General features: G+C 31.7%; 2 protein-coding genes across 2 annotated transcripts; one reads left to right on the top strand and one right to left on the bottom strand.

Annotated features, from left to right (window-relative positions):
- Nucleotides 19,438–49,472, top strand: LOC18598879 (ABC transporter A family member 1). Its single transcript, XM_018121682.1, has 40 exons — nucleotides 19,438–19,981; nucleotides 20,085–20,164; nucleotides 20,284–20,452; nucleotides 21,607–21,686; nucleotides 22,339–22,555; nucleotides 23,009–23,238; nucleotides 23,363–23,423; nucleotides 23,581–23,667; nucleotides 25,554–25,786; nucleotides 25,873–25,987; nucleotides 26,093–26,182; nucleotides 27,716–27,936; nucleotides 28,021–28,133; nucleotides 29,219–29,325; nucleotides 30,197–30,259; nucleotides 31,182–31,268; nucleotides 33,413–33,511; nucleotides 33,601–33,785; nucleotides 34,244–34,298; nucleotides 34,407–34,478; nucleotides 35,145–35,837; nucleotides 36,011–36,189; nucleotides 37,783–37,993; nucleotides 39,276–39,359; nucleotides 40,859–40,900; nucleotides 40,989–41,085; nucleotides 41,490–41,614; nucleotides 41,705–41,809; nucleotides 43,271–43,417; nucleotides 44,331–44,582; nucleotides 44,676–44,811; nucleotides 45,116–45,195; nucleotides 45,316–45,423; nucleotides 45,882–46,032; nucleotides 46,565–46,701; nucleotides 46,777–46,851; nucleotides 46,991–47,294; nucleotides 47,575–47,708; nucleotides 48,739–48,797; nucleotides 48,889–49,472. Exons 1-40 carry the CDS (start codon nucleotides 19,895–19,897, stop codon nucleotides 48,968–48,970), a joined length of 5,652 nt encoding a protein of 1,883 aa, XP_017977171.1. The 5' UTR covers nucleotides 19,438–19,894; the 3' UTR covers nucleotides 48,971–49,472.
- Nucleotides 57,962–60,033, bottom strand: LOC18598881 (heat stress transcription factor B-3). The gene is made up of 2 exons (XM_007028600.2): nucleotides 59,541–60,033; nucleotides 57,962–58,700 (listed from the first exon to the last, which is right to left on the bottom strand). The coding sequence occupies exons 1-2, from the start codon at nucleotides 59,784–59,786 to the stop codon at nucleotides 58,245–58,247; spliced, it is 702 nt and encodes a 233-aa protein (XP_007028662.2). The 5' UTR covers nucleotides 59,787–60,033; the 3' UTR covers nucleotides 57,962–58,244.

Below are 71,742 nucleotides of genomic sequence, written 5' to 3'. Positions count from 1 at the left end.
GTTCATTTGAAGTGAAAATTTGACCATTTGAATATAATAAAAATATTCAATAAAATAAACTATTTTCTTGTAAAATAATTTTCATAAAACTATCGGTACATAATTCTTATAGCGTAAAAGTTAATTATATTCATATATACTATAAAGCAAATAACCAAAGCATAAAATTTCTTTTACAGTGACACGTAGGCCCACATCTATCCAAAATACATCGGAAGTTGGAAACTTACGGCTTTTACCGATTCGAGTCCAAATGAAGGTCCTTGTCAAAGTCAGCTAACTATGGAATTCCCCGAGCCTGAAATGTGAGGAAATGAGGGTCGTGAGATTATAAAATCCCAATGAGTAAACAAATACCATATAAACTATCTAAAGTCAAGTAAATAGAGACAATTAAAATAAGTCATCATACTGTAATTTCATTACCTTTCAACTCATTTCAACCAAATAAAATCAATCCATATAAATCGAGAAATCAACTTGGCTTATGAATTTCTTAAAACTTTGGCTCGTGCCAAAACTCATACTCGGTGATACCTTGCGCAGGGCATCCAACCGAGTCCGCCAAAGTTGTTAAAATTTCGTATACACTTAAAATATATTTTTAGTTTGAGAAAATACAGCCGTTCCTTGGCGTTGGTTGAGTTCCCCTTCACGTGGTGGTTTGGTGTGCAGTGAACCCTAAGCTTTACCCTAGGAGATACCATACGCGCCTTTCCGTTCGAGGTAATAATATAATAGAGTTTACCGTGCCCCTCTAATAGGCTGGTCCACGGAACCCCCTCTGCAGTAAATAATTAATATATAATCCACCAATCAATAAAATTCATTCTAGCATGACATGGCAATTTACCGCAACCTAACCTCTCAAGGCTGAGTACACAGTATAAATAATTCTAACACCAAAATCAGTTTAGTCATTCATGCTCATTTATTATCATAAGTCATTCAATTCAAAACCATAAATTTGCAACACAAACTAGCAGTCTCCAATTACTCTATTTTCAAAACCAATATTCAATTTTTTAAAAATTTATAAAATTATTTTATAAAATTACAATTTCTCTTAAAACATAGTAATTTACCATTTAAACCCATTTTTCATAAAATCACACAATTGTATAAAACTACTCTAGATAATTAAGACGATAATAAGTTTACTCACTGTTATAGGAGTCGATGTACTCCTAATCCCAGTCTCCAAGCATAATCTCTGTACTTTTATCAGTGTACTTTGCTCACCACCTATCCACAATGTACAATACATAATTCACCACATCAATACTTGACCATTATAAAATCAATTCAGGCTCGGTATATATGCATGATATGATATACAACTTATCCGACTACCGCTTAAATGCGGTGTTGACCTAATTCGGCCTATTATCTTCAATTTAACTCCAAATCAATTCTTCTCACTTTCTACACTCCAATTATAACTAAATTACCTCTATGACTATGAATGAGATTCAATTTATCAGTCTCGGTAGCAAATTACGAAAATACCCCTAGTGGGTAAAAATCGTATTTTTGCTTCGAAAATTTCCATTATTTTTCTAGGCTCATAATTCATCATTTCTTAACCAATTCTCCTAAAATTAAAATCAAATTTATCCTCACTCAACACATGATAAATTCGGTCATTAATGATTGTGGGAGAAAATAAGTTCTTTTCTTGTTATTTTGTTTCTAAATATGCTAAACTAACTTAAAACACTAACATAACTTAAAATCAAATTAATCTAACAACTTTCTCTCTCCTAACCCATTTGATCAGCCATCAATTCATCATGAAAACATGTAATTTAATCATGAAAAATAAAAAGAAATGCTTGGGAATAAGAAAACTCAAGCTTAATAGAAAAAATCTCACCTTTTTCACTTAATTTTCTTGAAAATTCACACTTTTTCTTTGATTTTCTCTCTCTAGGGTTTTGTTTTTGTTTTCTCTCTCTTCTTGCTGGTTTGGCCAGCCATGGGGTGGAAGATGGGCTGATTTTTGTGCCTTTTAAAAAGAAAAATAATAAATTAATAAAGGCATGACACGTGGCATCATGTCATTGGCCCGTTTTTAAAACTTTAAAAATTTTAATCCTTTTTATCTCCACCACACAATTAGTCAATGGTCAAAATGAGAACAAAGGAAGACCATGTGCTGGAAAAATGTCCTGGTGGTGGAAAATTACAATTTTACCCCTAGAATGGCAAAATTACCATTTTACCCTTTTACTCCAAATTATACCGAAATTAAAATTTTTCACTTCTAAACCTCAAATCTTACTCAAATAAGTCAAATTATACTCCAATAAGTCAAATGGGGCCAAAAAAATCTTTTTTAAAATTTTCATTTTATCCCCAAGTGGCAAATGACCATTTTACCCCTGGATAGAAAAAATTCCGGTTTGACTCCAAATTGATCCTCGAACTCCAAATCACCATATTAAACCATTCTGGGACTTTATAATTCTTAATTTCATCGTAAAGTTTCTATTTAATCTAGTTTGAGGCTTAAATCAACTTTATTGTACCTCTAGGTACAATACCGACTTTTGTAAATTTTTCGGGACTCTCCCAGAATGCAAACATGCTATCCATCACATGTATGTCATGATAAATATTTTTATAGAGTCGGGCTTGTCATCTTCTCCCCCACTTGGATCAACCATATGATCTTTCTTCTGATTGACTTCGACATCAGGCTAAATATTAATATTTTAATATTATTTTATTAATAAACTATTATTTTATTCTAAAAATTTTATCTTGTCGCCTTGGTACCCAAAATACCTTATTATGTCTCACTTGACTTCCAAATCGCCTTTTATCTCACAAATTCTCCTCCGATAAAATTATTATTATTTTATTATTATTTTCTCACTTACGAAATATTTTATCCTAAACTACTCCTTTCGTCTTTTATCACTTCTAAACATTTTAATTAACCTCAATTTGCATTCGATCAATTTTATTTTTCACCATATCAAAGTATGGGGTATTTCAGTTTTGTTCCAAACTTTAACTACCTTTAGTCATAAAAAATGGTTTTGTGGGGCAATTTTGCTAAAATTCAAAACGCTTTGAAAGTAATAGAGAATTTTTCATTTTTGTAAAGTAACTTCTGTTATCATAATATGAATATCAAGTGTTTTAAATAATGAGACAAGCATTTTTATGGATAATTTCTCAAGGATTAGGAAGTATGGAACAAATGAAATCAAATTTGAATTGATACACGATTCCTTGGTGATATGATCTTCGAGAAATGACTTCAAGAATTGGAAATGATATGATAAGACTAGCAAGAAAGTCCTTTCATGATAAAGTGGTTGGCAACTGCACAAAAATCATAGAAGAGTGTGCAAAGATAGGAAGAATGGCTTTCGATAAAGGAATACTCTAAAATGAAATGATGAGACGACAGTAATTTTCCTCTTGTCATGCAATCAGGCATACATGTTCATGACCATGCAACACTGAGGTTGAAATTTTCATGCAATAGTCAACATTCACACAAATTTTCTATGTATTTGGAAAGGTAAAAGCCCATCCAACACAAGAATCATGCAAAGACATCAAGCTTTGATTAATTTGAGAACCACTCTAAAATATTTCAGATAATTAGTTTCAATATTTCTTTAAAGTTACGTAGCCTCATTTTGAGATAGGGAGCAACCTTTTATTTTAAAACCTCTGGGTATATCTCCAAAACCTCCGAATATATTTTTTAAAACCTCCTGGTACATTTTTAAAACCTCTAGGTACATTCTTATAAAATCTCTGAGTAATTAACATTATTATGTCTTTAAAGTTACGTGGCCCCATTTTGAGATAGGGAGCAATCTTTTCTTTTAAAACCTTCAGGTACATCTCCAAAACCTCCGGATACATTTTTGAAAATCTACGGGTACATTTTCAAAACCTCTAGGTACATTTTTAAGAAACCTCCAGGTGACTAACGTTAATATTTCTTTAAAGTTACATAGCCTCATTTAGAGATGGTAGTAACATTTTCTTTTAAAATCCTTCGAGTACATTCTCAAAATCTCCAAGTACATCCTTATGACACCTCCGGGTAACTAACATTAATATTTCTTTAAAGTTACGTAGCCTCATTTAGAGATGAAAAGCAACCTTTTCTTATGGAAACCTCTGGGTACATCTTCAAAACCTTTGAGTATATTCTTCAAAACCTCCAGGTAATTAGTTTCAAGATTTTTTTAAAGTTGCGTAGCCTCGTTTAGAGATAAAGAGCAACCTTCTTATAAAACCTCTGAGTATATTCTCCAAAACCTTCGAGTAATTAGTTTCAATATTTTTTTAAAGTTATGTAGCCTCACTTTGAGATGAAGAGCAACCTTTTCTTATGAAAACCTCCGAGTGCATTTTGAAAGAAAGACCTTTGAGTACATTCTCCAAAACCTTCGACTAATCATTTATTTTCTTTAAAGTTGTGGAGCTTTCATAAAAGGAGTTATTAAATTTCTTTAAAGTTGAAGATCCTTTAAATGAGGAGCATTTTCTATCTGGTTAAAACAAGGTGTCCACATCTTTGCACTATTCTTGATTTCAAAAATATGTAAAGAAGGGCAATTGTAGACACCAATTTTAAAAAATAATAATAATAAAAGATTTGAAAATCAAAAATAAGAAAAAAAAAGAGAGAAAAGAAAAGAAAAAAAAAAGAAGAAGAGGATGAGTTAGGCATGGCGATTAAAAGACATTCCCAACAAACAAACAAGGTACAGATGCATCATACCAGGTGCGAGAATTGCACTTGGCAGGCCACGTCCACCTACCCAACTATATCCCTAGCACCTAAGGGCAGCTATAAAGCTGCTTTCTTCCTAAACCAAAAATAGGGTAAAATTTCACAATAAAAAAACTTAGAGAGAGACTAATTTTCACAAAAAACCCAAAAAGCTAGATTTCAAAACCCTAGAAATTCCTACAGAGTAAAAACCTAAAATCAACCATAAATCGTAACTTTCCAACCCTACCAACCATAAACTACGATGAAAGTAAAAAAAATGTCGTAGAATAGAAATAAAAAATATGCAAAGAATAAGTAAAGTAGGAAGCAGTGAGGGTGAAGGAGAAAAGTGATGTTTTGTGTTGAGTGTTGGGCTTTGAAGTGAAGGTGAAAATCAAGAGAAAAAGGAGGTGATAGTCGAAGGGTGGCAACAGTACAAACGGTGGCACGGTGGTGAGGGTTGGTGGCTAGATTTTTAAGTTTGGAAGAGGAAGAGAGAGGGCAGCCACTAGAGAGAAAGTGGAGGAAGAAAAAGGATGAGAGAAAGTGAAAAAGGGTTTTTATAGGTAAGGTTTTGGAAGATTATTGTGCCAAAACGACACAGTTTTGTTAAAGGCTTCTTTGCATCAGGAATACCACCAAAACAGTATTGTTTTAGTGGGAACAAGTCTTCTTCCCTATGCACCAAACGGTGCGTTGCAACTAAAGAAGGGAATGGGCTTTTGGAGCAGTTGCGGGCATCCCCAAGGTCCAACCTTTATTGGCTAATCTTAGCCTAAGCTTTGGTATGTTATGGTCTCTTAAGTCATTGGGCTTGAACTTTTGACATTGGTTTTGAATTATTTTATTTTTAGAAAATAAAAATACTGTTTTATGAAAAATGATATGAAAAAATCTTTTTTTTTTTTTTTGCAGTATAAGTTTTAGAAGTATTGGGAAAGAAAATTACTAAACTAGGGAAATATAAATATAAATAAGAATAAAAATAAAATATTTAGTAATATAAAATAGATTTGAGTAGATAGAAAAATAAAAAATATATATTCAATTACATAGAAAAAAGATAAAATTAGGTAGAAAAAATTATTTAGTTACAAAAACAAATTTAGGTTAATAAAAAAATAGAGAAATAAATAAACATTTAATTACAAAAAAATGGATTTAGGTAGATATTAAATATAGGAAAAGTAAATATTTAGTGGTAGAAATAGATTTATTTAGATTGAAAACATATATATATATATATGTAGAAAAGGAATGTATATTTATATATAAAATATGTCTAGGAAGAAATATAAAACATAGGAAAAGGTGAAATGTTAGACATAATCATAAAATACTTAGTTATGTAAGTTTATATAGATATAAAATGGGAATGAAAATGAAATAAGAAAAATTAAAATTAAAATGTAATGAAACAAAATATGAAAATATCAAATTGGCTAAAGTAGATAGCTTTATGTAAAATAGGGATGGGTACAAATAGGGAGAAAGGATGAAAATAGGATAAGGTAAAAAATTACTCATATAAATAGGATGATTATTTGACTTAATATCGATGATGGAATACTTATTCGGAATTGGAGGAGTCACAATCCCAAATGAATTGTTCTAGGTTAGAGATTTCAATTAAGACCCCACTAGTACAATGGATGGGTATTAATTTTGAGTCTCGATGTTGCTAATCCTAAATAAATGGAAAATATATTAACCTTGTTATTAATCAAACAAAAATATAGAAAAGAAAAGAAACAATGAAGTAATAATAATAATAAATACAAAAGGGAATATATAAAATATATGTAGTTTTAAAAATATAGGATTATATGAAATAATGATTTTCATGATGATAAACAAATAGTAAAAAATAAAATTTTCAAAGATGGCAAACTCACAATAATAATAATGAATATAGAGAGTAATTAATGGACATCGAAATTTATAGTGCGTCTCGTACCATTATTGCATCATTTAAATGTCATGACATGTGAACATATTGTGTATATGAGTCAAAACCCCAATGATGGGACTTTTCGAAGGAGCTTGTAAAGGCGAGTTCCTTCGAAAAAAAAATTCCTAGGTGAAAGGATACCTCCGAGTCCCACCAGTACAATGGGAGCTCGGAGAATATCCTTAATAAGAGGCTTTCGCTCATACTAAGATTTGCATTTACAAAAAATATTTATAAATACGAATGATTACCCCTATGATGGGATTTACTCGTTAAACTTACAAATGCAAGTTTTTCTGGTAATTCCTTAGATGAGAGAATATCCTCATACCCCACCAATATGATAGGCGGATTCGAAAAATATCCTTAATAAAAGGTTTTTGTTTGACATTATTCGATTTTTCTTTGCTATGCATTTCATGATTACATCATGTGTACATCACACCCATAAAACCAAATAAAATATTTTGGTTTGTTAATAATATAAAAGATAAAATAAATAACAATTAGGGAAACATAAGAATAAAATCAATGGTTTAGGATAACATATAATTAAGTGGTACCGTTCGTGGAACGAGCGTCACGGGGATGCTAATCCTTCCTCGTGCGTAACCGTACTTTTAAACCCAACTCTGAAAATTCGCAAACCAGTTTATCGTTATTTGGATGGACGTAAAATCAATTTAAGACTCCATTGAATAGAACAAATTTAATATGTGACCAATCGCACCTAAATAAAAAAGATTGATGATGACTCTTTAATTTTCCGCATCTAACGATCGGGTTTCCAATCTCGCATGTTACGACAAGTTGGCTTTTAGTCTTGATGAATTTCTTCTAAATCTACTTGGTATGGCTATTTAGTTCATTAATTTTTATTCCATATATTTTTTGTCATTATTTCTAAGGGCTTTTCAACCTTCAATCTGTTTTGTTAGGAACCTTTTCATCCTTCAATTTACACCTTGGGTATTTTATTTCATATAATCTAAATCTATTTATTTTAAATATTACTTGTTATTTTATAACTCAAAATGTTTGAATTAAAAGCCTTTCCCTTCCAACCTTTTTTCTTTCCTCTTAGCAAATGTGCCCTTAATAAAAAATTTCCTTGTATTTCTTATTCGTTTATAAAGTAAGCTCAAGCAATTTATAACTATATTTATAGAAATCTCCAAAGGGCTTCCCTACTTGACACTTAATAATGTAAAGTGCTTGACACTTGGCAATGTGAAGAAAGCCCCTGCTTGACACTTGGCCAATGAGAGGGAAGTGTGCATTGCTTTCAATGTGTCCCTACCATGCATGTATAATTTGAAAAACTCAACTCCAAATGTCTTACTTTGAAAAGTAGTGTTTTTCATTTGGAAAGCAATGTTTCTCATGAGAAATATTTATAACTAGATTTAAAGGAAGTCCCAAAGATATTACACGAAGGAGGAAATCAATTATAAAACCCAAATTCAATAGCCAATTATTTTATAAAAGGTTCAACTAGTTAATTATTTAACAAGGCCAATTACTCTGTCAATCTTATTTCATAAATTTATTAATAATATAAAATAAAAATTCTCGATAACCAAATAAATGAAAATCAACTAAATCCAAAACATGAGCTTACTTACTTACATGTACACGAATCTCATAAAATTTCCAAAATGAGTGTTTTTAAAGTTTTTTACATCATTTAATAGCTAAAAAATATTTTTTCTCTCAAACACACATAAAACTTAACATTACTGGAATACCTCATTTCAAGTTTACCTTATCATATAAGATTGGCATAATGCTCTAATAAGCCCCTAAACTATTCAAGAAAATTCAAATAAACCATTATTCTTTTATTTGATTCAATCAAGCCCTTATACTTTTATTTTGGGTTAAATAAAACCTTATGACATTGTTCTTGAAAAGCAGTAAAACCTTATAACTAATAATTGATTAATTATCATTAGTTAAAATGTCATTTATCATTTTATATCTATGTGATATTGACATGACATTGATGTGTAAGATGAAAAATGTCATAGAATTATGTTATCATGCCAAATTAACATGTCACATCATCATTAGTTATGATATATTAGTATGTTATGTCATCATTAATTATAATATTTTAACAAACCACGTTAGCGTCACGCGTTATAAAATGAAAAATAACATTTTGACTAAATCAATCATTAGTTATAAGAGTTTATTTGATTTAAAATAAAAGTATAAGGGCTAATTTAGTTGGAAAATAAAAAAAATAATGGCTTATTTGACTCAAAAAAAAAATATAAGAGCTTGATTGAATGCAATAAAAGTATAAAGGCTTATTTAAATTTTCTTAAATAGTTTAAGGACTTTTTTAGATTTTATGCCTATAAAATTTATGAGCATAAATAAGAGAAAAAAGTTAAAAGAAAATGAGTAATAAAAAGAAGTACTATAATTTGTACAGTTATACTATTTTGCTTCATCATCAGCAAACAAGCGCATAACTAATTATACTACTTCTGATCATTAAATCAACTTGACTATGAAAAAAAAAAAACTTACATACATTTTATATCACTAAATCAACTTGACTATGAAAAAAATAAAGAAAACACTTACATGCATGTGAACGCCCTATTTAAGCTAATAAATAATTTCATGTAAACTTTTTACAACAGATTAAATATTAAAAATTACGAATAACCAAAAAAGGTTTATTATATTTAAAAGAAGTTCCAAAGGGTTTTTGGTTTGACACTTGACAAGTTCTTGGTTTGATACGTGATTGTTGGGGCGTTGGCTTGAGGTCTAATGGGTTAGGTTGTGATTGGGTTTTTAGGCGTGAGCTCTAAGGCATTAGATTTTTTTTCTCACATTGCTGTTCTAGATTTTCTTATGCGAGTGTTTACAAAAAATAATTTTTCTTTATTCCATTATTTATTACTCCCATATGAGTATTTATAAAAAATAATTTTTTTATTCCATTATTTATTACTCTCATGTCATTTTTCAGTGTTAAATGTAACTAAGAGTGCATATCAGCTAGCTAAAAATAGGGTTTTTAGAGAGGTTGAATTACTACATATTCTATTTTTTAAGTATTAAATGTAATTAATGTAAAGTGGTGCATATCACCTAACTAAATATAGGATTTTGAGAGAGATTGAGTTATTATATATGCTATTTTTCAATGTTAAATGTAACTAATGAAAAGTGGTGCAAATCAACCAGCTAAAGATAGAATTTTGAGAGATTAAGTTACTACATATTCTACCGTAAATTTAGAAATTTTATTTAAAGTTTTGTTTTATAGTGAGGCTGTTTATAAATGTGTTTTTGTATTGAAAGCACCACCACAAATAACATAATAATAGCTACAATAACAATAGTTATATATTTTGTAAAATAATATTTTGTACATGTCAATGTACATCAATAATTAGACATAACAATATGATTCCTATTGCATATATATTTTATAAAGTATTCTCAATTCAATTGAAAAAAAAAATTTACTATCCCAAGCGCATCGCGTGGGCAACAGGCTAGTGATGAATTAAACAGAGCCTTGTTGAAAGTTTTATTAATAAAAAAAGCCTTGTTGAAAGTTTTATTAATAAAGTAATAAAAATATTATATAAAAATCATTGCCTAAATAACATCATGACTAATGGGCCTTAAGTGAGAATGCAAAGCCTACCAGGCATGATGGTTAGAAGTCCCATTTCCCCTTTCTATGGTGGATATGGAATACAACGGGCCTACGTTTATAACTCAAAGAAAATATTTATTAATAAAAAAATTATTTATAAATTTAAAATTCAAATTATTTTTTATTGATATAATATCTATGTCAAAATAAATTATAAAAGCAGACATTACAACAATAAGGTATGGAGTTGGCTTGGCTCCTCAAGTCCCTATCTCTCTATTGAACTAATTTATTTATTTGAAGTTATACATACAATAAATACAAGAAAAAGATTTTGTTATTCTTGGTTTATTTATTCAAATTGCTATAAAAGGGTACTCACTATATCATTTTTGTGCCTAAGAACAAAGTGTTAATTAATTTTTTATATTAGAATATAGGTTGGAATACAACTCTGTAAAAAGAGAAAGCACACACCAACAATTGTGTCAAACAAATTTATCAATAAATAACCAAAAAGTTAGGAAGTCCATGCTAATCACTAAGCTTGCCAAATCCGTTGGACAATAGAATGCAAATAATCAAAACAACGCTAAATTTTATCACAAATTTATATTAAGATAAATACACTAACAATTTTGTTACCAAATGTCTTTACAACACTTTTTAAAATTATTTTAATATATTGAAATTCATCACATTAACTGTGAAATATTATGTTCATAATACAATTATGTTACTATAAATAATAATTTAGTTAATCTTAAAGATAATCATTACAAAAATCATAATTCAAGCAGTTTGCAAAAGGGGAAGGAAATAAATATTGGCAGCTTGCAAGTTGCTATTATTTGTTTCTTCCTGGAGGAATATCCTTCTCAGGGAGTCCCAAGTCCAAGCATCTGAAGGGATAATTCTGGTATCATTCTCTCCAACAACAAATTAGAAACCCGCAAAAAAGAACTTGACCAATCACAACCTTTCAATATTGGAGAGGATAGCCCAAAAAGAAAATAAAAAATGAAGGATAAAAATCATTGGGATCTTGAAATTTTGTGGGTCCTGTAAAAGGTTTAATGCCCTTGGGCATTGTCTTTTGGACCCACCATGAAAGTTCCTGGGCTAAGCTTTAAGCTATTTTCGTTGATGGAAAAGTTTTCAATGGAGTGAGGGCCGGGGTTTAGCTTTTAATACTAAGCTCTCTCTCGATCCGAAGTAAGGAGACATTCTTATTCAATAGTATCGTAAAGGTTGAGATCTTTAACACGTTGTATGGTCCACAATTGCACGTCAATTTTGTTCCAAATTGTTGTCTGTTAGCCTATCAGCTGAGCTTATCACATAAGTTTCTTTTGCTGTTTTAGCATTGATCCTTCTGTCCATGGAAAACATGTGCTTCCCTCTTCACCTCCTATTAACACCAGCTCAATAAAGCACTAGTACACTCTTCGTCGCCCTGTTTTGGGTTTTCCCCTTTGTTTCGTTTTCATAAATAGGTTCTAGAAGAAGGGTAAATCATGTGTTTCATGTGGCAACTTTTATCTTATTCTCATGGTGATGATATTAACTGTTTTCAAACAAGAACAAGGTTAATGAATTTTACTCATGGAGAAGCCAAGTGAAAAGAACATGGAATAATTGTACCCTTTAATGCAGTGTTTGAAGGAAGATAGATATAGGAGAAGGATTACGCTCGGGTCGGGTGGAACATATAGATCCCAATATATAAATCAACATATGATTTATAAATACCAAGACAATTGAATATGAAACAACTCCTACAACTATATGAACCCCATCTGTTAGATAATAAGAGCTTATTAATAAATTCTCAAAAATAATGTAACTCAAAAAAGGATCTAATTAAATAGACCTTGTAAAAATCAAAGGAATTGAATGGCATATTATTAATGGAAGGTGCTTTTTTTTTTCTTTTGCTTAGGTTAAAGTTCCTACTTTCAAATCACTCAAGGATTGCAATTTCTTGACTATTTACTGCTTAAACTTTTTAAAATAATATCACAAAACCTAATTGGTTTACTATGTGTTCAAAAATCAAAAGGGTTGTAATTTTCAAAATAATCATATAAGACGTCTTTAATTATCAATGATACATCATTAATGAAATCAAGTCAAATAATCACAATGTATTTTGTATTGTAAATCATATTTTTTGAATAATTTTTTCAAGAAAAATAATAAATTCTTAATGAAATCAAGTTAAAAAATATTACACTATTTTATGTTGTAAATTTTTTTCCATAAATAAATTTACCATCAACTAGCAATAAACTTATTTGTTTTATTAGTCTTAATAATTATAACGTTATTTTTTTTTCCTTTCAATATGATTTAATCGAAAACTTTCATATGGCATGTTGTCCAAAAAGCTCCGGTAGCCCCCAACTCACGTTACCCATCTCGTTTGTTCGGCAGTATGCGCTACAGCCACAAGCCATTGGAGTATTGGCCCTGATCTCAAGGTTTTTTTTGTCTTTTCCTTTTATTTTAAATGAAAGGGAATTGGTAGCTGAGCGTTTTTTAGCAAAGGATATGTATGTCTATTATTTGAGCCTTAAAAAATAAAAAATTCAAAGTAGCTTTCGTTTTAGAAGCATCAAAACTAAATATAATAGCTAAAAATATTTTTAAATAAATTATTTTTTATTACACTTAATTAAATTATTATAATTTTATTTTAAATTAAATAAATTTTTATTAATATTAATTAATTAATTATTATTAATTAAAATATCACTTATCATTTTATGATTCGTGATACCGATATAATCTACTTTTATGTTATATTAATAATAATGGAATATTTTACTATGACATGATGACATAGATACATGATATTTTTCACTTATTATGTTAACATCATATGAATATAAAATAAAAAATAATATTTTAATTAATTATAATTATTCAATCATTAATTATAAAGATATATTTAATTTAAAATAAAAATATAAAAAATTTAATTGAACGTAATTTAAAAATAAAAATTTATTTAAATTTTTAAAATAATTAAAAAAATTTAAAAATATTCTACTAATAAAAAACAATACTACGACAAGGGAAAAGGAGTTGTTTAAGCTTAAGGAAATACTTTATAAGTTTAATTAGACATAATAATTGAAAGGACAGTTTTTATAAGCGTGTAAAACCATGGGATAGAGGAGACGGCGGGTGATGCGATGTAATTTAAATAAATAATAATTATAATAATAAAGGTTTAAGGAAATACGAGGAATGCTTCTAATCATTAGCTGTTGCAGTTAGTAAAAAGAAACCCATTCTTATTCCCTGCCTCTCAACCACTTAAATGAAGGTGGATAATCTTTTTCCTTCTTTCCACATAAAATAAAAAAAGATAATGGAACCTTGGTGGCCGTCATTACAAGTTTTGCTCAATTTTATATTAAAGTTTTTAAATTTCATTAACGTTACTTAGTGGATCCCATTGGTTTTGGCTTACTATGCTCCATTTGATGTTTTCTATCCTTAACTTTAAACTAAAGAAAAAGTTAAAAAGATTTGGCATGCTTTATCTCTAAGTCACTTCCAATTGAGCCCATGACAACGGCTTCCCAATATTTTGCATTATCAATGCTGACGATACTCGCGAGGGAAAGGGTCACAACCATTTTGCACCTTTCTAATCCAAAACGCTTCCGTTTTTCCTTTTTTTTATTATGTTGGTTTAAATTTAATATGGATTTCCTTCTTACCATACATTGATACAAGTACTTATGATTATTGCAGTTAATTACTTGTAATTTAGTTATATTAATGTGTTCAATACGATATCTAACAATTTATAAGGACAATTTTATATTATTTTGTCAATGTTTAACTTGATTTATGGAAAAAAAAATTTTATTGTAAAATAAAAGTAACATGTTTGACTCTCGAAATGTTGAAATTTTTAATTTATGTAAGAAACTTATTTCAGCCTTTAGACTAAATTACAAATCAAAAATTTTAAAAACAGTATTACTATGTCATAACATATATTCAATGAGATGTCTCTACATTTTCACATTATCTTTTTTTTTAAAAAAAATTTCACTTTATTTTTAATTATTCATAAAATTTCAGGGAGAATTATATATTTTTTCACATTTATTTTTCTTATTTGATTCTTTTTTTCTCTTAATTGAATTTAATTTATTAATTTTAATTAATACAAAATATATAAATCTATTTATTATTTTATTTAAACAAAATCTATAAACTATAGAAACTCAATTTATACAAATTATTATATAAATATTAAATCTAATTTTTTATAGAGTACAAAAACAAAAAAACATAATTTGACTTTTATATATATTTATTTTTCTTTTTTGAATTTTTGAAAAAAAATTCTTTTGGGAAATTAAAAGTAAAAAAATGTATCACTTTGATTAATGCAAATAATGTATTTTTTTCAGTTTAATTTATAAAAATTTATTTTTATTTAATGTAATGAAAATTAAATATTCGAATTCATTACAAAATGCTTTGGAAAATCCCAAGGTGACGGCGGCGAATCCTATAAACTACTACCAACCAATAGGTTTCACTGAAAGTCCGTGACTCCAACGGTCACAATAATTTTCCTTTCTTAACTGCCGAAACTTAACGCAACCAAGGGGGTCTCATTTTCAAAGTAAAAGTGGGTCCCATCAGAGGCTCAAACCAATAGTCATATCACACGTGTTGAACGATCTCGGACAAGAGGTGTTAGGGCGGCTTTAACAAAACATCTCACGAGAATGTTTGCAACTTGTCGTCGTTTTCTAGCTTTTGTAGTATCAGCTCGGACATACTCCAATTATTTTAATTTTATTGTTCACTTTTAAATAATATTTACTATATTAAAAACTTGGGCAGAATTTTCCTTAATTAATTATATATGTAATATAATTTCTTTATTAGTATTTCAACCCTTCACGAAATATACACATATACGTTTGGAGTCTTTGCTAGTTAGAAAGAGGGGAAAAGAATATGATTTGCAAATGAAGTCATCAAAGTGGACTTTACTAAAAGGTCATTAAATACCAATTATTATATTTACTAGATTAAATACTTGTTATTATTTAACCTGCAAATACAGATTAATAGGTTACCTTTTAAGTAAAATTTATTTTAACTTAAAAAAGGGTAAAGCACAATGCAGAGAGGATTCTCCCTTCTGTTCTTGTTTAGTTTTTTTTAAAATAATTTTAAAAGAATTTGTATTCTTCAAAATAGAAACCAAAGTTTCTTACAAAAAAATATAATTTCATTTAATTAAACAAAATAAATAATTTTTTAAAAAATAATTTTTATCATAAATGTGTGATAATGAAGATAAAAATATGTAACACTTGACATAAAATGTGTAAAAAAATGCCGTAATTACTTAAAATAAGTTATAATGATTTTAAATGCAATACAAGATATACAGTAACATAAATAAATAAGATACACTATAAAGCAAAAATGAGCATCTTAAAATTTTAATGTAAATGTATAAAAAAAGGTAAAAGTCATATTATTTATAGTAAAATAGAAAAATACATTATTTATTTTTTTAGAATAATTTTAAATTAATTTATTATCCCTTAAACTAGCTATTAAAATGTCTTACATTAAAAATATAATAACATGTATTAAATAAAATATTAATTTTAAAATTTTTTTAATTTTAACATAAACCTGTGAGAATAAAGATAAAATATGTAATTTTTTATGTAAAAAGGAAAAAAGTGCCATAATCAATTAAGTTAAAATATATTATAATGATTTTAAATATAATGAAAGATAAAAATAGAGATAACCTATTTACAATTTAACCTAAATAAGTAAGATATATATATATATATATTAAAATTAAAATTAACCTTTATAAAATCTTAATATCTTAACGTAAAAATATAAGAATAAAAACAACGAGTTGTATCCATTGTATAATAGAAAAACTTAATATTTAAGTTTTTGTAACAATTTTTAAATAATTTGTGTCTTTTAAACTAAATTTAAGTGTTTAAGTTATTAGCTTATGATTGAATAGTTTTTTTTTAGAACGATTGAATAATAAATTAACTAGTTAAAAAGTTAGATTTAGTTAGGGTTTGTTATAGCCTAACTTCAAATTTTAGAATTAATAGTTTGTGTGTTTATGATGGTATGATGGTTGTTATATGATGTGTTGAAGCTCCAAGGAAATATTTGGAGTGAAGAGTCATTGTTTCAACCTCTCGTTAGTTGATGAATCAATCGAGGTAGGTAGGCACAACGTTTTAAGTACTTTGACATATATAAAGTTGAGCATGTTTATCAAGTTGTGCCCTACATGATATCTTTGTTGAATCTTATAAATATGTAAAGTTTAAAAATCATGTTAATGTTTTCAAATGAAGTTTCAATCTATTTATACTTTGTAAATATAAATACTATGTAATAGTTTTGAATAAAGGGGGGCAAATCCTTTTCAAAATGAATATAGAATGGTAAGGTTGATGTAGTATTGATGCATGACTATGTCAATGTAAATGTGGAGGAATGAATACCCACACTTATGATAATGACATGAGCATAATGTTAGTATATGAACATTTAAATGATTACTATGTGCTTGAATGAGTATGTAAGAGAATATGTAGATTAGAGGTGGAAGGAGGGAGGGGGGAAGGGATGGCTAGTAGGTGCCCTCACCTACAAAAAGCTTTAAAATTTTATAATTTTTTCTTTTTTTTAAAATTTTATAGTTTTGTTATTATTTTTTAAAAATTTTTATAATTTCATCCTTACAAACATTGAACTTTTTGTTTTTGTCCCTTAAATATAAAATCCTGATTCCACTACTGATGTAGATGATGATAATATGTTGTGGTATGTTATTGATGTGTTAAACACCATACAAATATGTAGGCTTTTGTGGTGGAGCGTGATACTACTTGACCATGTCCAAATAGTAGGGATTGTAGCATTATTTATGTTATGCATGTAGCCTTGTCTAGGGGGTGTTGTACCACTTGACAATATCCAAGATAATAGGAACTGTACCATTATTTGTATTATGTTTTGGGTTTTTATAGTGAAGTATCGATACTTAAAGAACATGTATCAATACTTAGCAAACATAATGTTTTAGGAAGCATTTTGTGTGAAAAGTACTTCCTTAAAAAGTATCGATATCTGTTGCTTAGAGAGCATTTTGGATGAAAAATATTGCTTGTTTTTTTTTTTCTTTTCAAATGGCTTTTCAATGGTTTTGAAGCATTTTTTTTCAATCCAAACTCTTATGTGACTTGGATTTCAACTAAAATTATGTGAATTGATCTTGTAATAACATTATTTCAAGAATTGGAGAAAATGCAATGATTATCTTTAAACTCATGTTTATTTCAAGATTATGGATTATTGCAAAAGCTCTTCCCTTTTAGCTTATTTCTTTTCTGTGCTTGCTCACTCAGTTTATAACTCACACCTGAAGATACTATGTTTTTTTTTTTAAATTAGTAGCTCACTTGGCTTGTTGCCTTGTAAAGGAGTAGCTTAACTTATACTAGGTAAGTGTGATAGTGTTTTTCCTTCAAGCCTTCAGGTGTTGTTACATTTCGTTGTAATGTCAAGTTGAGTTATACTTATTATTTATTTTTTTACATTGAACATGCTATGTAAATAAAAGTTTAGAATACTTATTTTTATTCACTCTTGTTATCGAGAGGGGTGCAGATGATTTGTGATACCTATAATATAAGCAATAAAGTGATTGTACGTATTATGAAAACCGATGTGTGTGTATGATGTTTATACGAAAGAAGAAATGAAATACATGTGATGTGGATTTTGAAAATTGAATGAAATGTTTGACCATCATTCATGTTGATGATTTCCATGATGGTCCATTGTGCACTTGATTAAATGTGCCCTTTTATGTGATGACATGCTTATATGATGAATATAGAAAAATTTGTTTGGGTCTAGTGGTTTATATCATATAGGTCTTTGCACCAGTGATGTCAAATAAAATGTGACATCAACTATTTAACTATTATTGATAAAATATTTATTGTATACATTCACTTCCGTTAATTTTTTATTGTCTAAAATAATTTATGATATAAAGTATAATAATGAATGGAATTCTTAATTATTATGATTCTTGTAATACGATTTGATATGTAAACAAATAAATAATATGTAAATTTATTATAAAAAAAATAATATGTAAATTAACAAAAGATATTTATTATAATAAGTAAGATGTGACTTAATTATGTTAAAATTTTAATTATAATACATTTATTTGTAAAAAATAATAAAAAAGTATATAAATAAGCAAGATGGAGTATTTTCTAAATTAAAACTAAAAAATTTATTTTTTAATTTATTTGTCAACCTATTTAACCATTTTCTTTATTTTTTTAAATTTTATTATTTTGAGATAAATATAATCTTACAATAAGGTTGATCTGTGTAAATAATGACACAAAATGAAACTTTAGGATATGAAAGAAAATATCAAAGACCGAGCTAGCTAAGGGAATTAGAAAGACCATCCCATGCTTATAGCTTTTCAAAATTCTATAAAGTACTACTCTTTCCGTCTCAAAATGATTATCCCCCTTTAGTTATCATACGTATTAAAAAAAAAAACGAAGATTTGGCTTTTGTTTATTTTATATCATGAATCCAATTTTGTTATAATATTGATGTATAATACTTTTGATTGTCAAAAAGTATAACAATTTTGAAAATTCAATTTGAAATGTAGAAAAAAGGAAGAGTATTTTAGGTGTTTAACAAAGGAAAATATAATTTTAAATTTACTTAAACTCCATTTGAGTGATATTTATTATTTGCTTTTTTGGCTCTTTATTCATTTTCTATTTTCTTACCTTTTATTTTCTATTAATTTAAAAAAAAAAACGAAAATATCAACCAAACGGACACTTGCAAATTTGATTTGAATCTTTTTTAAAGTTTTTTCTTTTTTTTTTTCTTGAAGAAAGGAAAATAAGATCTTCATTGAAATTAAAACCAAATTAGAGGTTCCAAAAAAAAAAAAGGAATTTTAAAACCAATTACCGTCTGGCGTTACTCCACATCCACACGTGGAAACGGAGAGGTACTTGCCGTCTAGCGTGCCAAGTTCCCCACCCACCAACGACCCACTCTGCAGTTCCCTCGCTCTTCTACTAGACATTCCAAACCCCGGCGGTTCTTTAAAAGACGCCAACCATGGCTGATGGTCCCCACCGAGAAAACCGAGGCCTAAGATTTTCCATTCGTCTTTTCCTTCCTCGCTGTGCAAATATTTACTACGAAACTGTTTAACTGATTAAAGAGTCTTCCTCTTCACAATTCTCTTTTTGCTGGGTTTGCTTTCCAACTTCCGAATGTCGCCACCATAACGACAACCAAAGCCTTTCAGTTTTGCCACCTCCTCTCTTTCCTTTCCTTTCCTCTTCTATAATTGACTTTGCTTTTGTTCTCTCTAGGGTTTAATCTTGATTTTCATCTTCTTTAATTTAACACAATTGAAAAAAAACCAAAAAAAAAAAAAGAAGCTAGAAAAATGGGGACTTCAAAGAGACAACTGAAAGCCATGCTTCGGAAGAACTGGCTTCTTAAGATTCGTCACCCTTTTATTACTGCTTCTGAGGTTTCAGTTCTTCATTTTTGTTTATATTTTCTGAAGTTTTATTGGAATTCTTCATTTTTTTTATTTTGACTTTTTTTTTTCTCTTTTCTGTTGGTTGTTGCAGATTTTACTTCCTACGATCGTATTGTTATTGTTAATAGGTATAAGAACACGCGTTGATACGCAAATTCATGCTGCTCAACCGTAAGTCTATTTTTCTGTTTTTACATATTTATTTTGTTCCCTGTTTAGTTTTGAAATTTATGAATTTTGACTTTTTTTTGGGTGATGAACTGATTGTTATTGAATTTGAATTGGTTTAGGTATATAAGAAAAGATATGTTAGTGGAGGTAGGCGACGGTATATCCCCTAATTTCCAACAAGTTTTGGAATTATTGTTGGCCAAAGGAGAGTATATAGCTTTTGCACCTGATACTCTACAAACAAGGCAGATGATTAACTTAATTTCCATCAAATTTCCCTTACTACAGGTGCTCTTTAATTATTAATTTTTCACTCTTTATTTTTTTTTTCCAGATTTCTTCTTATATCTGGCACGTAATGATTGTGATTTAACTATGGCTTTGTTTGGTTGATACTTTCACTATTTACTATTTAAAAGTTGCTAAACAGTGATGGTAAATAGTAAATAAAGCAAAATCATAATTGATTAAAAATGAGCAAAACGCATTCAAGCATGTTTGTTTTGTTCTATGTAGAAGTAAGATTAGGGGTGTAAATAAGTCAAGTTACTTGTGAGCTTCTTGGGCTCGATTCGTTCATGTCAAGCCAAGCTCGAGCTCAAGCTACTCGAGTAATGAGTCAAGCTGAGTTTGAGCTTTTTAATACTCAACTCGAGTGGCTCTCTAACCTTATCAAGATTTTAAATTTTTTAATAATATTTAATATTTTATTTATTTATATAAACAAAATGGTACATTAATTTACATATTTTCAAGTTTTAGTTGAATTTTGAATTTGAGCTCCAGCTTGAGTCGAGTTTCAAGCACCTTTTTCAAATTGACGATAATTGAGCCTCAACGAGTTGAGCTCGAGTAGCTTGATTATTTTTCAAGCTGAAGCCGAGTACAAAAAAATAAAGCTCAATCAAGCTTAAGCCTTGAGCTTTTTTATCGAGCCGAGCTCAAGCTTGGCACTGTATTAGCCTGTTTAACCCCCTAAGTAAGATAATGCATTTTTTGTTCACAAAATTAAATTTTTAATATTTTATATTAAAAAATGTTATTTTCGTCTATATTGAGCTGTACTTCTTGCTTTATACTTGTAGAGGTAAGAGCAAGTAGAAAAAGTAACTACTAAACAGAGCATTTTCTAATGTTTATGAGGTCATCGTTGAAATATTTAAATACTTAGGTGGTTTGGTTTCCTCCCATTTCTATTCCTAGCCCAATTCAATGTTTCTTCATATTAAAGTTGTAGATCAAAAACCATAATGTGTTTTGAATGTTTGCTAAATTTATTTTGCATTTAGGTCCTTTGCTTGTAGCGAAGTTATGATTTTGCTGTTGCACGTGAGCCACAATCCCTGTTGTTGAATTTCTCTTTTTACTTTGATTAGGAACTTTTCTGTTATGGCATGCTTTTAACTCACTTACTCTCCTTCAACATGGTTTCATGCTGGCAGCTAGTTTCTAAAATATACGAAGATGAGCTTGAGCTGGATGCATATATACGATCAGATCTGTATGGTACTTGTGATTTTAAGTAAGTTGCCCTCTTTCTATGATGGTACTTATATGAGGTAGTTTGCTGATAGTTATTATGTGCTTCATTAATGACATGAACAAATTTAAGAGAAATAATTGGGGAACATATTATTTCATGACTTCTACTGGGTGCATCAACTTTCCAAGAAGTTTGAAGGACTTTCAAATTAGTAACTAACAATTCTATGATGGCAGTTGACAGTAACTTGAATTGTAGGTAAAAATTAGAACTTAAATGGTTTTACACATTTTTTCATGATACCCTGCGCATTACTGAAATCCTTACATAAATGTTGGCCCTTTGTTTTTTATTTTTAAAATATTTTATTTACATTCATGTGGTTAAACTCATTTTTAATTACATTGCAAAAAAGAAAACAAGGATAAAGTACAAACCTTCCAGGTATTGATTTGATTCTACATTGTAAGAGTTGTTTATAGTATTGTGTTCTTCTTCTTTTCTTATATTCCATCTTCTCCATTTTTTAGTATGCTGTTGTTCTTCATTTGCATACATTGGATGTCCTTCATAATCCAACACATCTTTATTTATATGAGAAATGTTGTTTAATTTTATGGGAAGTCATAGGGTGGTGCTAGGAAATAGCATTTCTAATAAAAGATTTAATTTTGATTTTATCTTGGCCTAGGAATTGCTCAAATCCAAAAATTAAAGGAGCAGTGATATTTCATCATCAAGGTCCTCAGTTGTTTGATTATAGTATTCGCCTCAATCACACATGGGCTTTCTCTGGATTTCCTGATGTTAAAAGTATCATGGACACTAATGGCCCTTATCTCAATGACTTGGAATTGGGTGTTGATATCATACCAACAATGCAATACAGCTTCAGTGGATTTTTGACTGTATGAATCAATAGTTCCTTTTGATAGTGTTTATATTATCACATTAGTTTTCTTTTTGTTCGTGGCTTTTCTCTGATATTCTGTTACTCAGTTTATGCTTATCCTTAGAGTTGCATGATTAAAGAGTGATGGATTTTTTTTTCCCTTCTCAGCATCTTAAATCTGAATGAGAGAGAGAAGAGTTATTTTAATGTGCATCATTCATATTAATAATCAAATTTTTTCATTCTTTTTCTTCCTTTTTGCAGAATTGTATGATTTTACATCATTGAAACCCTCCCCCCCCCCCTTAAAATGTCAAATGAGTTCTCTGATTTTGCCTCATGTATTCTGTTTTCGTTTTTTTTCAAAATTCTCTTCACTGTGAAAGGAAGTTCATCTACTTCAGTTATCATCCCAAATTTGGTGAAATATGTCTTGCTGTGATTGTTGATACTTTTGTACTTACTGCAGCTTCAGCAGGTGTTAGATTCTTTTATCATATTTGCTTCCCAGCAAACAAAAACTGGCATGGATAGTGAAAATAGAGAATTTTCACCATTGCACTCAACTGGTGCAACATCATCCCTTGAGTTACCATGGACACAGTTTAGCCCTACAAAGATAAGAATAGCTCCCTTTCCAACTCGAGAATACACGGATGATGAGTTCCAGTCCATCATTAAGAGTGTCATGGGCCTGTTGTATGTGTCTCCTGAACTTTAATGTCTCTGTATTCATCTTTACTAATTTTACATTAGAAAGGGCACTTTTGTTATTAACATGTTGACAAGTTGTTTCCGGTTGCCCTGCCATTGTAATGAACAGGTATTTGTTGGGATTTCTCTATCCAATCTCTCGCCTAATTAGCTATACTGTGTTTGAGAAGGTTTGTAATGACTATCACAATTACAATTTCCACATAATAAATAACACATCTCTGCATTTTTTTAACTTTGCTTCTATTTGTTTTCAAGTTTTAACAAGATATTCTTTGTTTTTGTTTTCTCAATCTCTAAATCTATTTCCAAATTCTCACATTTCAGGAGCAGAAGATAAGAGAAGGTCTTTATATGATGGGCTTGAAAGATGGCATCTTCCATCTCTCTTGGTTCATTACATATGCTTTTCAGGTTAAGTTTTGGTTCTGGACTTCTAGTGAATAGTCGTGTACTTTCCTGTTCTTTGTATTTTTGATGGAGTGTGAGGCAGTTTTCTTTTAATTTCTGTTTGAAACTTTTTCTTGATTCAAACTTTTAGGTTAGAATCTATGACGTGCTGTTGGTAGGGATCTAGTGCTAGTGGATTAAGCTGGCAAATGATTTATATGAAATTGGATAAAGTGTTGTTTTTCCTAGATTTAATACTACAAAAAGACCCACTGTGATGGATGCAATTACTTAAATGAGTATTTTAACCAAAAGACAAAACTTTGGCAAAAGATCCAAAATCTTTGTTGGCAAATGACCAAAACGGTCAAAAGAATTTAAAAAGTACATGTCCCCTTTAGACACGTGTCAGGCAAAGGGGGTGCAGCTTATGAACAGTGCTGGCTTGGTTGAGTTTTAAATGATGTTATAGATTATCGGATTAACTATTCTTTGAACATCTTAAACCATAGTAGCTTTAGAAGTTAGGAGTAAAAAGCCGTTTGGCAGCGTGGTGGTAATTCTAGTAACAATTAAAACAATCCCTTCTCTATCCAAAATGCAAAGATATCAATCGAAGAAATAATCTCCCTAGTTAGAGTATTAGACGCGTTTAAATTTATTGATATGTATGGATTTGATAAAAATTGACATTTAATTGTAGCATGTTAAGTGGCAGAAAGTAATTTAGTCATTCCCAACGGAAAAGCTTTTTGGTTTTGGAATGGGATATATGAAATCCATGAGGCCTGTCCTCTTCATAATTGGGACTGCTTCTTGGACTTAAACTGGTGTTTCCATGGGACGTAATTGATTTTGGTTGCCATGATATTATGGAATTTTACACGTCTGAATTAGTTGAGACCTTAATTTAGACAGGAATGCTGTATGTTTTTTCTGTGGTAAGGTGCTTAATTTACGTTCAGTATGCAACATGCAGTGTGCAGTAGTATACATCAAATTTGAATGCTTTTTAACGTATAGTTCGTGAAAGGAGTGCATTGTTTGTCATCTTTTTAATCTGTAATTAAAGATGTCCAAATGTGTCAGTTATTTGTGCATTCTCTTAGTTTCAGATTTAGACATTAAGGTCAAGGAAACAGAGCTGCTTCAATGATGAGAACCACTTCATTCCAAAATCTGTTAGGGGCATTATTCTTGCATTTATATATATCATCAAGAAAGTAGACTTTTTTGCTAAAGTAGCCACCATGCTACCTATAGTCTCCTGAACCTAGGTGAAGTTGATCCTTGTTTTCTGCTACTATTTTCTTTGTAATACTACTTGCAGGCTAGGTGGTGTCTTTGAAATATTTATTAAATCTGTCTTCTGAAGACGTTGGTATATGGTATGGATTGCAAAAATTTTATGATAGTGATGGCACTAGTAAGACAATACGTAGATGGTTTTGATAGGTTCTTTTCATGTGGTCAGTCTTGCTTCAGCAATGATTTTTAGTGGTTGATTAGGAAAAAAAAGAAAAAAAAGGAAGCAGAGGTGGCAATGGGAAGAGACTTGTAAGATATTCCTGTACAACACATGTATGTTAAAAAAGTGGGTAGAATTATTGGACATAAGCTCTTTTCATGATTTTGAACATTTATGTGTCAAGTGTGTTTCTATAGTCCAGTTATGCTATGGAATTGTAAGTTCAGTTTTACTTTTGTCAATCTACACCTACCTTAGTAGAGAGCTGGAAGATGCATAGAAATTGTGATTAATATAATTATTTTCATGCTTTTGGAACTTGATTCTTTTAGTTGCTAATTTTGGATTTATGTATCTAAAATTGCTGATGTGGGTGGTGAGTAGTCTCGGGGATCTTTACTTCTGGGACTCTCATGTTGATGTAATTTGATTTTATTTGCAGTTTGCTTTTTCATCCGGTATCATTACAATTTGTACCATGGATAGCCTTTTCAAGTATAGCGATAAGACAGTGGTGTTTGTGTATTTCTTTGTATTTGGACTCAGTGCGATCATGCTATCATTTTTGATCTCTACGTTCTTCACACGAGCAAAAACAGCTGTTGCAGTGGGAACACTTTCTTTTCTTGGGGCTTTCTTTCCTTATTACACTGTCAATGATGAGGCAGTTGCTATGTAAGTACTTGTGCAACGGACAGATCTTATGCTTTCGATGTATTGTTTCAACTTGTTGTGATTGCAATTATCGTGTTCTACTACAGGATATTAAAGGTCATTGCCTCTTTTCTCTCCCCTACGGCCTTCGCTCTTGGATCAATTAATTTTGCTGACTATGAACGTGCTCATGTAGGACTTCGTTGGAGCAATATATGGAGGGTGTGTTCTGAATGAGTGCATTTTTCTGCTGCTAGTTACTTTATTTATTGTCTTTTTTATTATTTTTAATTATTTTTTATTTTTCTTAAATAATTGTTGATGTAGGCATCTTCTGGAGTGAACTTTTTGGTTTGCCTTTTAATGATGTTGTTTGACACATTGCTATACTGTGCAGTTGGTCTCTACCTAGATAAGGTATATCTTTTGAACACCTAATTTTTCTTTTTCTCTTTGATTCAAGGGTTTTTAATTTGTGTCACGTGATATCTCATTAGACTGTTTGTTTTTTATCATTTAGTGTATATTTCTGCTAATAATAGAGTTAAAACCTTGTTCTAACATGACCTTCTTGCTTTACGTTTCAAATGTAGTAACTTTTTAAGTCCCAAATAATGGCAGCACAAGGGAGGCTGGGTTGAATTGTACGACTAAAGTCCAAGAAAAGATTGCAAATTCTCAAACCAAAGTAAACTGTGTGGATCACATGAAATGCAGTGAATAGGGAGTAAAGAGAGATTAAGGGTGAATATTTGCTCGTCCTCTTGACCTATGTCCTTTACCTTGACACTCCAACTCCCAAGTTATGGATTTCCTGAACAATTCCTCTAAAAACTGAACCATAGCTTGGATTTTAAAAGATAAAGCAGAATCTTCACAATCATACTTTATTCTAGATCAAAATGTAACCTTTTTGATTTGAGCTTATATGCCAAAACTCAATCCCATAACTGTGCTACTCAAAAGTCAGCTTCAATGACTTTTCACTTGATTTGATATACAATCTTTGCTACATCTTGTTGCTATTTTTTTTTTCTTTTTAATCTTCCTTGAAAACTTCTGTTAGAGAGATTTTCCAAGTGTTGGCATGCTAATTGCTTGTCTTGAGTATTTTTGCGGTGTTCAATCTTTGGCTTTCAATTGTGATGGTTGGAAATTTTCAACTATGCTTTGGTTTGTGACAAAAGGTTATTCGAAGTATCTGTCATCATTTTCTCAAATTCAGGCTTAGAAATACCAGGTTATTCGCACTTGATAACATGATATTCAACCTCAATATCAGGTTATTTATGTGAATATTAGGATGGTTCATGTCAAAAGAACTTTTAACAAAGAAATTCTTGTCACAAATGATCAAATCAAACCTTCAAACCAATAAGATCAAACTATCTTTTACTGATCCTGCCACATTATCAAAATATCAAATCAATGAGTGTAAACCCTGCACAAATCACAAACTATACTGGCATCACTTGGACAGTTTTGTTATAATCAAATAAAACCAATGGTTTCAACAATTATTTGTGTTGCAATATCTTTATCAAGATAGTGTCTTTCTCAAGTTGACAGCTTGTCGCATGAAGTTTGGTTGTTATGTTTAGTTTTACCATTGATGGGAATTAGGGTTGTTCCCAAGTTGTAACAATTGATCTTGAGAAGGGATTATCATTGTTTACTATGTATCAGGTATATCTTGGGCTGATTGATGTCTTTTATTTAGAATGATAAACGGTCATTAAAAGTCAACATTTTGAACCTAGTATCTCTTAGAATATTTAATGATGTAGCAATTATTTAACTTGCTTAATTAGGCAGCTTTGTGAGCTGAAGGTATTCTCATGGTTAATTTTGGTTGACAATTATCTTACATGGAAGTATGGTCACCATGCCTAGTTTACCTTTTCTAGATTTTGTGTATGATGAAATATGCTGAAATGCTCCTTTGATCAGGTCCTTCCCAGTGAAAGTGGAGTGCGTTATCCTTGGAACTTTATATTTCACAAATGCTTTTGCAGAAAGAAAAGTACCATAAAACATCATGTTTCCTGTTATGAAGTAAAAGTTAATGATATGATCTCCAAAAGGAAGAGTATTATTCCTAGAAAGGATGTGTCTGGACCTGCTTTGGAAGCCATAAGCTTGGAAATGAAGCAGCAAGAGATTGATGGCAGGTACATGTACTGAAACTAGTATGATTCCTTCTTTTTGTTCAATTTGATTTGTTTTGCTTCTAAAATATCATGTTAGACATGCAGATGTATCCAAATAAAGGACCTACATAAGGTTTATGCCACTAAGAAGGGGAAGTGCTGTGCTGTTAACTCATTAAAGCTAAACTTGTATGAAAACCAGATTCTAGCTCTTCTTGGTGAGTATGCTTTACTTCCACACCTCAATGTCTGTCACCTCCTTGGTCTTTCCCAACCCATCACTCCTAGAGACGGTTTTTGTTAGCTCTTGGAGGTTGTGCTAGGGTCATGGCTGTGTTTAATGGTGTGTTTGAGTTTGCCCCCTATTGTTATGTCCAACCACTGGATAGAACAAAATGAAGAAAAAATCTTCGATAAGTATGCTGTTTAAGCATTTTATATTTTAGTATATTCAGCACTTGCAGTTGCCGGGTGTGTGAGTAGTTTCAGTAAACATTTAAAAGTTATGAGTTTTCTATAGGAGAAAAGAACATGTAGGCCAGAAATCAACTCAGTTAGCTGCATTTATATAGTAGTATATATCCTTTATATATGATGCTTTAGTTGCACCCTACATAAGATCTTGTTTTTCTTTTCTTCTTTATAACTCTTTCATTTCAGCATTTCCTTTTGGTAGAATTAATAAGAAGCATGTCCATGCACATTTGACATCTCAACGTTGCATTTGACGATGTGGATCCTAAAATTGCATTGTTAAAAGAAATTTTTTAGCTGGCATAAAAAGTTTTTAAAGTGTAAACTTCTTCAAGATTAATTATTTCATTACCAGTTGCGTCTTTTTTTTTGGGTACACAAAAAGTTGGCACCTTTTTGGATAGAACATCAGTATTGCAAGTTTGACAGTTTCATTAAGAATAATATTTCTATCAGGACTGAACTTGTGTGAAGAAAATTTGGTTACTTGAGTAAGAACCCTTACACCGGATGAGCTAATATTAGTTATTTACATTTTGTAACTTTTTTTCCTTGAAAATGATCGAGAGGTCAACAAACTTTTATCAACCCCTAACCAGTTGTTCAAGTTTTTTTTCTTTATAGAATTGTGTTTTCTTATCTTTGCACATTTTTAAAACTACATAGATGCTGGAAGAAGTCCAAAGTCATTTCTGCCTCTTTATTGATGACATGTTGGAACATTTGCAGCCTTATCAAACTGTGGTCCTCAAAAGGAAAAATATCTTTCTGCCTTTCATAGATGGATAATTTTGGTTTGTTCTACTGATTTTATGCTGTTATGTTGAAGGCCACAATGGTGCTGGTAAAAGTACAACAATATCAATGCTTGTTGGCCTTCTTCCCCCAACGTCAGGGGATGCTTTGGTGTTTGGAAAAAGTATTCTAACACACATGGTATGTTGTTTTTTCCTTAGTTCTGTCAACATGTTAATATTTTGTATGCCTTCTTGATTAATAGTTGAAAAGTTGTTTTTTTACTCATATCTCTTGTGGGGTGTGTACTGAATGCTTCCCAATCTGTTTATGATTGTCCTTAGTGCACTGTGGTTTGCAAGTGGTGTGTTATGGTGTATTCTAATCTGGTCTATTAATTAGAAAGACAATATCCTAAGTCAACATTTATTCAATAGCTTATCACTTTGAGATGTGCAACTTTTTTGAAGAAAAGTCAACAAGCATTCAAAGTTGTTTTTGTATTTTTCTTTTCTATCGTCTTAGCTAATATTCTTGAAGCTGAAAAAATCTTTTGCCTCACTTCTTTTGACGTTTTTATTGTCAGTTTTGGAATTTAGACCTAACTTGCCAATGGTCCTACCAGACATTCACGTTGAACAAGAGTGGTAGTCAGTCAAGTATGTTTAGGAGGTTTTATATCTTTTCATGATCAACTTTCTTTTATTACATAAATTGAAACTGATACAGTATTATTTTCGTAAGATGTTTTGTCAATGTGATAAATTTAGGTTCTTTTGAATATGCATGATAATAACTCTCTCTCTTCCTTTCTGCTTAGTGAATGCATTTACACTGAGATTGTCTCAAGTAACTTGAGTTTGTTGTATCTTTATGACATGGTGCATAAGCTATACCAAGTTCTTGACTTATTGATTTTAATAATTTTTAAGTTGATTAAGTTTTATTGGTATGGTTTTTTTTTTCTCTCTTTTTTTTGCTTATTTCTTCTTTTCCCAATCTCTTTCGTTTCTTTTGCGGTTAAAAGTGATTCTGTTTCTAATATTGTTGTTATTGTGAATCTGCCCTGTAGGATGAGATACGTAAGGAATTGGGGGTCTGTCCACAAAATGATATCCTTTTCCCTGAATTGACTGTAAGCGAGAATCATCTTTTAAATTTGAATTTGTAGAATCTGTAGTATTTGTTAGTTAATTAAATTGTTTTATATTGAGCTTTTTAAATGCACATATAAAGTGCTAAAAATTTTCTTCTTGCATGAGTGGATGTTATTTCAAGTGAAGTTTTGGATTGTATGGTGGAAGAAAATAAGCTTCTGCTTCATGGAAGCTATTCTACTATACATCTACTTGATATAGTTTTCTTCTCATGTCTTATTGCTTTGCATGTTCTATCCTCTTTCTCATGTGCCTAGGAATAAGCTTTGTAGTCTTATAGGTTTGGATGTGGGTTCATTTCAAACTCTGTTCAGTTCTGATTCATTTTCTTTCATTACTTTCTAGATGCTACCAGTAATATTTTAGGTCACTTGATGAACATTATGTTTATAACATCTTTTTATATGCATGTAGATGTGCATACATACATCCATCATATCCATAAATAAGTGCATGAATATAGATTTGCCCACTCAATCTTACTCATACAGGTGTATTTCTATGTTGCTCGGACTTGGGAGTGAGCGTAGGACATAGGTTGTGTCTGACATGGTGTGTTCAATTGTTCTAAGTGTTCACTTATGGTTGGAGTGTCAAGGTCTCAGAGCTCCTTACAACAATTCTTTTAGGCCCTCTTCTCATGCCATCTATGGAAGTTAGGCTGCTTAAATTTTGTGACTATAGAGTAATTCATGTAAACTAGCTCTAACCCTGTCAACGACCCTTTTGCCAATATTTTCTGATAGAATACAAGCTACTTTCTCTCTTTTCTTTTTTAAGAACCCTAGATTTCCAAAATTTGTTATAGTTGCTTGATATCGCTTCATTCTTTAAAGTTTCTAATTGGTAATTATGCTGATCTGAAGTAGCAAAATTGACTTGGTTGATTTTATTTTTCAGGTGAGAGAGCATTTGGAAATGTTTGCCGTATTGAAGGGTGTGAAGGAAGATACTTTGGAGAGTGCTGTAACTGAGATGGTTGATGAAGTAAGTTCCTGTCTGCCTTGCTGGATTTATGTGCACATCTTCACTTGATATTCTGAATCATTAGTTTGTTCTTGAAGCCGCAAAAGGAGATTTTGTTATTTTGAAATTTTATAATGGTATGTTTGGTAACATGAAATTTGGGGGAGTGGATTTGGATTTGGTTTGTTATATGATTGTGAGGGATGAATGTAAACATTATCTAAAAGACTATTCCAACTATGTATTTGAGAGGGTATAAGTAGATGAATTTCAAATTCCCTAAAGCATTAAGGTATTCCAAATCCATCAGAAAATAGAGATCTAGCAAATCCTTAAATTTGAAAAAAAAAAAATCAAGTAAGTCATGTTTTTATGAATTCTATCACCCACTTTTATACTAATTTGAAATCCAAATCCCTTCTTTCAATGCAATCTAATATTAGGTTAATTAGCTTTTTTTACATTTTTGGTCCTCTACATTATGGCAGGTTAAAAAGAATTTTATTGTATCATGCATTGGATGTTTGAAATCAATGGGCTCTTGGAATTAGTTTACTAAATTAGAATATTGAGGTAATGTGTGATAATGCCAGGAGAGTAGAACAAGAAATGGACACTTGAAATAAGTTGAAAATAAACTAAAAGAAATATGATAAGAGAGGTTTCCTTGTGCAACATAGCGTGGTAATGCCCTGGTCCAGAAGGTTCATTTGGCACAAATAGGGAGTAAAGAGGGGTATAGGTGGATCAAAGAACAGTTATCGTGGAGAGTAATCAATTGATTGAGGTGAACTTATTCTTAATGGTTAATATGGTTGTTTAAAATCTTATCGAAGGTTCTGTAATTGCTTCTGACTTGTGTCTTTATGTTAAAATTGATAATTAGTGTTTCTTAAATATTATGACTAAGATTATGTAATAACTTGATGCATCAGGTTTGTACTGTATTAAAATAGAGTCGTTGAAAAAACAGCGATTTCATTTGTTGGAGAGTATTCCAGATTATTATTGGTTTGCTTTGTCTTTTGCAAGTAAGGCTGATATGTGGCTTGGATTGATCTCAGCCTTTGTAGTAGCTAGACTAACTTGATATTACCAAGTTAAATTGCAACCATACTTGGTGAAGTTGAACTAAACCACAGAGACAGTAACTTCCTGACTACTCTGCTATTTAAGGTTTTATGTTGATCTAATTCAAGTTAGGTCCACCTATTATTAATTGGTTTTCGGTTAGAAGCCTTAACCTGGAATTAGGGCTCATAGTCTTTGTTACTTCAATTGTTATTTGTTGTTTGTCATATTGTAGTCGTTGACTTTTATTTCTCTTAAGTTCCTAATATTGGGTTAGCATGTGAGGAAAGCTAAGTGGTGTTATCTCACCTTGTAAAATTTCAGATTTGTTGCCTTATAATACAATAGGGTGTTTCCATTATGGGCATTTTGTTAGGTGTTTTAGGCAATTGGGATCATTAGCTTTTGCTATCTTTCTCTGCTAGAGATATGATAATTGGGTTATCATTCATTGGCTTTGGGTGTTGACTTTTCAAGTCAGTTTAGGTTGGATGGGCTCAGTTGGTTAGTTATTGCCACCTTTAGGAATGAGTAAAATGACTAACTTATTTTAATTAAGTTTGGGTTTCTCTATTTATCAACACTACAAAATCAATGTCTGGTTCATTAAGTTGTTTATTGCTGTAGAGAGTCATTTTTGAACTCATTATGGGTGATTTTTTACTCTTATCTATTGGGCTCATATTCTATGCATAATATTAATTGATTGAACCTGGCTGCCTTGTATGAATATGAATTTCTGGACTCTTAGATTTGCGGAAATGAACTGTTTTATATGATAGGATCTGAACCAATTAATTTCATTCGAACAAAAAAATTGTTCTATACAATTCTTGGGGTTATACATAACAAAAACTTACTACTTTTTGGGGGAGAAAATATTAATTGAATCTTATGGCAAATATGTTTCAGATTCTTTTAACGAAAAAAAAAAAAATCTAATATGCTTCTTTGTAACGACATTGAAGTCCAGAGGACCTGTCACATGCTCTCTCTCTCCCCTACCATCTATCTATTACTGTTCCTTGGATGGTTACATCTTTTTTTTTTGAAAAGCGGATGGTTACATTTTTAACTTCAATTGTCATTGTCAGGTTGGTTTAGCAGATAAACTGAACACTTTCGTGCGGGCACTTTCTGGTGGTATGAAGAGGAAATTGTCTCTTGGCATTGCATTGATAGGAAATAGTAAGGTCTGAAAATGTTCCATGTCACAATTGGTATTTCTTGATTCTGGAAGTTGTCTTTGTTAATTCTTGTTTTTCTTTTATTCTTGTTACAGGTTATTATTCTTGATGAACCTACCAGTGGAATGGATCCATATTCAATGCGTTTGACCTGGCAGTTAATAAAAAAAATAAAGAAGGGCAGAATAATATTACTAACAACACACTCAATGGATGAGGCTGATGAACTAGGGGATCGGATAGCCATCATGGCTGATGGTTCTTTGAAATGCTGTGGAAGGTTGATTCTTGTTAACCACATGTTTTCTCCATAAAACCTGTTTGTTTGAAAACTTTTGCTTGAAAGAAATCACAAATCAGGCATTACGTATCACATTTTCCTATAACTAAATAACGGAGACATATAATTCGAGCTATTGCTCTCTGAAAAAGATTTTAAATTATTTGAGTATCTAGGAGTTTGTTGACTTCTGTAAGCCTGTGCTGACACTTTATGTGTCATCTTGGTGAAGGGCCACTTAAGGCTTAGAACAATGAAAAAAACCTTTTGATTTCTTTTACCTCACTACTTGTTTTTCTTTTTTCTTTTGTTTTTCTCCCCCCTGATACATTGAAATTCTTCTTTTTACATTTGATTATAGACTAAAAAATTGTACAATATTTTGTTACTTTTTTGTTATTTTCTGGGATATATTTTAACACTGGTTCCATATTTTCTAATGCTTATTTTTTCAATAGCTCCCTTTTCTTGAAGCATCAGTATGGGGTTGGTTATACTCTTACACTAGTGAAGGTTAGTTTCTGGTTCTGCCTTTTTTCTTTTTTCCTTTTATATTGTTGAACAATTACTTATATATTTTCATTACATCCTTGGTGGTCTGATTATTCTTTTTCCTCTCAGTCTGCACCAACTGCTTCTGTAGCTGCCGATATTGTTTATCGTTATGTTCCATCAGCAACATGTGTAAGCGAGGTAGTCATGTGCTTTTATACCTAATTTTGTTTCTTTTAAATATATTTAATGTTAAATCTAAGGAGTATTCATCTGTTGTAGCATCCAATCTGTGAACATCTCTAATTCGTAACGGGCTAATTATCTTATTTTATTTGTCTTGTCAATCATTATATGGATAATATGGCTAGTATTTGCCTCAATAAGTTTGAATTATTTAGGAGTTGGCAGATATTAACTTTGATTATTGTTTACCTTTTTGTCTGTTATTGAGTGCATGTGATTTCTTGGTTTTACATGTAAAGAAGGTAGAGTGGAAAAAAAAGAAGAAAATACAGAGATTTTTTTCTGTGCTATGATGTGATGGGCTTATTTATGGCATATAATATTTTCTCAATTTAATTTTTTGCAAATGCTCAGAGTTAAGTGTGATAAATGATTCTCGTAGTTATAGTGTTTCTGTGCCCTGAAAACATTTCTGTAATACTATTTCTATCTTGTACCAGCAAAAAGTATAAACAGTTGAAGAAATAGAAGAAAGCAGCTAGCCATAATTAATGGACTTAGTGGAAGAAGCCCGTAATTTAGAATTCTCTATCTGTATTTTAGTTCTGGTAATAAAACCTGACTCCTGGAAAATCTATATATGTTCTATATTGCATAATATAATTGTTAATTGCCTTCCAGGTTGGAACTGAAATTTCCTTCAAGCTTCCTCTGGCCTCTTCATCAGCTTTTGAAAGTATGTTTAGGGAAATTGAAAGTTGCATAGGAAGATCAGCTTCTACAGAAACAAGTGTTAGTGAGGATAAAAGTTATCTTGGCATTGAAAGTTATGGTATATCTGTTACAACCTTGGAGGAAGTGTTTTTGAGAGTTGCGGGGTGTGACTTTGATGAAGCTGAATCTGTTAAGCAGGGAAATAATTTTGTTTCACCTGATATCCCTTCTCATGAGCAAGTGCCCAAAAGAATTTCCTATGCTAAGCTTTTGGGAAGTTATAAAAGGATTATTGGGGTCATATCCTCCATGGTGACCAGAATTTGTGGTTTATTTGTTGCTATATTTCTAAGTTTCATACACTTCTTGAGTATGCAATGCTGCAGCTGTTGCATGATTTCAAGGTCAATGGTTTGGCAACATTCTAGGGCATTACTTATAAAGAGGGCAGTGTCTGCTCGAAGAGACCGCAAAACAATTGTTTTCCAGCTTTTGATTCCTGTGATCTTCTTGCTTTTTGGACTTCTATTTCTTAAGCTTAAGCCACATCCTGATCAGCCGTCTGTGACCCTCACTACTTCACATTTTAATCCTCTTTTAAGTGGTTCTGGTGGTGGTGGTCCGATTTCTTTTGATCTATCCTGGCCTATTGCAAAGGAGGTTTGTTATTCATAGTTTTTTTTTTTCTTGTCATGAGTTCTATTTTCTAATTTCATTAACATGACCAGGGTTGTATCCTGCTAAAAGGCATCTTACTTTTGGCTATTGTGCTTCTCTTGATAAGTGATTTCACAAGAAAGCAATATTCCTCTCTCAAAAGCTATCTACTGCAGGTCACAAAGTATGTTAAAGGAGGATGGATTCAATGTTTTAAACAGACTGCATATAAATTTCCTGATTCAGACAGCGCTTTAGCTGATGCTGTTGAGGCAGCAGGACCAGCTTTAGGACCAGTTTTACTTTCAATGAGTGAATATCTAATGTCTAGCTTTAACGAATCATACCAGTCAAGGTACATTTTCTGTAATCAGTAAATTAGTTACTTATATTGTTATGTCTGTCTTTTCTTGAGATGGCATAAGATGTCTTATTTGATGCTAATTATGTTTCATTTGTGTGAGAAGCATTGAATTATTTGTAGCATTCAAAATCCATCTCTCTGAATGATTATGCCCTGCCAAAAGCATTTGTTCATCATATTTTCCACATTTAATTATTTGTAGCTTTTGAATTTCATCTCCTTCTGGGTTTAGTAAACCATAATTAAAGCCTTTTTATATTATTGCTTGATCTGTTTTCAGTGCTGTAGATTTATCTTTATGCCTCATGCCAAATGCCCCAGTCTTTTCTATTTGTTGTTAGACATGTCAAACCTTTTAACGATTTTAATTGGCGTGCAATTGTATGTTTTGAGCTCATATGTTCCACTATATCTCGAAGTGTTAGCACATTTTCCTCTTTGTACCTTTTTTCTTTTTAATTAAGTTTGTCAATTCTGGTTTTATATCTTTTTAAGTGGTATCATATTAGATCAAAAACATTTCGAAGATTCTTCTAAGAGCATTTGGTGCATTCATCTTCATGCCTGTTGATGTGCACCAAACTTGTGATAGTACAACCAGGGTAGTGGTCATGCAGTTAATGCCCGGGTATTGTGTCTCTGGGGGCTAAGCTAAAACATACAAGAATAGCGGGCAAGATTTGATTCTTGGTATAAGGATATGAACTAAGTACAATCTGTTAGATGTTTTAAAATCACCTGGACGTTAAAATATGTTAAAAGGATTAATGTGACTTTGCATAAATACTGTCATAAAGTCATAACATGTACATGTGCCTGGAGTTTTCTATTTAATATGGTGGAAGGTCTTCTGTTGGTAAGTTGGTTATCTGAGTATATTTTCATAAAATGAGCAGTGTTGGTAAAAACAGGGTGTCAGGTTTTGCTTTTTTTGGACAGTAAAGTGTTCAAGAAGGAAGAAATAAATTGGTGGAAACGTGGAGGGGTACTAAACAAATAGGAATTATCTATCAGTTATTTGTAATCTAGATTTAGGAATGCCCTGGTGGGAATAAAGGAGTTAACACAGAAATGGTAAATCTAAGAGATGAAAAAAAAAGGTAAAAAGGACTTTGTTGCATGTGGCACAAGGAAGGTGTTACTCAGTATACAGGAGAATTTAGAAAAGAACTCATGTAACCAAGCCCATGTAGTTTGATGAAGGCTTTTGTTGAGTTGAGTTCTTTTATCATTCTCTTTCTCTTTATTTGAGTGATTTTAACTGATTCATCCCAAAATAATTAAATACCTATCTTATTGATTGGCAAGTCATTTTGAAATTAGCAATATCTCCAACTTGTTTTCACATGCCTTTCTCTTTTTGTTCAAATAAGGGATAAATTAATCTATACTCTTTGCTCTGGTTTCAGCCTATACTATCTTATGCTGAAAAACTGTGCCTAAAAACTTTTGTTCCTGTGGTTTCTTTCATCATGTTTGAGTATTCTAAATGTGATGAAAGCTGCTGGAATTCCAATAACTCTTTTTAAGCATGTATGTCACTTTTTTATTTTAATATAATTATTTTTATGTATGTTTGGGTAGGTATGGGGCTGTTGTGATGGATGACGTGTATGAAGATGGGAGTTTGGGGTACACTGTACTACACAATTGTTCTTGTCAGCATGCTGCTCCAACTTATATCAACGTGATGAACTCTGCAATTCTTAGGCTTGCTACCAGTGACAAAAATATGACAATTCGAACACGCAATCACCCTCTGCCAATGACAAAAAGCCAGCGGTTACAACATCATGTATGCTTCGTACCTCATATTAACATAAGCAATCCAGCTTCATACAATTATAAGTCATGCTATAAGTGTAGTAAAGATCTAAACATGTGGTTCTTTTGACATTTGTTTACATCTTGTGATATTGTTAGGCTAATTTCTTGTAAATTTCTATTTAAAATAACTTCCACAGTGATTAAATTTAGGGTATCCTAGATGTTTGAACATAACAGAGATCTCTCTACCTCTGTATCTGGTATTAGGTTGGGTGTCATGTCTTAAAATTTGACATTCTTGCTTTTGAAAAGAAAAATTGAGATAAGGTTTTTAGTAATTTTGTTTTATGCCCTTCTTATTATTGACAAATTGGCACGAGGAATACCTCTGGGAGAAGAAGTGGGGAGGGATAATTAAACCATTTTAAAAATGTTTAGTGGTTCTATAGGCATGTAAATTCTTTTCTGTCCAAAATTACAAATTAAAGAAATGAATATTGATATCTTTGTTTTGTGCCATCTTAATATTGACAAAGGACTGCAGCGAATTCCAAGGGAGAAAAAAGTGGGAGGGCTAATAAAATATCCAAAGAATGCACATAATGGTTCTAGCATGCACACACAAATGTTATAATCTCTCTCTCTCTCTCGTCGTTGGGGTTGGAGGGAAGGAGGGGTTCCTTTGACTTTATTGGATGGGATGGGTAAGTGGCCACCTTTCTGACAGAAGGACAAGTGCCTGAAGTGTATTTATGGATAGGGATAGAATACTATGAGCCATTCTATCCATCTTAATATTGACAAATAAACTGCTGGGACTTCGCAAGAAAGAAAAGACTGGAGGGGCAAATAATCTATCCAAAGAATGCCCATAATGGTTCTAACATGCACACACCTATGTGTATAATCTCTCTCTCTCTCTCTCTCTTTGGGGGCGATGGAGGGGTTATCACATAGACTAGATTGGATGGAAAGGATAAGAGGCCACCTTTCTGACAGAAGTACAATGTGTATTGATGGATGAGGATAGAATACCCGGAGCCATTCCATCCATTGATGCTTTACAACAAGCATCTTTCTATTATTGAATACATGTGGGCTTTGCTTTTAAGATAATATTTTATATACATGTTTGCAACTTTGCCTAACACACACCAAAAAAATATCTCAAGTGTCTTTGTTTTGCAGTTCGTTAACCTAGATTTTCAATTTTAAACAGCATGTGGCCACTCATTGACATTTTGTTTCATTCATTGTTTTCAACTGGTCTTGCTGGATATTCACTTTGAATTATCATCTGAACTTTTCAGGATCTGGATGCATTCTCTGCTGCAATTATTGTTAACATTGCGTTTTCATTCATTCCTGCTTCATTTGCTGTTCCCCTTGTAAAGGTATAATCCTAGGTGGTTTTCTGAGTATTCTACAAGATTGTGGCATCATAAAATACTTGGTTGTTATTCTCAATGAGCAGCAGTTTGGGGAAAGACAAAGTTTTTTGCCTTTCTTGAAGATTCAGTTAGCCCCTGCCTTTTATTGGGTAATTTTTTTTAGTGATTGGAGATAAGATTAAAAGAAAAGGCAAAAGAGTGGCAACTTTCTAGATATTCCATATTCATGCAGCACATTCACTTGCTCCTTAAAGAAGGAACTTCATTCAGACTGCTAGGTTTGGTCATGTGTTATATAAAACTTTACTAGTCAGTTATGTTGTTCCCTTATGAATTTTTTCCAGATTATTTTGGCTCTTAACTATCTCCAGAATTTCATATCGAATCAATACAGTTCAGGCGTTTACTGCTGATCTGTTGAGATGTCTGCATAGAAGTATTTTGATGATTGATTTTTCTAAATTATGACCTGAGTCTATATTGTATATGCTCTTTCTAATTCGTTAAAATGGTTTTGATTTGAAAAGGAGTTAAGAAACTCAAACTGAAGCAGGAGAAGAAATCTTTCCTTTTGTCATTTCACCCAAACAGACAGTGAAGCACTGCATTTATGCAGGCATATTAAACACATACAATTCATTGCTCCATTCTCATTTTCTCAAGCTCCCCTTACCCCCTCCTGGAAGGGAGGACAAAAAAAGACCATAACCTTTTGTCTGTTTACGCTTCTTTATATACCTCTTCAGATTCCAACAGCACTAAACTTTTTCCTTTCTCTGGGTACTTTTCCTATTTGACAGCTCCATGGAGCAGGCTTCTTCCGTGCAACATATCATTATGGTTTGCACCACAGCTATCCTGCTTAACTTGGGTTTGGTTCCACCAGCCCAAAGTCTATTAGCCAATTTCCCTTACGTTTGGCTGAGATGTTGCAATTATAAATTTCATGGGCTGGATGCCACCTTTGGCCCATGCAAGTGTTCCCAGGAATCAGGACCGTAGGTTATGCATTCTGTTGCCCATATACACTCATCAAATCTCTGAGGGTGCCCTCTGATTTCTTGTTCCCTAGGAGAAATGTTTAGTACACATGTAGTCATCAGGATTTTGACCTTTTTTATATTACTTAACTGTCAAGCACTTTTATTTCTGCTTTTGCTTCCTCTGTACTGTTCTCTGTCTACTTACTTCTGTTGATCACCTCACTTTTATTGGGTGCAGTCCTTTCCTGCAATCACTAGTTTTTATTCCACCAGTAAAAACCCTTTCAGTTTTATCTATAACCAATAAAAAGTCTGTTGCATGTCTCTAGATGAGATAGTTTAGTTCTGAAACACCAACTTGTTCCTTGCTTTGTATTGAAATTATTCACCTATCTTCATATGTACCATAAACAATTCTGTGCCATTGAAACTAATGACCAGCACTTATGTCCACCTTAAAACTTGCATATTTTGTGGCTCATAGTATGTTCCTGATTTCTGCTGTTTTATTTGATGCAGGAACGTGAAGTTAAAGCTAAGCACCAACAACTGATTAGCGGAGTATGTTTTACTTTACAAAAGAATCCAGCTAAATTTGTTGAGAAAATACATTCTGATATTTATTTCATGATAAAAATATTTTGCTCAGGTTTCAGTAATTTCATATTGGGTTTCAACGTACATATGGGACTTCATCAGTTTCTTATTTCCTTCAACTTTTGCCATAATTATCTTCTATGTGTTTGGTATGTTCCTATGCTTGCATTCCTGACTAAATTATTTTCATGCAAGCACACATGCACAGAAAAATATTTCATATTATTGATTATTAGTAGAGTCATGCATTACTTAACATGTTGATTCTTAAAAAGAAAACTATTACTGGTATTTATACTAACAAAAAGAGTTGTCACTAAGTACCTTTTACCATGGTTGTGTGACTATAGATATAGGTTCATATCCAACCTTCTGACTTTTGACACTTGGTGCTTGACACATGAGATACAAAATGTGACTGAATGAGTTATCCTTGTTTTTTGCCCTTTCATATCCTCACTTTTTAATACTGCTTTATCTTGTTTAATGATCATTTTACCTCTCTTTATCTTTTGAAGCTTTTACTAAATTGCAAGATAATTGGGGTCTGTAGGTCTTGATCAATTCATTGGAAGAAGTTTCTTGCCAACGGTCATCATGTTTCTGGAGTATGGGCTGGCAGTTGCGTCATCTACATATTGCCTTACGTTCTTCTTCTCTGACCACACTATGGCTCAGGTAGGGTAACATTGTTGTCTCATTCTTTTATCCTTACTATTTAAGACTGAAAGTTTGGTATTGACATAAACATTTGTCTTGTTTGGGCAGAATGTGGTTCTCTTGATCCACTTTTTCACAGGACTCATTCTCATGGTCATCTCATTTATTATGGGGCTTATAAAGACAACTGCTAGTGCAAATTCTTTTCTGAAGGTCGGTTTCCTTGATGCTTAGTATTTACTATTTCAGTAGTTAGATTATCAGTTCCAATGCTGGTCTCTGTTGGAGAGCAATCAAAAGTAACATTCTTTCTACTTTTTCTTTATATCACCAATTTCTATATTCAAAATCACTATGATTGTTATTACATACTCTCAGCTAGTGAGCCAAATCTTGACATTCAAGTTTAGTTGTAGTTTCAATCTTTTAATGATAATAAATTTTACTAAACTGAAACTGACACTTTTGCAATTGTGGAAGTTCACTCACAGGGTTTTCAAGTAATTGATTTTCTTATTTTGTTTTTGGGAATTCATTAGCTGTTATGTCAACAATAACTCAGCAATTTTTGCATGTTAAAACATAGTTTCAAGTGTCAGTGTTTAGTGGACAATCTTTGGAAGTCTCTCTTAAGAGAATAGATCTAATCTTATGAAAGTATAAATTACTACTAATAAAGGCTTATGGTATGATATAAAACCACATGAATACTGCTTCTATTATGTAAACCATTCCAAATGTTGGTCAAAATATTGATTGGAAACTAATTAATCAGGGCCATTGAAGATAATAGATAGAAATGAATGCATATTGGATAAGATGAAAGGCTAATTTGAAGGTCCATTGGAGCATACCTTGATTATTGGATACTCATATATGATATACAACCACACCAATCCTGCTTCTATGATGTAAATCATTCCAAATGTTGGTCAAAATATTGATCAGAAACTAATTAATCAGGGACAACGATAGATAAAGATGAATGAATAATGGATAAGATGAAAGACCTATTTAAAGGCTCACTGAAGCATGTTTTCATACTTAGATTATTGGATACTAATGTATGATCTACAACCACATCAATCCTGCTTCTATAATGTAAATCATTCTATTGTTGGTTAAAATATTGCTTAGAAACTAATTAATCAGGGCCATTGACAATAACAGATAAGATGAATGACCAATTTGAAGGCTCATTTGATTCTTTTCATATTATGATTATTGGATACATGCTTGCCTCCCCTCCCCCCTCTTTCCCCTTTCCCCTTTCCTTCGAGAGCATCCTGTGTGCACTAGCTAATGCTTGAAGTCGGGAAAAGAAATCTATTGTCCCAGATACAATTTTAAAGAATAATTTCAGAAATGTGTAAGAACATGCTTATGTATCTTAATTTGAATGCTGTTGATGTTCCTGGAGGAGTCGGACTATTCCCAATGCCTTCATTTATCCAACAAGAATATGCATTAGCTTACAGAATGTTATTTGCTGACATAATAGAGAATTAACTCTGCTAGCATCTTTCAAGTGTTTGAAAATTTTCTGAAATTGGCCATTAACTCATGGAAAACCGTCTGGCATTCTAGATTGCCCCTCATTTTCTATTTCTCCATGTGCTGTAAGTTTACTGCTAGTAATGGTGAACTTGACTGAGTTATTATGTATTTCCTCAGAATTTCTTCAGATTATCCCCTGGGTTCTGTTTTGCTGATGGGCTTGCTTCACTGGCTCTTCTTCGGCAAGGGATGAAAGATAAATCTAGTGATGGGGTTTTTGATTGGAATGTTACTGGTGCTTCCATTTGTTATCTTGGAGTTGAGGTTATTATCTTTCTTATTTTTCTGCTTGATTAGTTTCTGCTATTATGCTTGTCACTATTTTTACCACTACCATGTGAGAAATTGAATTCCTTGGTGAATACAGTTTTGAGTTGTGCACTTTTAGAGTCATGATTCCCTTTTTGAATCCAATTTTTGTTCTGATTAGCATAGTCTTTTTCTTATTTCTCGTAGAAGTTGTTTGAATGAGTTCTAGAAGTAGCCATTTACTTTATCTTGATTTTCCTGTAAGATGAATTTTCCAATTAAAACGGACTTTTCTCTTTATTCTTGCTAATTGAGACTGTCAATTAGCATGGTTTACTGATCAAACAATTATGTCCTGAGTAGAAAGTAATAATGGAAAAAAACAATTACGTAGTAACATAAGATCTTTGAAAAATTTAATATATGGGGAAAACTGAGTGCATGATATTATTGATTAAACAATTAGAGTCTCAAAAAATCGCAGTTAAATGTATAATTTAAGTTAGTATTTTTTTCTTATCCCTGTCTCTTTTAAGATTGAAACTTAGGTAATTACTAAAAAGCATATGCATAAAAAATAACATTTTTTCTTTAGCTCCGTTTCATACCAAATATAACTAGTTCACTTTTGTAGAGGCTATAAGCTTCCTTTGGTCAAAATTTCAGATTTCAAAATGGAGAGTAGAAAATGAAGGATACTTTACTTTTGCCTTTACACAGGAAAATTGTCTAAATTACTTAAGTTCATAATGGAGTGTGAAAAATTTTCTTCTGATGGCTACATAACACCTTGATAAGTTTGCCTCTGGGCATGGACCTTTATAAGCATGTCGATGGACCCATTATGGTTCAGTTAACTGTTTTACACAATAGGTAAAATTTGAAAATGGGCTCATTTGGATCTGGTTCAATTTTCTTCCTGTGACAGGGCATTTGTTACTTCCTTCTGACACTTGGGCTTGAACTCTTGCCCACTTGTAATTTGACTCCAATAAGACTTATGAAGTGGTGGAGGAGAAAAAATTTGCCGGGTGACACTTCTGTTTTAGAACCTCTTCTGAAATCTTCCTTTGAAACTGCTATTCACCTTGATGAAGATACAGATGTAAGAACAGAAAGACATAGGGTTCTTTCAGGCTCCATTGACAATAGCGTTATTTTCTTACATAATCTTCGGAAGGTATCTCCATGGAATCTTCTGTCCTTGATTTTAGTCATGTCATTCTGGTACACTTATTATTGCTTTGTAGTAACATTTGTCAACCAATCTCAGGTGTATCCTGGAGGAAAGAATTACTGTGCAAAGGTAGCTGTAGATTCTTTAACTTTCTCTGTTCAGGCTGGAGAATGTTTTGGATTTTTGGGAACAAATGGAGCTGGGAAAACAACCACTTTGTCCATGTTAACTGGTATACTGCAATTCTTCAGCTTAGTCATATATTTTATCCGCAGAACACTCCAAAAATAAGCATAGCTTACACCAAATCTTTTTGTGAATGTGTGTGTATAATTTTGTAGAGTAATTGAATTCATGAAGAATGACATGCCTCCATAATTGTTAATAGTTTAACTATATTTTTCTTTTCTCTTTAATTGTGCTGTGTTATGTATTATGTGGTTCATGAATCTTCATGAGAACTCACTCTATTTTAGATACTGTACAATTGGAAGATTTCAGTCCATCTGAACCACATCATTTTTTTACCTATACAGGAGAAGAATCTCCAACTGAAGGAACTGCTTTTATTTTTGGCAAAGATATAGCTTCAAACCCAAAGGCTGCCCGTCGTCATGTATTCTAGATTCTTTTGTTTATGTTACTCTTATGATCAATATAGAGGTCTGGATGGCCCATTGGAAATAATATCATCAAAGTATTAACTATTTTCTTTTATTTCATGAATCACCTGCAGATTGGGTACTGCCCTCAGTTTGATGCTCTATTGGAATATCTTACCGTACAAGAGCACCTTGAACTTTATGCAAGGATAAAAGGAGTTTTGGATTACAGAATAAATGATGTATGTGTATCTATCATAATTAGTTGAATCATTTTATGCCCTTGTCAGTATACTAAAAGGTTTCTAGTGTGATTTGATTTGCAAGGATTTATTATTAACCATTGACTAGCCTAGATGTACTGCCCATTTTCCTTTATTGGAGAAGAATACAAAGTTAGATGACTTTCTTTGTAGCTGCAGCACTCCATTCTGGTTGACAGTTCAAGTTCTGTAACAATAAAACTCCTTGAACCATGTATCATCAACTATTTGAAAAGAATTATATAAAAAAGAAATAGGTATTTTGGAGCATTCAACACAAACAATAGTTTGAGAGGCTTTATCTGATTGTAAGTCTGTAATAAACCCCAAATTTAACCATTATGTGATGATGCCAGTTAAAATGATATCATCAATTTATTAATTTGATGCAGCAATGACCACATAATGCACCCTGATGCATGTAACCGTTTTTCCAGGTTGTTATGGAAAAGCTGGTGGAGTTTGACTTGCTAAAGCATGCTAACAAACCATCATATACACTTAGTGGAGGGAACAAGCGTAAATTATCTGTTGCTATTGCAATGATTGGAGATCCTCCAATTGTCATTCTTGATGAGCCATCCACAGGTATGCACAGGTTGCAGAAACTTATGAGTTCTTGCAAGAGGGCTTGACAAATGTTTTATATGCAAATGTTTGTATTTTATATGCCATTTTCTCTTTAATGGTAGCAATTGTTTCTACCTTCTGACATTAGAAAGTTAAGAAATAGCTTATAGATAAGCTGCATGACTGATGTCCTGTGATCAAGCTTTGACGTTAGTTTGTTTCCCTTACTATGTTGTGATCAATGCATTATGTTTAGTTGCTTTTATAAACTGCATGTTTGAGTTTCAAAAAGCAACCAGTCACTATAGAAAATGTCAAAACTTGGGATATGTGGGTCCACCCCTCTTGTGTAAAAGCCATGTTTGGTCATGATCAACACAGTCTATGGTCCTTTGATGACAGTTTCTAGTCTGTTGTGTGCGTTTAAGAGTGTTAAATGATTGAATTCTACCTAATTGTTGTCTTATAAGGGCATGTTATGTAAAGTGTAGTATGTTATATTTGGTGCTTTCCTTGTTTCATAGCCATTAGTAATTATTGATTATTTTAGGTATGGATCCCATTGCAAAAAGATTCATGTGGGAAGTAATTTCCCGCCTATCAACCAGACAAGGAAAGACAGCTGTGATCCTTACTACCCATAGCATGAATGAAGCTCAAGCTCTATGTACCAGAATTGGGATAATGGTACCAGTCTTTCTTGTATCTTGTAAACTTAAAAGACACTTGTTGGCGTTCACTGAAAGTGCATTTTCCCCTTAGGTTGGAGGCAGGCTAAGGTGCATTGGAAGTCCACAGCACTTGAAAACAAGGTTTGGAAATCATCTTGAGCTGGAGGTATGTCATGGAATGTGATGTCATTTGTTGATTTAATAATGTTGAATACTTTCAATTAAACACTCTTATCGAACAGTCTCGTAAGGCGTGAAATCTTAGAGTGGAGTCAAATTGCTAACTTTCTATCACCTGCAATCAGGTCAAACCGACTGAAGTGAGCTCTGCTGATTTGGAAAATCTTTGCCGCATTATTCAAGAAAGGCTCTTTGACATTCCTTCCCATCCAAGAAGCCTACTAGATGACCTTGAAGTCTGTATTGGGGGCATCGACTCCATTGTGTCTGAAAATGCATCAGTGGCAGAAATTAGCTTGTCAGAGGAGATGATAGTTATTGTTGGACGTTGGCTTGGAAATGAAGAAAGAATAAAGACGCTTATTTCTTCAAGACCGATTTCTGATGGGCTTTTTGGTGAACAGTTGTCGGAGCAGTTGGTTCGAGATGGTATAAGTGATCTACTGATCTTGCTTATTTTTTAATATGCATTCACTGCTGATGCATGTTTGCCTTTAATGGAAGATTTGAAATTTTTTTTGAAGATTCTGCTACTTATCGCAATTTTGAATTGCATTGCCCGGAAACTCAGAATGAAACAAGACATTTATAATTTATTGTTGCCTACAGTGGTTAAGGCATTGACATTTTTAGTCATGTTATTATTTGTCCATTGTTGTTTACTTTTTCTTCTTATAGCAGTTTTGACTTACCATATGAGTTTATGTAGGTGGTATACCATTGCCAATATTTTCTGAGTGGTGGTTAGCTAGGGAGAAGTTTTCAGCCATCGATTCATTTGTAGTATCTTCATTTCCCGGTGCAACTTTTCATGGGTGCAATGGATTAAGTGTTAAATATCAGGTAAAACTTATAGTTACTTTCAGTTATTTATGCCATCCTTATCTTTAAAAAAGGAATAATCCCTTAGTTTTTCAATAAATTTTCAATTGTTTGCTCAACTTGGGAATAATTTTGTTTTCTAATTAATATTGATTTGTGCTTTTATTCTCTAGAAGAGCGCAATGTCAGATTAAACATGAAATCTTTTTGCTCTATAATATAGTAGCTCCATTTCCTAAATAAACTGAAGCACATAGTAACTGGTGAGGAAATGTAGTCATATATCACATAACCAAAAACCATAATAAACTGAGGAAGCAGCTGAAGCCCTCCTCGCCTAAGGCTTGTCATCAACAAGGTTATAATGGGTTCATTTGTAATGTAACTTGTGTGTGAATGGGCATGCTTTTGTTGCTGTGCTTTTAGTCTATTCCATTTTGTCATCATAGAATATCCATTATTGGTTACAGATTTGTGTTCTTGGGAAATGAAATCCATTGCCTTTGTTGTACTTTTCCTTGACTTGAGATAAGTACCTCCTATAGAATCTTTACTCCTGAATTAGTATCGTAACTTTTCTTTCCCTGCTCAGGATGGCTACATTTTTTTTTTTTGAAAAGCAGGATGGCTACCTTTACCCCACTGTTTGTGGTAATACATAATTTTTTCTCTAAAAGTAGTAAGCCAAAAAAGAAAGATAAATCATTGAAGCCTGTGATATAAGATTTTTCTTAAAAGACGAACAAGAATTTTAGGTTGTGTTTGGGAACTTGAATTTGAAAGATGAGATTTTTATTTCAAATTCGACATAAATTATATGGTAAAGCTTATTTAAACATTTGTGTTTGCGGATCATAATCAAATTCATTAATACATTAGATCTCTAGATGAAGCGCAAGAATTTGTCATTGTCATAGATCTGTTGTTCTACATAACTGCGGGTTGATATAATGAATGCATTCTGCATTATGGTTATTAGGTGTAGTTGAAACAGCATTGTTTTTCTTACTTGAGCTTGAGTTACAATAACTAATTCAGAATTTTATTGCAGTTGCCGTATAGGGAGGGTCTCTCACTTGCAGATGTTTTTGGGCACCTAGAGAGAAACAGGTAAGCATCTCTCTAACTGCCTTTCCTTTTTCCTTTTATTATTTTTTAGGGGACTTTCAAGCAGACTGATAACTGAAAATTTTCATATCAGAAATCAACTGGGCATAGCCGAATACAGTATCAGCCAATCAACTCTTGAGACTATATTCAATCATTTTGCGGCTAACTCATGATAGATTACAGACATTTGTTGCACCTGTACATTTATGACCCTATTATTTTTTTGAAAGGAGGGGTCACATTTGCTTAAGCGTCTCCCTGTTCTTTGCATAAGGTTTTCAGGGGAAATGTTACTATCAAAAACGGGCAATGTAATGTTAGTCGAAACCAGAGCAAACGGAAATGTAAATTAGTCTCCCTAATTTAATAAAGGGGCACATAATTTTACAAGATTACAGCCCCCTGCATTTGATTAGATTAGATTAGATTAGATTTGACAACGGGTTGTGTCATTGAAAGTTGAGGCATGGAATCAATCAGTTGACCTAATTGACACCAATGATGACTGTCGGATTTGCTTTTAGACCATTTAGCATGGGAATCTATCAACCCTAGGGCATGTAATTCTTTGCTAAACTGGCAATGTAGTGGTATTTAGCATCCAGATTCATGAATGGCTCTTTTATTTCTCTGCTGCCAAAATGGCAGGTAATACCCGGATTATACGGTTTCTCAGTCACATGCCCTTTTTTTTTATTAGCTGTTAGCAGGACAGAGACAGCATTGACATGGTTGACGAATTTTTGTGGCTGTGCCCTACTAGTAGCAATGAGAATATCTAGGTTCTATTTGATTCACGAAATTTGAAAAGAAAGGTGAATGAAGGAATAGACATGTGAGAAAGATGAGGTACCTTTCGTATCTTGTTTGAATGGTGATTAATGACGTAATTTGGCATGACATTTATTATGGTAAAATGTTTAAAAAAGTATATAAATTATTTAAAAAAATTTAAATAAGTTTTTATAATTAATAATTGATTAATTAACATTAGTTTAAATATCACTTGTTATTTTATAGGGTAAAATATCTATATTTTAAGTTTTAATTAGAATTACATGAACGTTCATTAGTTTTCGAAATAGATACTTCGTCTTATAAATGCAAACACTGTTAATAAAAAATATGAAAAAATTAAAATATTTTTTATTTATTAATATAAAAAATTATTATATTTAAAAAAATAAAAAAAATGGGTGCATCGATTGGTGCTCCCCAGCCCACCAAGAAAGGAGGCCATCGGCAGGGGAGCACCAGATTGATGCTCCCAAGGGAGCAGAGCACCGATGCTCCCCTTGGGCTCTATTGGTGCTCCCTTATGGAGCCTTAAATCGGACTTTCGAGAGGAGCATCGGATTCGGTGCTCCTTTGGGAGCCCCAGTCGAGCTCTCTATGGGAGCTCTGGTACTCCCCAAATGGGAGCTTTTTTTTTTAATTAATAACAAATAATAAAAAAAATAAAATTATATAATAATAATTATAAAAATTAATCAACAGTAAAATTACCTTTTTACTCTTGTCATATCAGCAAGTTGACAAAATTACTAACGATTAATTAATTGCTAGACCTATGTGTCTAGCATAAAATTTCTTTTAAGGTGGAGTGTCCATTTCAAAAATTAATGGACCTCCGTATGATTTCGATTAAATCTTAAAAGTAAGGATATTTTATCTTATTTTATATTCACATTAATTAACATGTCATGTTATCATTAATTATGATGTGTCAACATATTACATCATCATAACATATTAGCATGTCATATCAACATCACGTAATATAGATTGACAATGATAATTTGACTAAGTCAATTATTAGTAATAAGAGTTTATTTGATTTAAAATAAAAGTTATAAGAATTTATTTGACTCAAAGTAAAATTATAAGGATTTAATTGAACGTAATAAAAGTATAAATACTTATTTAAAATTTTTTAATAATTTAGGGATTATTTTAAATATTATGCTACTATTTCTTTTAAAAAATAGAAACTAGTTTTAGTTTTATTCACTTCCATACCTTCTTTTATCCAATTGGATTGAAAGGCTAACTACATTTTGTTTTTTCTTATTTTCATTGATTGAAAAAGCTACAAACTAAGGCAAGCTCAAAGATGAGCATGACGATAATGTATCTCTAAGTATAGATGGCTCTTGTCACCATTTACATTTTAAATTTAAAAGATAGGTCTATTACAAAACTAAAAAACAAACATTTACTAAGGAATTGATTTCATTGATAATGTTTCGTCGGTAATTACTGACAAATTATTGATGGAACCAAACTATGATAAATATCGATGAATGACCGATCGAATATGTCGACAGAATCAAATCCAACGGTAAAACAATGGCTTGCAATATAGTCAAATGGCGCAAAGTTTACTAACGGAAAGATTCCATTTGTAATGTCTTCGTCAACGAAGTTTACGGACCACATTACCGTTATAATATTTGATTGGTAATGTGGTCAAATTACCGACCGAATCATTGATGGAAATTTGGTCGGTGAAACCATTGAAAATGTTAATAAGGTTATCGATCAAATTGCTGACGAAAATATCGTTAGTACTTATATTTTAGGGGAAAATATCCTCACATCCCTAACTTTTAGTCATAATTTCGCATGAGTCCATTAATTTTCAAAATGGACAGTCCACCTCAAAAGAATTTCTTTCATTGGACACACCAGTCTAGCTATTAGTCAACCATTAATATTTTGTTAGTTTGATGATGTGGCAATATTGAAAGGATATTTTGCCCTTCATTAATTTTAAAAATTACCATATTCATTTTTAATTTTTTTTCTATTAAAAAAAAACTTATCTCTTACCTTTTCCCATAGTCAGAGTGCTAGATCCATCTCAGGTCGAATCTCCCTCCCGTCATGCTCCGTGCCCCCCACCCCCACACTCCTTGGCTCTCTTGAGGAGCGCAAGATTCACGCTTCGACTCCTCAAGGGAGTACAAGGTGGGAGGCACGCCTCTAATCTTTAGGATGTTCGACAATATGGTTAAAAGAGCATAGTACAATATCTTTAGTCCATGACGCATCATTTCGTAATTAGTTTAAAGAATATGTAAGTTATCTTTAATAAGTCTATTTGATTGTGTTAACTTAATATTTCCAATAATTGAAAGCCATGTAACTTTTTTGTCGGTCATCCAACATGCGAGTCAAATTGATTCTTGTGTGGTCGACATGTCTCACGGTCCTGGTCGTATGGTAATGTGTTTTAAAAGTTATTACGTCAATGAATATAATTTCCACACATTGGATTATAGTCACAATCGTAACACGATGAATAATGGTGTCTGCATCAAGGGAAGTTGTTATAATGATTACGATTGTGACTTTTACAAATTGTTAGTCGATATGTTAGGTTAGAATACTTTGGTGTCAACAACCGAGTCATCAAACGACATTGGTTTGATATCAACAAAGGTTTTCGAGTAAATCCTATTAATGGGTTGGTTGAAATTAAACACAACTCAATTCTTACTAGCAATGAGTCTTTTGTTTTAGTCAAAGAAGTAACTTAACTGTATTACACTCCATATCCATCAAACAAAAGAGATTGACGTGATTGGTGGGTAGAGTTCAAAATAATGGCCCAAAGTCGATTTTTCATTCTAGATAATGAGCAAAGTGATGGGTAGAGTTCAATGAAAGGGTGCATCAAGAAGTTGAAGTTTCCTTCAATTCACGATTTGATCATTTTTTGATCGATCTTGACAATAATACAATTATTGTTATTGGTGAATATGAAAAGGTTAATATGTTTATGAAGGTTGAACATAATGAAGAAGAGGATGAAACTGAAGGAGAATACGAAAAGATAGAGGAAGAATTAGATGAAGAAGATGAAAATGATATTTATGATGATGCATATGAGAACGAAGAAAATGAGTTTGCATGTTCAGATGATGATTGATGGATGCCTTTATTTTTATAAAATGTACAAATATATGTGAACACTTTGACATGAATACTTTATGAAGGTCATTCATTTACATGTATTATTTCGTATATTTATTTATTGACAGTTAAATTAATATTTATATTTATATTATTTGTTGGTAGTTACTATTAGTTGTATATTTTTCTTCTTATTGCAAAAACATGGATAAGTCGAAAATAAGGGCAGCCTTTCAAGGACAGTCTAGTGACACTCGCCTTTCGGATGCTCGACCTCTTGTGCCAAATCCTTTCTTTAGTCTATTGATTCCCACTCCAGTGGTTGATACTCATGTAGAGTCAGAGATACCAATGCAGAGTCTGACTATTTCAATCGAAACTTTTACTCTGTACGTTTTTATTGTATCTAATAGTTTGTCACAGGCTAGGGGCCGAGGGCTGAGTCTCGACTTGCCCACCCTTCATCCAAACCGACGCATACTTCTGCATCTTCTCAAAGGGAGGTAATTTGTTTTTCTCAAATTTATATAATTATATGTAGTAATTTGAGGAAATTAATGTATTTTACTAATGATGTATTGATTTTGTAGTACTTTTGATGAGACTAGAGTTACTTCAGCCATAACGAGGATAATTAGGAGTAACTTTAGTGGACCTTGACCAATTTGGAGGAATGTTCCTTAGGAGCATAAGGACAACATGTGATGTAAATTCGAGGTACCGTAAGGATATAGTATTATTGTATATCTATCATCATTTTTTGTATTAATGTATATTTTTTTGGATGTAGGAATCTTTTACATGGGCTGCTGTAGATGTAATGGAGGTCTGCAACATATGGGAAAAGATTTACGAAGACCACCTTAAGGATCTATTAAGAAAGAATGCGAGAAAGCCATAAAGGATGTAGGCAGCCTCGATGTTGATCTCCTATTGATGAAAGATAAGCTATGACCCTGGATCATAGTAGAGGTATCGGACCAGTTAGTTGATAACATATGGTCCACGTTGGTGTGGTAGGCACGTTCACACAAGGCCAAGCAGAACTGCTTGACAAAAAAGGACTACAGAGTAGCAAAACATACCGACGATTCTTTACTTTTTTCCCTACACCAGAAGAGAATGATATGTGTTTTTATTGTAGTACTACAAAATTTGATTCGCTTTACTTGATGGTTTTTGTGTTGTTAATGATTGCGATACCATGCAACGATATGTTTTTTTTTTATTTTTATTGTCTTTTTATGATTGTAGTACGAGGAAAAGCAAAGATAAGTGACATTCTCCGAGTTTTTCGAACGCACTCACAAACGATAGAAATATATCAGAGAATTTGTGGACAATAGGTCTAAGGCTGGCTATGTAAGTTATAATATGTGTGTTTATATTCGATATATATATTGTTAACCAATTAAATACCATAATAATTTTAATTACTTTTTTATTTGTAGAAATCATACGCTTTTGCTTTATTGCAAAAGTACAGTGGTGCAATATTGTCTCAGTTGAAGTTTGATCCTGATGCAAGGCCCAACATAATTGGAAGGCCGAACAGTACTTAGACATTCGTATATGGATTTGGCACCAGAGTCTTTGCTTCCATACTTCTAACTCTAGTAGTGGCATCTGAGTATTCTTGTGGTCCTAACACTGCATGACCTCATATGCTTCTTACACCTGAGCTCAAGGGCAATCGACAATTAGTTAGTAATGATGGGTTTTTAATTACATCAGTGGGCAATACTAATAACTTGTTAGAGGTGATTGCATCAAGGTTATTGTTTTCAAACACCTTCGTCTTCCTCATCATAGTAGTCCAGTCCTCTACCTCAACCACAACAACAAGACGAGCAGCCACCTCTTTAGTGATTGTGTATTAGATACTTCTTTGTATTTTCATACTTTTCATGGATGTTTACATTGGATTTTTTTTATTTGTATTGCTTATGGTTTGTATTATATTTTTATATTTTTTATATATGCATATATGTTTGTTTTTCAATAACAACATCATATAACAATTATATTACCAACAGGACAAAATTGAATTTTCAAAAAAACAAAACGATTTCGTAGTTATTATTGACAGAATTCATCCATTACTTACAAAGTTCATTAGTTACCGATGGAATTACTACTAGAATACATCCATTATTGACAAAGTTTATAACAAAAAAACCAACAGATTACTGACAAATTCTAAGGCATAATCGATGGATATGGCTTTTGTGCTTCAAAATAGACTCCATTAGGGTTTTGTCGGCAATCCGTCGGTAATTCTATTGCTAATATATCGACGGAATTACTAATGGATTTATTCCATCTCCCTTTATCAACGAAATATACCGACAGATTGACATTCATTGGCAATGCTATTGACTAAAATTCTCGATGGATTTTTCCCATTACCAACGAATATATAGATTGAGAGATCTGAGTCTTTGCCGACAGAAATACTGACGAAATATTCCGTTATCGACGGATTTTCCATTACCAATGACAGTTATGCCGATCGAATGCTAACGAAAATTTCTATTGGTAATTTCGTTGATACTGTGACATATTGATGAAATCAAAAGTATTACTAACAAAATTTTTTGTCGATGATACCTTGTTCTTTTAGTAGTGTTATGGGGAGGAAAATTCTTACTCATATGTTAAAGATTTATTTGATCGTTCACTGATGCAAGATTTGTATTGTATTGGCTCTTATCTATAAAGGAGATGAACTCACCTTGATCTGGGTTTATCTCGAACTTAGTATCGATCATAGGAGTGTGAGTTGAAAAGGTTCTTATATCACTTGTTACTTTTCAGTCGATGATACCTTGTTTTTTTAGTAGTGTTAAGGGGAGGAAAATCCTTACTCATATGTCAAAGATTTATTTGATCGTTTACTGATGCAAGATTTGTATTGTATTGGCTCTTATCCATAAATGAGATGAACTCACCTTGATTTGAGTCTATCTCGAACTTAGTATCTTTCATAGGTGTGAGTTGAAAAGGTTCTGATGTCACTTGTTACGAGTTTACTTTTTAATCCAAAAGATATATTTAGTAAATGATAGAAGATCATTAGTTATAAGTTCAAAACTTATCTTATTTTTTACTGATATAAAATTCGTAAAATTAGATTAAAATTTAAAAGTAACTTTGAAATATATAAAAAATATATATATAACACTTAAAATTAATCTACCCGACTGAATAAAAGAAAAGAAAAGGTTAAAAGAGATTGAATGATGTGAATCCCGTCTCTGGTTACTCCCTGTACACGTCGATGAAGCCTATCTTTTGTGCTCTATTCTTGTCGTCAAAAGGAGAAAAATTATTATATTCCAGGATTTGGGTCAAATTAAGTGATTTTCCCGAAGTCTTCTGAATACCTTCACGGTGTGTTACCAAGGATTTTGGTTGCTTTTAATTATAATATATTAGCGTGAATGAGTAATGCTTGTCATTGCCGTGTGTCTAAATTTTTTTTCTCTGCACTTTGAACTAGTCTATAAGTAAACTCCTTTCGTCAAAATCCAACTGGCATTCTAACTTAATCCTAATATACTAACGTTTAATAGATGTTCTTCAGCCATACATTTCTTTTTCTGTCTGTCCTCATCTTCTTTACTTTTCTTCATTTCATTAATTGCTATGCCAGATAATAATATTATATAACCCCATATTCAATGTCTATATAATGTTTTGTTGATTTATATTTCTAATCCTCAGGCAACATTAATTGAAGTAATCTTCCTTGTTTCCACAACAACCCCCCCCCAGAAAAAAAAAAAAAACCAAAGAAAAAGAAGTTTGATATTTTGTAAAAACGGAATTTGATGAATCAGCTCCGTCTCGAAAGTTATAGGTTTGAATCTTGTGATAGAGAAGACAAAAACTATGAAAAATGAGTTAATATATTATATCTGATGATATGTAAGGGAATATGGGGTAATTAGAAATACTTTGGTAAGATGAAATTTCATTCCTAAAAGTGAGAAAGTTTTAGCAATGACAAGAGACAAAATTGGTAGAAAAATCTCCTCAAGTTTCAAAGACAAAAAAGCATTTGGTTTGTGAAATCAAATGATCCGCAATCAGAGCATGCCCCCTCCCCCCCAATTTTGAAAGCAAAAAAACAACTTCTCCAACTGAGACTGGCCAACAACTTTGAAAATTCTTATTGTACTAAAACAAACCAAGAAAAATGAGCTTAATAAGAACTTATTAACCAAACCAATAATGGACCCATTTTATGCATAAAGTAAAGTATGATCATAACCAGGGCATCTTCATCTTTCTTAAAACTTGCATTCGACTCATTTTTGAAGGCATAAGAAACTTGAAAAATACTTTAAATTTTCATCGTATTCACTTTATTTTGTACTGATTTTCCAACCCACTGAACAAATAATTTTTGTTGGTCAAATATAGATTGCTGTCTTTATATATTGTTGTTCTCATCGTTCCAAAAACATCAATTAAATTTCCAAGTCAAACAGATCAGTCTACCCTTCATTTTAGTTAATACGAGCAAAATGTCAAAGAAGGAGACATTTCAAATCAACTTCTAGAAAATACGAATAGTTCTTGACAATCATATTTTTAACATTTTCTCCTCTCTCTCTCTCTCTCTCTCTCTCTCTCTCTTTGTCTGCTTGATGAATTAGACCACAGACCACATTAATAGATTTGCAAATTCAAATGAAAATTATGTGCCGTACCCAAGAGAATCAACTGCTAGCAATTAGTTAGCCTTGTGGACAAAATTAAATTGAAGGCATTGGAGTTTAATTTCTGGGACATGTGTGTCAAGCTTTTCAAAATATGCCAGCCAACGACCTCGTAGTATTAAAATTTGGGGTAGATATTATTCAGTTTGGACCCAAAGAAGTAGACGAAGTAATACTCTAAATGATGGAAATAGTGGCTTGCTATTGGACTTTTTGATCCATTTGCAGTCACTAACCGACAAAGAAAGAATGTAAGACCGAGGGGACAGTTGTTCATAAGTAGAAACTTCAAGTCATAGCAAATGGGTTCAATCAAAGGAGAGAACATAGAAATTTATACTAGAATGTATTCTCCTGCAGTTACTTTGCATTCTTTTGGTGGGTGGAAACTTGGGTATAAATCATTGGAGAGAGTAAACCTTCTTTTTTTAATATATCATTGGCTGTTACCACGCAGCTAGAAATAGAAAGGGGAATCAAAGAGAAAGAAAAAGATGCAGATGGGCAGCAAGTCATGGGTTTAAACCTTACATGTTTTCCAATCAAATAGAAGCTTGAAAAAGATGCAGATGGGCAGTAAATCCTGGGTTTAAACCTTACATGTTTTCCAATCAAATAGAAGCTTGGTTGTAGCTACTAAAATAATTAGGTCTAGCAGGCTTGTGCCTGATTCAACACCAACCAAAAGAGTAGACAAACATATATATAATGTACACATGCACGTACTCTCTATCTATTGCTACTTTTGATTTGAAGTAGCTTAGCTTCATATCTTCATTATTCTAATTTCTAACTGACATTATTATTTGCAAGATTGAGACAGTAAAATGCTTGCGCTTTCACTGATCTCGGCTCTCCTTCGTTTCCTTTCCCTCTCTCCTTCAACTTCCAACCTCACCCCAAACAGCTTTGGACTCTCATCTTCCTTTTCTTCCTCAAACTGTGCATACTTAGCCACCAAGTCAAGAAGATCCTTGCATTTTCTTTTCATGCTCGTCAGCTCCAAGCTTAAGACGCCGTTCTCCTTCTTGAGTCGCTTGTTTTCGTCGACTAGGCTGTTGTGTCCTGAAGACGAAGAAGTTGAGGAAGATTTCTGATCTTCATCGGAATCTTGTGGTGACACTTGAATTGTTGCAGCAGTTTGTTGCTTATTGGCCCATGCTTTTCTTCTACGGATATTGCAAAGCAGCTCTCTATCCCCCTTCCGAAACATTTCGTTGCAAAATTCCCATCGGCTGGTGGCCACTTTCCGAAATCCCTATAAATTTATGCATCATCAACAATCCAACTTATTAATTTGTAGCAAATATTTAGTTAGGACTTGATGCCAACTGAGCTATGCATCAACAATTCAAGTGACGAAGTTTGTAGCCAGTATTTCCTTAGGACCTAAGACTCGACAATTTTTAGCATCGGCTGTCAAAAAATAGAGGTAGGGTTAATTAATTAAGAAATAAATAAATTCGTGACAAGTAATTAAATCTACATACGTCTTATTATTTTGCTATGAAAATTGAATTCAAATTTTGTACTTGTCATTGTTCAAATGAAAATCGTTCTCGTAAGATTAATGTTGTCCATTACAATTATAGACTCAATTTGACATTCCTGTAATCTCAATTCAATTACAGGAGAATCTCATTTTTACAAAAAATTGAAACCCTTAGTCTAGTTTTACTCTCTCTTCCTTGATGTTATCGGACCAGAAAATTATTTGGGGAAACTAGGAAGACAACTTGGGAACACAGGCCTAAAAACGATATAATTAAGAAAAAAAGGATTGACCTAACTAAGTCGTTCTTGACTGTAAAACTATATCACCCATAACACGTTTTGCTTAGTAGGATAAATTCCACATTTTACGCGTACAAAACAAATATCTGATAGACATAGGAATAATGTTACATAGTCCTGGTCGTGTTTGACTTCTCTTTTCTCTTATTTATATTCTTCTTTGCAATGGAAAAAAAAGAGAGCTATCATAAAACTTTTGACTCCGTCTAATTATTCAAAAAAAGAAAATAAAAAAACATCTACTCTGATAATCGAGTCAACTCAACCAAAACAATGAAAATTGATGTTAATAATATCTACTTACATAAGTATTAAGCTGCCGGACGAAGCTAGAGAAGTTGCTGTGCTTGAAAAGTGTTGGGAGGAGATCACGAGCAAACTCCGCCGGCTGCCACACCACGAACCCCGTCCCGTCGACGTTCCACGATATAACGTCGTCGGTGATCGGATCCTCCACGAGCATATAAGTCTTCATCAAAAATGGTGGTGGGGTTGATTTCCTAACGTAATCTAACAAGCCCTTGTTACTATCACTTGCCATAGACTCCATTACTACCCAGTACAGAAAATAAGATGTATGTGTTTATAAAGAAAATAGAGAAAATTATTTAGAAGAAGAAGACGAAGAAGAAGAAGAGATTCAAGGATTAGGGGAGAAGAGAAGAAGGGCAGTTAAGAACTCCCAACCCCAACAATAGAAACCCAACACGACTCCACAGTTCATGAGAAATGCAAGGGCCTTTGCTCCTCTCTTTCTTTTTCCCTTTCCTGCTCCCCGTCTTACAAAAGAAATAGTTGAAACGTATGCACTAAGCCTACCGCTTCTTATATAGTGGGGAAAATGTATCATGGAATATTGGTGCATATATATATATATATATATATTATTCCCTAATTTTTTTTAATTAAAATGAAATGCATACATACATGCATATATAGTATGTATATGGGTCCATGTGTTACTATGGAGCTGACGTTTTCGACCACCAGATCAATAGAATTATTTAAATCTTTAATTACAAACTTTTAGATGTCTTAGGGTTTCAGTTTGACCCGTCACGATGAAAGAACAACAAAAATTTCAATGTATCTCATTTTATATAAGATCAAGGTAAAAATTTTAACTGAGGTATTATGTTATTACTTTTTTCAAAATTGTATATCTTATTGGTTGAGAGTTTCAATTCAAGATTCCGAGTTCAAATTCTAAAGGGAAAGTGATGAAACTTATAAAATGAGAGATGACTATTTCTCTTTACGTAACCCAAAATCATATAAAAAATTATGATTTAATTTAATGATTATTAATTTTCTTTATAATTGGGATAAAATCTAAAATTTAAATCTTATATAAAAAAATTTAGAGATATAATATGATCGGTCGATCAAATATAATTTAAATTCTTATGATATATATTTAATAAATAGATAAGCCTGTATATATATATGATCAACCTCCCGTTAAAAAACCACAAGTGTTTTAAATGAATTACGTTGATTAGTAAGAATGAATGGATGAGATTAGTGGAAACGAGGAAAGAGTCTAAATGGGGTAACCTTGGTGTAACATATGATCCCCAAGACAAAAATAAATGCTAGTTTAGTTACTTTAGGTATGCTGAGACTTTCCAGTCTTTATTCTTCAATATCTAACGTGCAAATTCCTCTATCAAAAATCAAAATTTTCCTCTCATTGTTGATTTGGATTTTGTCTTCCCTAATGATCTCATGCTTTTAAGTTTTTCAAGCTGGGCAGTGACCTTTTTGACTTTGTGCTATTTTCCTGTCTTATTTTCTCTTATATCAGAAGTCTTAAACCTCACATGCTTTAACAGGGAGCGTGTTCAACACTTTCCAATAAGGGACCATTGCTATCATATGGTGGAATCGCACCTGTGTGGGAGGAGACCTCATGTTCTTGAGTCGTTACTCTCCTCTGTGGATGTTCTTTTTAAGTCTTAAAGGGGAGGGAGAATCGTTTCGTTATGTTGTCACTTATAATCATATTATAAGTTGAAGAAAAAAAAAACTTATAAAATATCTCAAACCCTTATTTATGGCAGAAGAATTGTATGAGATAATTGGCTATTTTGATTATTCTTTAAATCGATTCAAACATAAGTGTAATTGATCTTGACAGTAAAATATTTAAGTTTGTAAGATAAAAAAAAAAAAGAAAAGAAGAGTTAAAATAAAACAAAGGATTATATACAACTTTTGTTGGGGAAGGAAAACTTGATTAAATTTGATTTTTTTAGAAAAATAAAATGTATGTTTATTATTAAGTTAAATATTAAAGTACAAGAATTAATATGTATTTCTTAATACATTGACTACATAAATAAAAACCTAACATGTAAGGGGGTCTTTTTTGATTTTGAGATAATAAATATTCGTAAGTATTCAACATCAATAAAGAAAGTTTGCATTAATTATTTTAATAATTAAAGCCATTAATTAAGAAAGAAAGCTGAACATGACCAATTGATTTGATTTTATTAATTTTATGATTTGTTTTGGTCAACAAATTTATCAATTTATTAACAATTCAATCGAACTTCCCCAAGGGGGAAGCACTGTGCATTGCCAACATATGTTCCTATGAGTTGGCGCGTGATCACACGTAGCTATGTGAATCGGTGAGGTGAGAGTAACTGTGGGAAGAAGAAATACAAGGCATGTGGACATATGTTGGAAGCTTCCTAATTTGGTTGGGCAGCCGAGCTTTCTTGACTTGATTTTCGTTGTAATTAATTAATTTTATACTTTTTACTTGTTTTGTAAATGTGGGCTGGTTTTTGGCAGCACTGTTGCCTTCACCAACCACGGGGTTTTGCATTCCCATTTGCTTCAAGTTTGATCCTGAGATTTGAGAGTAATGTGAAAACTGCCCAGAATTGTGGCAGCAGCATGACAAATTGGCAATTGCAAAATTTGCAATGGATAACTCTTCCTATTAGATAGCGTTTGATATCAGAAAGGTGACAGTATATTTTTTATAATATATTTAATTAAATTATATTATAATATTTATTATAATAAATTACTATAATATAATATTACAATGTAATTATATTATAATTAATGGATGCAATGTTATTACAGTCCAAAACTAATATAATCAAATTGCATTGCATTCTGTAATGTTATTAAAAATATTTTTATTCTTCAATTTTGTTACTTTGTTAAAAATATTTTACAATGATATAATTTGTTTTTTAATGTATAGATTTCAAGATATGTCTTTTTATTATTCTCATGTTGACGGTCAATGAAATTTATATTATCTTTTAAAAAAATTAAAATAAAATATATAATATTAAGAAATGAATGTAAAATATATAAGATTATAATAAGAAATGAAAATAAAATATATGGCATTAAAAATATATTTAAGAAATGATATTATATAAAAATTAACAATAAAAAAAATAAAAAAAATATTAAACTTACATTTTAATAAATAAGAATAATTTTGAAACTTGACATTATATTTTCAATAAAATATTTATAAACCAAACGCTGTAAAATTATTTTCTTTACATTTTAATTATTTTATTTATATATCAAACACTGTAATATTATCTTTTTTATAACCACATTACTTATAATTATATTATTTGTAATTACGTTACATTATAAAATAACAAATGCCACCTTAATACCTTAATACCATGGGCATGTTTTCTTGGTTCTCCACCCACTCTTGGGCCCGGCCGTGGTTGGTGCCTTCCATGAGTTTCCTTCATGGGAATATCATTGCCCAAAGATGATGCCAAGAGATTCAATTGTCAAAAAAAAATATTTTTATCTTTGGCATATATGAAAAAGGTGTTGATTAAAATCTTGAGAAAAACAATTGTTGCATCGTATGATTCAAAATTTTAATCTCTCGAGTGAGAAGGAATCATCATCAATTGTTTTAGATATAATTAATCACTTAATTGAATTTGTTTTTATAATGAAATTTTAAACTTGATTTAAGTTTATTTTTGTTCATAATTTAAATATTAATTAAAAAATTGAGAAAATAACATTATTATATTTTGAGATAGTACAGATTTTGCCTTGTCCTAATCCGACAAGGGTTGGTTTATTTGCTCTACGTAATACTTATATGAATAATTTGATTATATAATTTCTTTGGGGTATATGTAACAACACTACCTCAACTAAGAATTTTTATTTCAAAGTCCAAGACCTCAATCTCCTACTTGATATACATTGGGCAACAGCTTTTCCTTGAGTAAAATTTCTAGAATCTCATAAACATACAAATAAAGAGGAAAAAAAGCATAATCTAGAATGAGAAATTCAAACCATGTTTGTTTTCTAAACACACATGTTTGGTAAATAGCTAAACTTTAATTGATAATAACGTTGTTCATTTAACATGTTTTGCACATCACTCTCACGATTTCATTAATGTTTGTCTGAATTTATTATAATTTTGCATGCTGGATTCACCATTTTTATATGGTTGAAATTCAATTCAAAAGTCTCAGAAATTACAATTCCCATTACTGATACAGCTGTAATTCGAAGGATCTTAAATTTCAACTCAAAAGTCTCAGAAATTACAATTCCCATGACTGATACAGCTGTAATTCGAAGGATCTTAATTCCCTGATGATTGTCTTACAGCTATTGCACTCGTTCCTATTGTGTTTAGAAAATTTTGAAAAAATAAGAATTTTTGAACTATTCAATAAAATTTAAATAAAATTTTTTAATTATATTTAATCAAACTTTTATATTTTTATTTTGATTCAAATAAAGTTTTATGTTAATAGTTAACTAATTCTTATTAATCAAAATATCATTTGTCATTTTTATATTATGTGGAGATGTTGTGATATATTGACATGTTATAATGAATAATGATGTAACATATTGATATTATATGATGACATGATAATGTGATATTTTCACATTTTACTTCAACATTACGTAAAAATAAAATCATAAGTAACATGTTGACTAATTAGCTAATTATTAATAATAAAAATTTATTTGATTCAAAATAAAAATGTTAAGACTCAATTAAATTTAATAAAAGATAAAAATTTATTTAATTTTTTTTCAATAATTTTGATTTTTTTTGAGTACTACACGATATAAGAAGAAATAAAATATGAATATGAACTTCGTTGGTCTAATGTTCTTATCCCTTTTACTTTTCCGAACCTAAAGAGAGACAACGTTGGCTTCGTAACCCTATTTGGAAAAAGCGACGTCTTCAGATATTCTCTCCAGGGTGAGATACTCATATTTTGAATCTTTCAATTCGAGTTTTTCTATACCTTACATCAACTTATATTGATTTTTTTTTTTTTTGTCCAAGAGATTGTGCTTCTAGTAATTTGAAGAAACTTATTCCAGGTTCTAGCTTCTGGATAATGATCCAACTTTTGCCCAATGGACTGTTTCTTCAAAGTCAAAGCATAAATATGTGTGATTACCTTTAATTAACACCCTTCTCAAACTTGCCTGTTAAGCTTGTTAACAAGTCCAGCATATTGTGCTTTCCTACTTCCCTAACTTTGGGCATTGACCTGTCATAGTTGTCTACCTGCTAAACGAAATGTTGATTTACAAGGACATGGTCAAAAGGGTCATAGAGAAATGGATTTGCACTTTCTAGAATTAGTGGTCTTCATATATTGATTTTTTTTTTAGTAAGCAAATCAAATTTATTTCAAATTAACCTAGCTGAAAACTACAATATCTCAAGCTCCTAACCTCAACTTGAGGATGCAAACTAGCCATGCTTTAATATGAGGGTAAAATACCCTGAACCTTTAACTTTTGGAAGCATTTGGTATGAGGGAAGTGAGAGCACATTCTCTACAATGTGTCAAATTAAATTACATTGTAGTGTTTATTTTACAAAAGACCATTGCAATATAAGATTACAATGCAATTACATTACAACCAAGGGATGTAATGTGATTCTAGTATAAAACCAATGCAATCACATTACATTACATTTTGCAATATTTATAAAGATATTTTTACCCTTCAACTTTATTACTTTGTTAAAAATATTTTATAATATTATAATTAAAATAAAAATATTAAAATAAAACATATAATATAAGAATTAGAAATTAAAATAAAATAAAATATAAGAAATTAAAATTTATATAATATAGGTAAAAGAAATTAAAATAAAATATATAATATAAAAATTATTTTAAAAAATAAAAATAAAATATATAATATTATAATAAAAAATAAAAATATAACATATGACATTAAAAATATTTTTAAGAGATGATATTATATAAAAATTAACAATAAAAAATACAAGTATATTAAACTTGTAATTTAATAAATAGGGGTAATTTTGAAAATTAACATTACATTCCCAATAAAGTATTTGTAAACCAAACGTTGTAATGTTATATTTCCTGCATTTTAATGATTATTTTTTTGTTATACCAAACACTATAATGTTATTCTCCTTACAATCACATTACTTGCAATCATATTACTTGTAATCACATTGCATTGTAAAGTAGAAAACGCCACCTTTATGTACAATTTCACATTGGTCTATTAATATTCGAAATTGACAGTCCACCTCAAAAGTTTAAATGTCATTAACAAGAAGTGTGAAATGTTAAAATTGCCCATGTATAAATAAAGCTTAATCATGTGTTAGTGTTTGTTAATCACTGTTTGAGCCACTTCCTTTCTCTCATTTCGTTATCTCTTTAGTCACTACCTCATTGATCGAATAAGGTTTGTTTTTTAGCCTTTTGTTTTGATTAAAAGCTTTATCCTACAACAAAATAGCCCTAAACCAACCCTTGTTTCAAACCCTTTAAACCTCGACCCAAGTCAAAAAAGTGAAAGATTACGGTTCATCAATTGTCAAATGCTGATATGTTTGCTACTATGTTTAAGGGCTAAGGTTAGGGTTTTGTGGTTTAGTGATGTTGTCTTTTACTGATGTGGTTCTCATATGCAGGAACAAATTTTATGGTTTAGGGTTTTTTGTTTGTTGTTGATGTGGTGAGCCTAAAACCTTAAAGCCCTAAATTAAGGAATTAGGATTCGGGAACGGGTTTGGATAAGGGTTTAGGGTTGGGTTTTAACCTAGACCCAAAACTTTATAGCCTTAAATTAAAGAATTAGGGTTAAGGTTTTGGAAATTGGGGTTTTAGGGTTAGTTGTTTGGGTTTCGGGATCGGTGGTTTTGAAATTAAGGATTTAGTGATAGTGTTTGGGTTACTTAAATCCCCAATTCCAAACCCAAACCCTTAAAGCCTTATATAGGAAAATTAAGGTTTAGGGTTCTAGAAATCCAATTTTGTTTTTCAATTACTTTCTCTGGCTACTAGTTTTAATGACATTTGTTATTTGAATTTTAAAGGATATTTGGATGTTTGTACATCCCAATTAGCAAACTCAAATTTTGAGGTTGCGAATGAAAGGTTTAATCTTATGAATTATAGACCTCTTCAAAAATTAAATTCAAATATTGTTGGTTCAGATTATGGAAGAGTCCTAGTTAAACAAATCTTTTTGAAATTGAAAAAAGAGTTAGGGCAAAAATATTTGGGAAAAAGGAATAATATTCTTGGTGATCAAGTTTAGTGTGAATTGGACAAAGAATTGCTTGGGAATTCGAATTTGATTGGGAGTAATAAGTTAGGAGTTTTGGATAATGGAATTTCTTTGTGTCCAAATACAATGGAAATTAATAATGATCATGTGGGGCAACGAGATTATAAAAAGAATTTAGACAATATGAATTCTTCTTTTAATATATCAGTAATAGGTGTCCAAACAATTTAAATATGGGGAATAATAAAGACATGTTTAATACGCCTATTAATGTCAATTGCAAGAGTTCAAACATTTTAACTAAGGGGAATAATGTAAAGTTGGTATGTTTGAATGGTATAATGGATGGTGGCCAAAATGAATTAATATGAGAGGTTTCACCTTATCGATTAACAAAATTTGAGTGCTTAAGAAGTGCTGATCACAAAACACTTTCCATTACCCCACTTGCAATTGAAAATTGTCATGTGTATGATGAGAATGTGTTTTTCTTTGCATCTCAGAGTTTTGCTTGTGATGATTTGGTTTTTTCTAATACCAATTTTGGCATAACCGATTTGTTAGAAATTGAGAATGATAAATGGGACACTGCAATTCCAGAAAATGTAAGAAAGCAGGTAGAGGTAAACCATGGGGAAAGAAAGTTCCTAATAACAAATGGAGGATGGTTGTTGAAGGCATGATGCTGCCTAGTCAAACTTCATCAGCAAAGGCCAATATGATGAATCATGTTGCAAAGAAGTTGGAGGAGGCTAAGGTCATTTAGGCTGTTGATGAGAAGCTAGGTTTGGAATTTATCATAGCCAAAGGAGATGTGGTGTGCACAATTACTACTATTGAGTGGGAAGAACAAACAATGACTGGTGATTAGTAAGTTGTTATTTATGGTTGAGCTATTTAATAATATGAATTTCTTAACATGGAATGTCAGGGGTTTATGTAGGGGATGTTGAATGATAGAAGGTTTTCATTCATCAATAAGACATTGATTATGATGATCATAAGTCTTTTGGATGAAGTCTATAAGATAAATATGCATTACGAGGGAATTGTAATAGGTTGGAATTTTGCGATCCCTATGCATCAAAGCATAATCTCTAAATGTTACTAGTCGATGTATCATTGAAACTAGACATCAATGATGCTTAGAGACTGATATATTCTATGTTCCTTACTTGGAAGTAAGCAATTGATCTCATAAGTTGAAGTATAGAGATATTTGGAACTAGAATGTAGGTGCTTGTTTTTAGAACAAGTTTGTTGAACATGACCTAACATTAGAAATGCATTTAGTATCTCACTTTAGTGTCTATGCAAATATTTATCATCTATCAATCATGAAAATAATCCTTAGACTTGAGACACCAGGTTGTCTTATATGTGAAGTGTTCTAGATTTGATCATATCCTTACGGGTCCTACCAAGGATGCTAAATTAAGATATGGTTGGTTATAGCATGAAGCATATGAAGGCAAATAAGTGGTCAAGAGAGAAATCATCACCCTAAGTGATTTAGGGGACATATCCTAATGTTTCGTAGTTGGTGTTAGCTTATTGAAGTCCTTGGCCAATGCAACTTTGAGATTATGAAAGAAATTTCATAAATCTATACAAAGCTAATGACCTAACTTTAAGAACGAATATGGAGATCAATGAGAGTAGACATTACACCATGCTTTTATTGTCTCTGAGATATATGATGAGGGAATGAATTACACTGATAGAATGTATACTGAAAGGTTGTTAAAGAACTCGTTGACTGTCCTAACAATTGAGTGGCCATGATGCATTGCTAAATACCAATCTTGGTCTATAGAATTGATTTAATTAATTTATAATAAATATGATTCATTTAAATTTAATTAATAAAGATTATAATTCAATTCCATTGCCAACATGTTAGGAACCAAATGGGTCATACACAATAAGTTACATTATGGATTAAATTGGGAGTGTGATGATTTAAGTTCAACTAAATCATACACTAGGTTTTAATTTCCAAAGGACTTAATTAAAATAATTTAATTAAGTGTTAGGCAAATATTATAAATATTTATAATATTGAAGCCTTAATTGCAAACAAACAAAGGAGGTTAGGTGAATTTTAATCTCCAATGACTTAATTAAAAGAGTTTAATTAAGTATTGCATTAATATTTTAAATGTTTATAATATTGAAGCCTTAATTGCAATTAAAGGAGTTAATTTGACCTAGGTATAAAAGTCATTTTTAAGTACTCTTCACATATATTTTTTTTAGTTAGAAAAAATAGTTGTCAAAAAAACTAACAAAGAAAAACCTTTTTAGGTGTTGCCTTTCAAGAGAGAATTCCTTGAGAAGAAATTCTCTTGTGGTTCGGCCAAAGAGTGGTTGGGGAAAAGGACAAATTGTTGTTCACTTTGCTAGCACAAGGGTAGTTGAAAACTCCTACTTGGTGAAGGTTCAAGTGCAATAGTGTGTGAGACCATTGGAGGCCAAATGCTTGTGTGGCTCTAGTTCTTCCACTTCCTTATCGTGTATTGTATTTTTTAAAGTGATTTTTGCCATCATGATTGCTACATCACTTGGCTAGGTAATATTTTCAAACCACTTCCTTGAATTTTTGTTTGTATTAAAACTACCATGGAGAGCCATGGTAGACGACATAATCTATGTCCATTTAAAGTTTTGATTTTCGCTGCGTATGATATGATCAATTATTTTGTTTCATGTTATTCTTAACAAGGGAAAAAAGAAGAGCGGTAAGGTAATTGATTAAAAAAGTAAGTCTTGATATTCTTTTTTTACAGGAAACAAAATTGAAAAATCAATTAAGTTGTTGTTATGAATCAATTTGGAGGAGGGATTTAATGCATGGTGTTAGTGTCACTTTGGAGGGACAGTCTGGAGGTTTGATGTTAGTTTAGCAAGATGATTTTTTCAGTTTAGAGGAATAGTTGCTGGATAGGCATTTTATTCTTGTGATTGGTTCAATTAGGGGTTTGTCTAAAAGCTGTGGATTTATAAATGTCTATACACCTAACGATGAAAATGAAATAGCTTTCTTTTGGATTTCTTTATTGCAAAAGATGAAAAAACTTTAAATGGGTAGTGGAGGGAGACAGAAATACTAAGTATTTCCATGCAATGGCTTTAGCTAAACAGAGGATGAATCATATTCTAAAACTATCTATCAATGGCGAAATTATTGAGCAGCTAAATGCAATTAAATAAGAGATGCTTAAACATTATCGCAAATTGTACAATGCCAAGCAATCAATGAGGTTGACAGATATAAAATATGATATCTGTAAATTGGAGACGTCATTTATGCTAGATTCAGAGATGCTTTTTACTGAATTAGAGGATTGAGAGGTAATCAAGAACAATGATGGAAGTAAGGGCCTAGGACTTGATGGTTTTAATTTCAAAATTTTCAAATCTCATTGGATGGTGGTGAAGATTGAGGTAATGAAATTCATCTCTGATTTTTATTCCATTAGGCATTTGGGTCATGGTGTTATTAAGAGTTTTATTACCTTAATTTTGAAAATTAAAAATCCTATCTCTATTAGGGAGTATAGGCTTATTAGCTTGGTGGCTTATGTGTACAAGCTTATTGCTAAAGTATTAGCAAATCGTCTTAGGAAAGTTATGGGTGCAGTAATAGGGGATTCTCAATTTGCTTTTGTTTCTGACAAGTAGCTGTTAGATTCTTCTTTAATTGTAAATGAGGTGGTGGATTATTTGCATAAAAATAAAGAGGGTGGACTGATATTGAAAGTTGATTTTGAAAAGGCCTATGATAGTTTATCTTGGGAGCTTTTGGATTTTACAATGAACAAAATGGGATTTGGTATGAGATAGAGGTAATGAATTATGGAATGTGTAACTACAGCTTCAGTCTCTGATTTATTGAATGACTTTTCCATTAAGCCAATTAAATTACAGAGAGGATTAAGACAGGGCTATCCGTTATTTTTGTTTCTTTTTAATATGGTGGGGGAGATGTTTAGTTGCGTGATATGTGTGGCCAAGGAGAGAGGTATTTATAGTGGAGTTACATTTGGCCATGAAGTAACGGTTTCCCATTTGCAATTTGCAGATGATACTTTATTATTCTGTAAGCCACAGATTAATGAACTGTTGAAAATGAAAAAAAAATATAAAAGTGTTTTCAAATTATGTCTAAATTTAAGATAAATTTTCAAAAAAGTAAATTGATGTTGGGATGAGCCTTGCAGCCAATTGGGATTGGTTAAGGCTTGATTCAAATCATGCAACAATATCATTCATGTTGAATGATTAGAGGTTTTCCTTCATCAATAAGACATTAATTATAATGAGTTATAAGTCTAATTAGATGAAGTTCATGAGATTAATATTCCTTGCAAGGGAACTATAATGGGTTGCAATTATGAGATCTTTATGCATAAAAGCATAATCTCAAAATGTTCTTAGTCAATGTATCATTGAAACTGGACATCAACGATGCATAAAGACTGGTATATTCTATGTTCTTTACTTTTGGAAGTAAGCAATCGATCTCATAAATTGAAGTTAAAGATACTTGGAACTAGAATATAGGTGTTTGCCTAAGAGAGCAAGTTCACTAAACATTACCCGCCATTAGAAGTTCATTTGGTACCTCACTCAAGTGTCTATGCAATACTTTTTATGTGTCAGTTGTGTAACTACTCCTAAAACTTGAGATACCAAGTTGTCTTATATGTGAAGTGCTATGTTTTGATTTCATCTCTACGGGTGCCTAACCAAGGATGCCAAAACAGGATGTTTTTGGATATAGTATGAAGCATATGAAGGCAAATAAGTGGTCAAGATAGGAATTATCACCCCAAGTGATTAAAAGGCAGGGATGTCAATGGGTACCCTGTTACAAGGTTCCCGCGAGTACCCTACCCAGTTACATAGGGTTAAGGTACCTTATAATC

Source organism: Theobroma cacao, chromosome 5 (genome assembly GCF_000208745.1).
Source record: "Theobroma cacao cultivar B97-61/B2 chromosome 5, Criollo_cocoa_genome_V2, whole genome shotgun sequence".
Lineage (NCBI taxonomy): Eukaryota > Viridiplantae > Streptophyta > Magnoliopsida > Malvales > Malvaceae > Theobroma > Theobroma cacao.
The sequence above is the reverse complement of the archived record's forward strand: the minus strand, read 5'-3'. Positions and strand labels throughout refer to the sequence as shown.

Excerpts from the sequence above, each read along its gene's own strand:
- LOC18598879 (XM_018121682.1), top strand. The coding sequence starts at position 19,895 with ATGGGGACTTCAAAGAGACAACTGAAAGCCATGCTTCGGAAGAACTGG. Across the intron at positions 31,269-33,412 it reads TAACTGAGATGGTTGATGAA|GTTGGTTTAGCAGATAAACT; the intron begins GTAAGTTCCTGT and ends TGTCATTGTCAG. Across the intron at positions 46,852-46,990 it reads GAAATCATCTTGAGCTGGAG|GTCAAACCGACTGAAGTGAG; the intron begins GTATGTCATGGA and ends ACCTGCAATCAG.
- LOC18598881 (XM_007028600.2), bottom strand. The coding sequence starts at position 59,786 with ATGGAGTCTATGGCAAGTGATAGTAACAAGGGCTTGTTAGATTACGTT. Across the intron at positions 58,701-59,540 it reads TCCGGCAGCTTAATACTTAT|GGATTTCGGAAAGTGGCCAC; the intron begins GTAAGTAGATAT and ends ATAAATTTATAG.